Genomic DNA, 72089 nt, shown 5'->3' with positions numbered 1-72089 from the left:
GTGCAATGGGTGCATTACCGCTGTATAACAGGGGAAGAGTGTGACTAATGTTTTTACACTCTAAACCCGGTCACCTCAGATGACTCATTTCCTTCACCATTACACAACCAGGTCCTTGGACCCGACGACTCCCGCAAGTCGGCTGCCCATACCGTTCCAGATGAACCACGGCATTTAACTGCACACATCTCACAGCAAGGCTCCAAAGCATCTTCAGCACGTCCGGACACCTCTCGGGGTCCAACGGATTTTGTTCGCTGCCCAGGGTTCCAAAAATTGGCTCATCACTCCAGGTCGTTTGTTCACTAAAACTGAACAACGAAAGTCACTTCCAAGTAGCAGTAGTACGACGAACACCAGCTTGGTGTCGCTCACAGAGGAACAGTAGCGCTGTAGTGCTGCGCCTGGGTGGTGCGAGAGGATGTGGGTTCAACCCCTGCTTAGTCTATGTGGAGTTTGCATGTTCTTCCCTGTATCTGTGTGGGTTTCCCCTGGGTGCTCTGGTTTCCTCCCACACTCCAAAGACATGCTGTTCAGGTTCATCCATTGTGTGTGTGTGTTCCACTGATGTATGGATGAGTGGCCCAGTGTAAGTAGTGTATCTAGCAGTGTAAATCACCATGATGAACAAGGTGTGTGGGCTGATAACACTACATAGAGTTCATTGGAAGTCGCTTTGGAGAAAGTGTCTGCTAAATAAATAAATGTAAAAGCAGTTTGGATTGTGTCTTTAGAGAATGAGCCTCCTCAACTGTTTCACAAGGAGGATGAGTAAAAAAATGTTTTGCCATTCTTGCGCTTATCTTGCTTGCACTTCTAGGCGCCAAGACTGCAGGTGAACGGAACGCCGCCCTCCAAACAGCACTTTTTCAGTGGATGCTGTGAACCGGGACAGCATATCTTTGGACTGTAATCTATAGGAAATATTCTCAGCTTAGTTCACTGTCCTCGTTCACGCAGTTCTGCTGGACAGATGGAGTAAAGTGTGTATTTGTAGGGCAGCAGGTTGTGCAGCTTCCGTTCCATTAATTCCACGACTCGCACCTGATGCACAAGGTGAGTTGATTTACTGTACCAATAATAACTGCACTGAAATGAAGCGCTGAAGAGATGCGGTACAACCCACCCCCCACCCCCCCAACTCGCACAGAGCAACTGCAGCATCATGGCACTTCCTCTGGGAATCAAAGCAAAGGATCTGCTCACAAGACCACCCATGCGGGTCCTCTGCGGGGCTCAGTGGCATGCGCTAACCCTAACCCTAACCCTCCTTGCAGGATCATCCTTGAAGGTCAATCACAGCAACTCCCTGCAACACACCCCCTTGTCTGAGTTGACCGTGCGCTCACTTTTAGCACCAAAACACCAAAGACATGGAGTTCCGTGAAGAGCCATGAAGTTCTACCATTGTGATCTAATGTCACCATCTGCTGGCCTTCTTAGGTATGAGTAGGATGACCATCAGTCATCGGTTTCCATTCTGACCACCAGCTTGCCCAGGTCCCCTTTCCCATAATTACAGACCCAACTAATTCAGCAATATGAGAAGATTCCCAGGCGAGTAACACAGTGCAAAGAGCTGAGTAACAAGAAACCAATATCGTGTGTGTTGTTCAAGAGCAATTTAATGCAATAAAAGATTTTTATTACACTCGTATAATGTGATATTGGGAGCTGCTGGGTTCCGATGATTTACGCACAACTTTAAACGCCAATAAAGGTGGAGAAAGTATCTTAATAGACTTGCTGCTCTGTAATCTAAACCTGATGACAACTACATTGCTGAAGTTATGTGGTTAAGGAATATTATTATTATTTCAAGACATTTTAAAATTTCCCTACATGACGGACACTTAGATGTGCTACGGTACACATTAGGCACTGTTCAGATTACCGTGTTATAAATTGCAGGACTAGTTTTCTCATTGACGTGACATTCAACGTGAGTCTGAGAAGAAATGCATGTATTTCATCCTAAAATACCAACAAAAAAAAAAACCCTGAAGGTTGTTAGTTCTCATAGATTGAATTGAATGTGTGTCATACTTCAGAGAAAGGAATATGGGCCACCGCTTTATTTCCTTTAAAGAATAGTTGATACGCCAATAGTTAAAGCATCACTTCTCATGCTGCCAAGTTGAGTGATTTGGAAATGGGGTCATTGCGTTTGGAAAGGGCCTTTATCAGATTAGGACACATTGACACACTTATGTGAACAGCTTAAAAATGAAATAAACTATTTGGGTCATGGCAATAGGTATTACATAATTTATGCGAAGTGAAGGAGAATGACAGACTGCAGTTATGTGTGTGTGTGTGTGTGTGTGTGTGATGATGTCACGCTGCATGGCATGGCTAGTATGTGGGACGAGAGGCAGATGGTGAACCAGACAAATGCAGATGTCTTGAGCTCCCTGTGTCTCGACCCAGCGATGTCCAGCCAAGGACAAATGTGAGCGCATCACCACCCGAGTGCTGGGAACAACCCCACGTATCTTCTCACAGTGGGGACCACGGGGATGTGGACTTACATCTTCTTATTTAGCAGACGCTTTTCTCCAAAGCGACTTCCGATGAACTCTATGTAGTGTTATGAGCCCACACACCTTATTCACCGCGGTGACTTACACTGCTAGATACACTCCTTACACTGAGTCACTCATCCATACATCAGTGGAACACACACACTCTTTCTGTCACTCACACACTACGGGGGAACCTGAACAGCATGTCTTTGGAGTGTGGGAGGAAACCAGAGCATCCGGAAGAAGCCCGCGCAGGCATGGGGAGAACATGCAAACTCCACACACACTGAGTGGGGATCAAACCCACGTACAAACAAATTCTGTGATGTCTAAAACCAACTGGCTGAACCACTGAGGATGTGCGTGCGTCATAGTAAAGGGGGGTGAACACCTTGGCAATCAAGTATTTAGGGTTAAATAATTATAAGAAATTTACATCTCAGTCTGCAGAGGTTTGTTTTCACTTTGATATTTAAGGGACTTTTCCTGACTATCAGTGTCAAAAAAAGCCTCATTAAATCCACTCAGATTCCATGTTGTAAAACAAAACATGAGCAAGTCCAAGGGGTTTAAATACTTTTTATTTTTATTTTTATTACTTTTATTTAGTGTTCTGTATTTGGGTTTATTTATCTGGGCAAATTTTCATGTTATCCTTATTTAAACATGTGTGACTACAACAAGTTATAATTTGCTCCCTGTATTCATGGGAAATTAATCCCATTGTCTGAGCTATGAACACCACATGTCACTATGTTGTACCATGTGTCATGCAGAACAGTCTAGAAACATTAGGGCTTCAGATAAGTAATTTAAAACGGAAGAAGAATGACCTGTTAAAGAAACTCCGACGTTCTGAAGCAGAATGAGGATATTTTGCTGTTTGGAGAATAATACGCCTTGTTTTCTGTATTTTTCTCTCTAGGTTTTGGTCCAGTAAAATGATGGATTTGCCTTGAGTCAATGCCTGTACTTCGCTATCTGGACTCATCCTAAGTCCGGAGATGACTGCCCACCCTATTGATATCATGCTACCTTTAAGTCAAAGGTAAAGTAAAAGGTTCTCAAAGCCCATGGGCACATGACCCTTTGAAAATAAAAGGAAATACATGACATGGGCGTGCGACCCTAACCGGATCTTGATAATCCCTCCAAACTGATCGGGTTTCAAACGAGAAAGAGGGATAATTTACTGCAGAAGCTGTCAGAATCTCAGAAATGTGAAGGAACACCCTAGATGGAGACAATAGCTGAGCTTGAACACTTTCCGCTCTAATTGCCTCTGTGAGTGTATCTCAAAGTACACAGATCATACACATTTACCTTTACCTGTATTCATTTAGCAGATGCTTTTCTCCAAAGCGACATACATCTCATAGAAAGCACAATTTGTGCATTACCGTAGAAAGAGACAGTTGCAGATGTGATTCTTAATTATAGTTAGTGTCTTTCCACCATATAAATCAATGTTCACCGCACGAGAGAAGCTGCATAAAACTCAGGATATCGATGATACCTGATCACCTTCCTAATATTTTTTTTTGAGATACATCTGAATATTTACGTTACATTACAGGAATAGCTGTGAAAAGGTTTATCCGGACATCATCTTAAAGTTATGGTGCATGAACATTTACACCTTACATGAACTTAAGAGATGATGGGTGATGTGAGTCTGGAAGAGATGAGTTTTAAGACCCTTTTTAAATGTGGACAGGGATTCAGCAGTTCTGAGTGACAGGGGGAGGTCGTTCCACCACAGCGGAGCCCGAACCAACAACCTTCGTGCTTTACCTTTCGTACGTGGGACCACCAAGCGGGCAGATGTGGAAGAGCGTAGCAGTCTGGTTGGGGTGTAGCGGATGATCAAGACCTGTAGATAGTTGGGAGCAGTTCTATTGATGCATTTGAAGGCAATATAGCAGTTATAGGAAGCCAGTGCAAAAGGATCCCGGGATACAGGACTCAACTCCCTTTGACCGTTGATTAGAGGTGAAGCAGGACAAAAAAATTATAAATAAGCACATATTCATACAGCTGGAAGTGTAATGATTAGAGCTGCTGCCTTTGGATCCAAAGGTTGTAGGTTTGAGTCCCACCTTGAGTAAGGTATTTACCCTAAATTGCTCCAGTAAAATTACCCAGCTGTATAAATAGGTAAATAGTCGTAAGTATAATAATTGTAACAACATTATAAGTCATTTTGGAGAAAAGTGTCAGCTAAATTAATAAATGTAGATGTCATATAGATACAACAGGGCTAAAAACCTGAATGATGCAAAGATGGAAACTCTAAGACAAGTTTTTTTTTTAGCTATAAATATTATTTTCAAAAGCTTGCAGCCTTGATTAGTGTGAAGAATACGGCGTCGATTTCACGTCATCGATTGATCCGGTTCAGGTGACTATTGGCCCGGTTATCGCCCTGGTGATGAGTTTCCAGCCTGGAGAAGCTTCACGTTTAAAAGAGCGTAGCTCCGTGTTTCACACCAGTCTCTTGGGGAGAATTTGCATCTTTTATTATTTATTCATGTGGCTCTTTTCTCTCATGGTAACTTGCAGTGTTAGGTTTGTGTACCAAGCAGCTTATGATAATTTACCCTTTTTACACTGCTGGGAAGGTCAGAATAAGTTCCTTGCCCACAGGTCCTACAAGGTGGCAGCTCTGACCACGACACATATCAACTGTCGCAGTAAAGGTTACCGAGAGTCGCAAATCCACCTGAACCTATGGACTTACATCAAGGTGAGTAAAAAAAACTGTGTTCTCGTACAATCCCGATCCCTCGTTCTGCCTTTACCCTTTTAAAACGAGATGCGCTTGGGGCCGAAGCGCAAACATCCAGATCGCCAGGCCAGAACCCAGCTGAATACATTAGAACAGGCTCCTCTCTGCAGGTTCTCGGCTACCTCATGTACCGTCGAGTAGATATATGTTAGGGGGCAATCAGAGAGCCCCCCCCACAAGGCCTCTACTCCCAATGGCCACAAAGAGCACCCAGGCATCTGAAGAGGCTGGATACTGAGGCCCACGGGCACAACATGGGAACCCAGCATGGAAGCATGGCTCTATTCCCTGCTGAAATAACACATTGAAGACAACAGCCCAGGAGGCTGCATTTACTTAGCCTCAAAAGTTTTCCAGGTGCCAGTTTGGCCAAAGCTAAGAGGAGAGAAGGTGTGCCGCTGCAGGGCTGTGCGTTGGACGAGGCCCCAAGCGGCACGGCGGCTCCACAAAGGACAATCTTGGCTCCCTTCCTTCTCATCCTGCTCTCCTAGGACTTCCGGCACAACGTCAAGTCATATTTTCTGCAGAACTTCTCAGATGATGCATCAGCGGTTGGATGTGTTAGGGATGGACAGGAGGATGAGAACATCAGCCTGCTGAAGAACTTTACTGAGTGGTGCAAAAAAATACTCAGCTGTAGCTCAACACTTGAAACACTAAAGAGATGGTGGTTGACTTAGAGGCGTAGATGGAGTGGAAGTGGAGGTAGAGGGGATGTACGAGCACCTAGAGGTGCACTTGGACAGCAAGCTGGAGGGGACTAACAACATCTGGACCCTATACAAGAAGGACCACAGGTGCCTTCACCGTCTAAGGCAGCTGATGTCTTTTGGAGATCGTTGGTCACTCATGTGTAGATGTTCTACTGGTCTGCTGTAGCTGCTGCGCTCTTCTGTTCATCTGGATGCTGGGGCCAGTGGCGTATCTACAGCTGCTGGCAGCCGACTGAATAAACTACTGAGTATAGCTGTCTCGATCCTGGGATTTTGGCTGGACTCTCTGGAGGAAGGAGCACCAGAGGTGGATGGAGCAGTCAAAAACAGTACCCAAGTACTGTTACTGTGAACAAGGCTCAAGAATTTTAGTAAAGATGGAAGTAGAAAAAAAAAATTAAAAAGAGGAAAAAAAGCAACAGGAACCGACTTCAGAAGAACAGGTTGACGCTAAACGTTGACTCGTCTCACTGCTACTGGAGGATTTCAATAAAACCAGCAAAAAGAATCAGGTGACATCATGGCACAGCGAGTAAAGCTACTGTATCACAGTGCCTGGGTGGTGTGAGAGGACATGGGTTTGATCCCTGCTCAGTCTATGTGGAGTTTGCATGTTCTCTCTGTGTGGGTCTCCTCTGGGTGCTCTGGTTTCCTCCCACAGTGAAAAGACATGCTCTTCAGGTTCCCCCGTAGTGTGTGTGTGTGTTCCACTGATGTATGGATGAGTGACCCAGTGTAAGTAGTGTATCTAGCAGTGTAGGTCACCACAGTGAATTAGGTGTGTGGGCTCATAACACTACACAGAGTTCATTGGAAGTCACTTTGTAGAAAAGCGTCTGCTAAGTGAATAAATGTAAGAATCACGTCAGCAGCCATGTCTCTCAAGGTAATGTACAAATTGTATTTTCGCTGAGATGTACGTCGCTTTAGAGAAAATCATCTGCTAAATGTGACAGTGAGGAGACATTTTTCAACTGGAGCACCTGGAGAAGACAAGTGAAGAGGTGGAGAAGAACACGCAGACTCCAAACAAGCTGAGCCTAAACCCATGTCCAAATCCATAGCCCAGGAGCGGCGAGGCACCAGCACTACCCGCTGTGCCACAGCGTTGCCCAACATCAGACGCTATTCAAATATACTGAAAGGGAAAAAACAGCGAGAAATGACACACTCGGCTCAACGCAACATTTCGGTGAACACCTGCAGCGTAAGCGCCTGTTCAGCAGAACGGCACACTAGTGACAAATGTACATGTTAGCATAACAATAGGTCTAAAGCCGCGTGCAACAATGACGGGCAGGGCTTTTGGCGGCCGGAGAGGGAAGCCACCCTGTTGCCTCGCTGTGACAACAGCCGGAGGGGCCTGTGCCCACCGCCATCCCCTCCGTGAAACGCGAAGATGAAAGCTTTCCAGGGAAAGCAGATACAAACCGCTCCGCAGGGTATCGATGTCTCCATCCTGCCTAGTTATGTAAGGGGAGGCTGAGCGAACGTTTCCCTCAGATGACTTACGGAACGAAATGCGGTTCATTCCGGATTAAACGGATGTCCGTTTTCCTTCGGCGACCCCTTCTACCTGGGAAAGTGGTGCAGCAGGATACAAATATATTGCTACATCTGGGAAGTACAGCCATCCTTTGATCTATAAACTGTCTGAAATTTTGGGATAATGGCTCTTTGCCCTTCATACCCCATTTTTGATGAAATTTATCTGAGACACGGCCAAAAAAACACGAAAGAAGTGCACTAACGTACTGTAGTTGGCGCATCTGCACCCAGACCTCTGCCGGTGTGTTTGGAATGTGAGCGTTGCTATAAGGGAGTGGGACGTTATGGAAAGCGTGTGAAATTCCACAGGCATGTCTGTCGACCATACTGAGGGTGTCGTTTAATTGAATGAGTGCGAGACGAAAGAGCAATTAGCAGGAAAAGTTTAGCTCATTATTTTCCAGATAACTATATACATTCCAGCAGTAGTGCAGTTTTAGAAAGTTGTTCACAATAATCACATAGTGCTCAGTGGTTCCCTGCTTGGATTATTGCTCATCCTGTGGAGAACTGATTTTTTTTTTTTTAAATAAAAAAAAAAAAAAAGTGGGAATTACCCCCAGCGCAGTAAGTGTGTAAATTTGTTTTATATGGTGCTGAAATAATTGACAATTATATGGGTGTTTTATAGAGATCTACTGATATCTGGATTAATTTGTTTGTGGTTTTTGGATTGGCTGGGAATGCATTTTTATTTTTCCCCACATAAAATAATTAGATAAATAGGATTTTGGCATCTATAACTGTGAAATTTGCGTCGTTTTCTGGAACAGGTTAATTTCATAAACCTAGGGATGCCTGTATTTTTTTTTTTTTTATTAAATACTGCAACACACAATAGATTTTCCCACTTCTGTCACACAGGTGCCATTAAGTTTCAAAATTTATATGCACTGGGAAAACTCAACAGCACTTGCATTTGCGACACAGCTGACTCACATTCGCTGCTGGGTTATAATTCTGCACCTCCGATGTTGCCAGTGCTCACAATTCCAGCAGGTCGTCCGGTGTTTACAGCCAAAATACACATTTGTGAATTTCCACATGTAAATTATCTTAAATGTTCATTTGGGCTCAGTTTAGTTTTGGCAATACATTCGAGAGCGTTTTATTGTGTGCCTTATTGACAAAGCTTTAAAAAGGGCTGGGAGAGAGCGGCCGAGTTGAGATTTAGCGCCGGCAGTTTCATCGCCATGGTTACACGAAAGGTCTTTAGGGCTCCGACACGCTTCACTTGGCAGCGCTGTCAATCACAGCGGCCCTTTGACGGCATGGCTTTTCGAATAAGTCGCGACCAACAGACTCACCGTTGACCACGGAACTGCATTTAGAAGCAGAAGCCAGTTCAGCACACACTGGGTATCACCGACTACTTGACTACTTTCCGTAAGCTTCGCTTCTGCACCCAGACACTTGGCTTCTCGGTCAGATCTCACCTCCCACAAGCCTCCATTCTAGTCATGTAGCTACATCTTAATGTATTTCGCCTCAATTTGGCCACACAGAAGGAGGGGGATTTTCACTGATCGTTACAGCTACTATGGATGGAATGTGTGTGTTTTTTTTTTCTTTTTTTTTTGTTAAATGGTGCAGTTTCACATATTCAGAACTACCCCAACTAGGCATTAATATAACTTCATACAAATAATCTATGTCCAATGTATATCTGCAGACACACCATTTACAATGTGTGTGAGACTACAGTCTCCTTTAAGTTGCATCAGAACTGAATTAAGAAGCTATGAAAATTAGAGAATTTACAGAAACAGGCAAAGTAAAAAGCAAAACAGCAGAAAAATGGGAAATACTCTTTACATGATTAAAGGTAATTTATACAGAGTTCAAACACTTGGTGGCCTGAAAGACGCACATGGATTTGTACCTTAGCCACGCATGAATTTAAAAATTAGATATTTCAATTCACCGAAGCTCAGCTGATAAGCAGCAAGAAGTATTTTGGTAAGTTTAAAAAGTGCTCATAAATAGACACTGAACAAGAGAACTTGAGTGGACTGGAGATTGAAATTCTCTCCGCGTAATTATCACAAAAGTTTCTGGAGAGAATTAAAAACTATCCATGTATAAGAGAAGTGAAATGCAAACAGGTATAAATGCTGTTGCACTACGATTTAAGCAGTTTGTCAAAAGAGTGTTACCCAAACACTGTTCTATACCTTTATACAGTACTGTACCATGTACCATGTTTTACATGGAGACAACCAAGTCACAGCCAAGGCTGCCATCTAGTGGAAATACATTACTGCATGAGGCCAAAAGTACTCATCAATTACTGAGAATTGCTGGAAACTTTACAGAACAGTGGTCTAAAAATAGATTTCAACGAATAGACGTTGTAAGAAAATCAGATTAACAGGGCAAGTCAATGTTTTAATCGGTATTTCGTTTATTTTAATATACAAAAAGATAAACTTGAAATAATTCTTTCTAGTATTTGATTTTCTCTAACAGTCGGGGTGTAGTTTCACACTGGGTAAATACTACATTCATACTGGTTTAATCTGGCACCATCTGCAGCGCAGAAACAGCCACACCCCAACATCTAGGCAAATCTAATTCAAATCCTTGATACTCAGTTCTAAAATTACCACAGTAAAAATGAACAATAATGCACTGCAAATTAATGAACTATGTTACAATGATCGTTCACAAAAAGTCCTCATTTCATAACGGCAATACAATGGATGTTGGATTTCCAGGGCATTTCATATATACTGTATATATATATAAAACTTTTTAACATACTCTTCAGTCAAAAAGGGTTACAGCAACAAGCTCAACTCTGTATACATTTGTTTTACAGGATTTTTTTTCTTTTTTTTAGTATATTTTGTTAAAATCAGTAGTACAAGCCATGTCTGTTCTACATCTTAGCTACAATAGTGAAACATAACTTACGACATTTACATTTCACATATCCTGGTGGTAGAGAAACAGCACTTGAATATGACCTCATGACAAAGAAACAAAGGAAACCTCTTGACCCCCCCAACCCACCCCCGAGTTTTCCACCCTCCTAGCTCGGGCTTTCTAGGAGTAAACAATCACAAAAAGCATTTGAGAGTCCCTGCTTGCGATGCATTTTTTTTCTGTTGCATTTCCAAATCAAGCACCTCTTTTGCAAAAGGCAACCGTTTCGTTACGACCGATCGCGTAATCGACGGTTCCAGTCGGCACCGGTTACGAAAATAAAGAATTAAAGCAGTATTGTGCGGAGCGGTGGCAACAACTGAGCAGAGCAGCAGGTTGTGAGCGGGCTGGAGTCCAGGACTCGCTTTCCCCAAAGGCCTGAGCACCGCGGTGTTTTGTCGGCCATTGGCGTTTTCAGCACGCAGCCATCACGTAGGAAGGCCTAATACTTGTGGTCTGTTTTCTGGGAGGGGAGGGGAGCGGAGGGGAGGGGAAGGGAAGGGAAGGGAAGGGAAGGGAAGGGAAGGGAGGCTCACCCTGGCAGCTGCCCGTCAGCACCGTTTGACACTTAACCTGAACACTGATAGTCTAGAAAAAATGAGGTAAACGAATTGCATCGTACCCGGGCCCAGCAAAGTCAACCCTGTCCGGTGGTGCACAAAGTACGTGCGAGAGATGATTTCGAAACGAATCGAGAAAGAAAAATGTCCTCTACTTAAGAGCGACATCGTTGGCTTCAGGATGATGGTTAAGGCAATGACCCCGGGTTATGCGAGTAACGAAAAGACTGGTCACAACATGGGAATATTGCTTATGAGTATCGGATACATCAGTGACGTTGAAAACGGGTGGAAAATTAAAGGTCTGCTGTGAGAAACATGAAGTGGAAGGATGTGGACGGGTGGAAAAGCAGGGAGCCTCTACGTTAAAAAGAAGGCTGTAACTGAAAACATTTGTTGTGCAGTTTATCTTAAAACATCCTTCAGGTCCTTTATCGATTAGCGTTTTCTGTCCCTACGGTTCTCACAGTTTTGTGGGTTTTGGAGTGAGCAGTTTGCACACGGACACCACCGCAAGTGGACAACGCGCGGTGAAAATAAAAACAAATGATGTTCATCCAAGCCAACGGGAGCCACTTACATATTTTTTTTTTTTAAATTAAAAATTTAAAAAAAAAAAAAAGGAAGCACTTAAGTATGAACCGCACAACACCCTTTGCTTGGTTTGACTGGAGGTGCAAGGTTAGAAATAAGAGGTGGAGGTTTTCACCTTGTCACGTGTTACATCAGCGTAAAGAGGTTTTCCGTTTGTGTGTTTATAGTGTACTTCGTTTTTTGTTGTACCAAGGAGTATCAAGCGAGCAACACTGTCTTACGTGAGGTCTGAGGTAACTGGTTCCTGAAATACCTGGATCGGACACTGCATCCAGAATTACAGCTGGTTTTTTTTTTTCTTTTTTTTTTTTTTGTCTTAAACATGAGCGTTTCATCAGATACATCGACATTGACAAAGAGACCCGCAGCCGGTGTTTGAGCAAAAAGACAAAGAAATGGAAAAGAAAGGCACGGCATCCACAACAATCCTTTGTTCAGAAACCTGATCGATTTGACAGAACTGGTACATGAAGGCTGACTTCATGGCTCAAAATGCTGCCATCATGAATCACGATGTTCTCAAAGCAAACCTCAAAGACGCTACTGGACACCTACATTAAAGCTAAGAGATATTTGGAAGGACTGAAGCCATATTTGCTTCCTAAAAGCTATGCTAAAAGTTGAAGGAAAGACCTATTTAAACAATACCCATTTCTCTACATTTGAGAGATTTCATTGGGGGGGGTCTTTTTAATCAGTGCATTTCACTTAAATGGCACCGCACACAATACAAATAGTCACACTTCATTTTCCAATCGGGCTAAAAACTCAACCTCATTCACCCACATCATGCGGAAGAATTTCTCTAATAAATTATATTTAATATAATACTGATCAACAAAATTAAAATAAAAAGAAACAGAAAATGTAACTTTCTGTTGGTGTACTTTATGTCATCCTATTTCTAGAGGTTCTGCAGCTGAAGCATTAATCTGTCTCCATTACGTCCATTTTCAGCCAATATTTAGCGAAGCACTTGCCCATCAAGCACACGGTTTGCTTTAAAAAGTCACTATTAAAACTAAACGACAAAATAAGTTCGATACGTTTTACGTCCGCAGGAGGCCTTTATTGTACGGCTGTGCTTGCGGATCACCTGCCTTTCTACACCTGCGCCACTTCCTCGGCACGTTTGCCGTTAAAGCCCAGCTGCTGAATAGGGGCGTTTTCCACATCATTTCTCACAGAAGCACAGCAGAATTCATCTTTTGCCTCGCTGTAGCGGTGGAACAAGAAAAATAATTTGGTTGACTTGCAACAGATTGTCTCGGGCAAAAGGTCTCGCCCTTGAGCGGCTCTCAATTAAAGCCAGGAAATCGGAGTTTGGACTGGGAGCGAAAACTAAAACCATGACAATTCTTGACAACATTCACACTGTAAAACCCTAAAAACACTTTGGTTACTTCCTACGCTTCCACTAGAAAACACAGGACGGTGGGGCAGTTTTAACAGTCTGGCTGCTGTATGATGCTATAAAACGGTCAACCAACTCAAAAGAAAAAGTAAAATCAAATCAAGTGAGTAAAGATGCAGCCCATAGCAGGGCGATGGGGCGACCTCTTTCACCGTTTGGCACACAGCATACCTTGGTCTAGGAGGAAACAATTTGGTTCGTTGTGCTACGGCCATTTACAGTACTCCTTTATTGGGTTTAACCTGAAAGCGGACTATTGCTGCAGATATTGCTTGCTACATCATGAGCCACAGTTTCATGGAACACCTTGACCGTCAAAATGGAACAGGACACCAGCGATTTGGCTAAAATACATGTGTGGTTTTTTGTTTAAAGCTGGGATCTCAGATATGTAAATATCATCTAATAAAATGACACAGCAACACCCAACACACTTGTGTGCGACGTTCTCATATCGGCGCGAACCCTGGTTCGCGCCGTCAGCCTCGTGGTCGTGAAACAAGCAAGCTACAAGAACGTAAGTGGCTACCATATACAGCATCGCTCAGAATTTTGCCAGCTTGTTGTGGGCGGGGCTCGTATCATTTCGTCCACCAGTCCAAAACGGCGCGACTACGGCCGGGGTTTTCGCGTCAGAGGAGAGCGAGAAGACGAGTCGTGATTCATGATGGCCAACATTCGCAGCGCTCAGACACTACTCGGCCGGGGACACCAGCAATTTTACCCATACTTCCGAAAGTTCGAAGTACGCATGGGGCTGATGCCGAGACGGAGGAGAGGAAGAGCTGAGACGGCAAAACGGTGTATGGCATCACGGAAAGAACTTAAAGCTCTTGGCTTCGAGGGCCATTTCTGTGGAGAGGAGATCAGCTGCCACGAGGTCTCGTTGCCAATGTGCGAGAACATATGGAGCACTACAGGAAAGGGGGACAGCGCACCTCCTCCGAAGCTTCACACACCACGAGGTCGCCGATAACCTTGCTGGTGTGTTCTGAAAGGCTCTCCTGTGAGCTACGGCTTTTGGAAGCGGAACCCAGGAGGAAGAGTCTCCTTTTTTGAGCATCGACACACAGTTTGTCACTTTGATACCTCTGCATGCAGTAAGTTTTTTTTTTATAAACCAAATTTTAAAAAAAAAAAAAATTAAAAAAAAAATTGTTTCAACAACTGTCAGATTAAAGTACCAAAAACTCCTGTTCAGTTTGCTTTTCTTCTCATTTTCCAAGGGTCAAAAAAAAATGTGCTCTCCAGGTCAGCACTACAGCCCCTGCACTGCAGTGAAATGAGTCATTTTTAGAACCAAAGAGATAAAATCATGAAATACGGTTTTACTGTAGTTTTAGTGGCTAAAATGTCGAAAGCTACCGAAGAAAGGTCCGCTGTCCCTTTACACATCAGACATGAACAATCAAAACTGACGAAGAATCGGCCAGCACGAGAAATGAATAATGCCCAGGTACCCGATATAGGCAGTATTCTACAACTGTATACACTTATTTACAGGATTTTTTTTTTGTTTTTGTTTTTTTTTTTACAACATAAAATGGTAGCACTTCCTAAAAAATTTTGGAACTTTTTTCACCCCCAAAAATGTCTTAGTCATAAAAGTCAACTTACATTAAAATATATCTACTACAAGACAACACAACTAACAAAATATATAATAAAACTGATATACGTAGAAAAATCTGAGGTATTTCTGGTCTGAGGTGGTCTGTGGTCATGAACCATCTTTTTTTAGTGTTATATTCTTTTCCATCACATGTGTGTTTTGTCTGTTGTACACTGGAAGCCTTGTTTCTATTCAGATTCACGTCTGCATTTTAAATGCTTGTTTTTACCGAGTGGCCCATCTTACAAACAAAAGAATATATATATAAATACATATTCATCTTTGAGTTGATACAGCAGCATTTCTAACATTCACTGTTGTGGTATGGCATATTTTATGCTTTTGCGCCAGATTTAAGACAAAAAACCGATACTTCTGGATTTTTCCTCTCCTCTCCAGCCCTGCACCCCCACCCCCCATCAACACTAGATGAGTTCTGATTCCCAGTTGTATTCATGCTTTCCCTAACATAACACCAACCCCAAGGTCTACGTTAGAGGGTGTGCGTGTGTGTTTGTGCGCGTGTCGCACGCAACAGTACAAATGGACTCGAGTGAAGACGAACTCCCTGCGGTCCTTTGTAACGTTTGCGGATACACACAGGCTCTTCAGAGGCCTGAATCTGGCCTCCGTTTGGGGGAAATCACTAGATCCAGAGTTCCTCTCGCCCAGGAAGAATGCTTATTAAATTAAGGGGATTGGCGGGGGGGGGGGGCAAGGAGGGACATGAACGTTTATTGGACAGCTAATTCAGTCTACCATATAATACTTTTCCATGGGCTAAAGTCTAAATAGACCCTTGCACACTCCCTGTCTTTCTCACACACACACACACACACACACACACCAACATATATCCAAAAATATGCACACGTGCATACACACACACACACACACACACACACACACACACACTCTCACTCCTAAGGATGTATGTCATTTTATCATTAGCTTGTCTGGGTACCCAGCATCAGTCCAAGTGACTTAGAAGAGGTCCGACACCCCCGACATCCCCCAGCACGCCGCCCACAATCGCCTACCCTTCCCTCCACGGACAGTCTGGCTCTCTCCTTAAACTGATTGCCACTGACAACATCCCAGCTCAAAAGCTCCGTTCCATGAGACAGTTACCTGAGAAGAAGTTCCAAACCTAACAAAAAAAAAAAAAAAAAAAAAAAAAAAAAAAAAAAAAAAAAGCCCCAAAGTTTTTTTTGTCCAGTTGCTGCAAAGTCGATATCTCAAAAATCATCCCGCGTTTTCTTTTCCTTCACCCGTTCTCAAAATTGCTTAACGACCTTGTTGAAGATACAGCCTGCTAACATGTATTTCTTCTTTAAAAAATTTAAAAAAAAAAAAAAAAGAAAAGCAATGAGTCCCGTTCCATTTGCCTTCGCCTTGTGTTCCAGTGACACCCGTTAGTTCCGTAAAAGACACGTTGACCATTATTTTGTTAAGCCACTCGCTTTGAGCAAAAGGGGGGAAACTGAGTTATAAGAACATTTCCCACCTGGAGGAAGGTAAATTGTAACAGTCTTAAGGTTCCTCCAAGGGATTTGCAGCAGTGTTTTATTGTCCAGGATGGAGAGATGGTTTGCGGTTGGTATGGTTGCTTTCCCACAGGCAGCCCTGTCTAATTAGACAGAAACAATAAGAGGAATAATAAAAGTCAAACTAATTAAATAAAAATAGATGAGGTACCTGCACCTTTTTCAGCATTCATAAGTCGGCACCTGAATGCCCTTGAGATGCGAGTTCTGCTTGTTTTTGTATTTTTTTTCTTTCTTTCTCAATTGTGTAAAAATACAGTAGAGAAGTGTGCTGGTAATATTGATCTAACCAAACGAAATAAAAAATAAAAAATAAAAAACTTCAGGAAAAATAGCAGCTGCATTCATGTTTCATAGTTTGTTGAGATCCACTGAGTCTGGAAAGACGAGGGTTTGTCGTTTGTGTGTTTTTCTCGTGGTTGGTTTTTTCTTGCCCTCTCGCGACGATCGACTCAGATACTGGACTCTTTGGATGGCAAGTCCACATTGGTGACGGAGGTCACCATAGAGACCAAACAGTCTGAGGTAGGGCCGTTGGTCTGCCTGCTGATCTGAGCGATGCGCTCCTCCACGCAGCCGGCCGACAGGCGGGCCTCCGCGTCGTGGTCCCAGCACTCCTCGATGGTCTCACACATCTGGTCCAAGCCCTGGGGAACCCAGAGGAAACACCTGTTACACCTGCCCATCCGCAGGGGGACACCTTAGGCTACTGGCTGAACAAGGGGGAAAAAAAATGCGTTCGTATATCGAATGTGTCTCACATTGGGCAAATCCTTTACGCTTCAGGACTTGGGGACAAGGGCATAGGGTTGCCCTGCTACAAAGCGAGGTGAAGCAGCAGCAGCACAGAAAGTAAAAAGCACAGCAGGCAGACACTCACGGGGTGTTTCAACCAACAGTCCTTGAGGACCGGCCTCATCTTTTTGTGGACGACGACTTCCTGCAGGTCCTCCAGGGATGGGTGTTGTCCCACTTCCTCTTCGAATGGCAACATGTACTCGTCGACTGGACCTGAAGGATGGGACGCGCATGTTCACATCCGCCGCACACAAAGGTGACGCGCTCGTGCCGGTGTCCAGGAAACCGCCCGCAGATCTACAGACAACGTTGTTTTACGGAGAAGGCCGAGTGCTCACCGTCTGCAGCCTTGCAGCGCGATGCCAGCTCCCACAGCACCAGGCCCATGGCGTACATGTCTATCCTCAGGAAGGCATCTCTCTGGAAGTTGATGGCCCCTTCCAGGACCTCAGGGGCCATGTACCTCCTGGTGCCCACCTGGACAGAGGGCCTAGGTTGAAACCGCGCAAACGCCAAACCTTGTTCCTCACAAAAAAATAAAAATAAAAACCCCACCCAGTTGAAGGAGGGCACCTACCTGACCGTGCATGTCTCCTGGGGGTTTGCCTGGCTCAAAGCGTACGGCGAGGCCAAAGTCCCCGATGACCGCCGACAGGTCGTTCCTGAGCATCACATTCTTACTCTTGAAGTCCCTGTTACACAGTGGCGGGGGGGGAGGAGAGAAGGAGAAAGTGGTCAAGGACAAAGCCTTGTGACCTGAACGATACAACCGTAAGAGCCTCTGCTGTGGTGCGTTTGAGCAAGACATTAAACTGTGATTTTACTGCAGTAAAATTCTAATCTGTACCAACAAGTACTGTGAACTGTTTCGCAGTGTTCAGTAAGACATTGTCATTATTCTTCATAACAACATTGTTTGACCAACAGCGGAGGCCAAGAGGTGGAGAAATAGTTACAGCCTTCATCTTGCATTCAAAAGACCCAGGCTCAACTGCCTACTCCTGCAGTACTACACTTTAGCAAGGTAATAACCCTGAATACAGTAAAAAAAAAAAAAAAAAAAAAAAAAATTACCCAGCTGTATAAATGGATACATCATTGTAAAAAACATCTAAATAGAAAAACAAGAGAAGTACATTGTTCCGTACATCATCTTTCTCATTTACATTTTAGTGGCCGAAGTTTGATTTTTTGCTTCTTCTTTTTCAGCCCAGGTATAATGCAGTAGCACAGAGCGTGCGCGCGCACACACGCACACGCACACACACACACTCTCTCTCTCTCTCTCTCTCACTCATTCCCCACCAGGTGGCAGTGTGCAGCTACACTCAATGCCACAGAGAACAATGGGCTGCAACAAACAATCCTTAAGGAGAGAAGATGCTCTCCAAGGTTCAATTTGGCAGTTTAAAATGTACCACACTGCACTGTACCATGTTATACAGGCCCTTGGAGTAACATAAGCAGACAGAACCAGTGCACATATGCAGCAGATTGGAGGATTACACTTTCCAATCCCTGGTGTGACATTGCCACTAAAACCATTAGAGAAGTACCCAACTTAAAAGTCCCGAGCAAAAGCCCTGCTTCGTATTAAGTGGATGCAAGACGCGGCGTACCATGCCGGCGTTTCCTGAGCCCATGGACAGAATTGACTGCTAAACGTGAAGGGAGCAGCTACATGTTCTCAAGTTGCCTACCTGTGTGCAATGGCTGGCTTGGGCCCTTCACCCTTGCACCGCGGTACGTCCTCGTGCAGGTAGGCGAGTCCGCGGGACATGGTCACCGCGATGTGGCACAGTTCATTCCAGGTCACTGTGTTGCCCTTCAGGTAATCGGACAGGGAGCCCTGCACACAAAGAACACAAGGTGAAACATGGTAACGACGACAACGGTTTATCTCCTAAATTCTCTTCTGCAGAAAAAGGTGGGAAATATGTATAAAAGCAATGTTTTCAACATGTAGTATTGTTCTCCCCTCTAAAACAGTAAACTGCCACTCCCAGTTAGTCATTAAATGCTCATACATGTACATTACTCTCCATTTGGCTTTGCTGAGCTCTGGAGCCACACATGTAAATCGGGGTACAAGCTGGACACGTTTACATTTATTCATTTATCTGACGTTTTTCTCCAAAGCAACTTAGTTATTTACCCATTTATACAGCTGGGTAATTTTACTGGAGCAATTAAGGGTAAGTACCTTGCTCAAGGGTACTACAGCTGGAGGTGGGATTCAAACCTGCAAGCTTTGGGTCCAAAGGCAGCTGCTGTAGCCAGTATGCTACCAGCTGCCCCCAACACACACAGAACACACCCCTTCACACACTGCCAGTCTCAGAGCTGTGCTCGACACCCAGCGAACCACAGGAAAACACACAAAGAGCAGAGGGAGAGTTGGGTCGCAGCTCTAATTTCCTCCTCTCCTTTTCCCATCTTTAACTGCAGCCCAGAGCCCACAACTCAGATGCAACTGAAAATCGGTACTGCGGCACATGAAGTAAAAACACGACTAGGGTGAAGGCAGCGGGTCGACCCGTCTCGGTCTCCTGACCTTCTCGTGGAACTCCGTGATGAGCCACAGCTCCGCCTCGGTGCCGGTGCCGCGTCTCTCGGCCGCTATGAAGCGCAGCAGGCTCTCGTGTTTCATCCCCGGGGTGCGGAAGATGTCCCGCTCGTTCTGCCACGACTGCTTGTCCTGCTCGTAGACGCATGTGGCGCCGATCAGGAAAGATGCACCTCGAACCTTCAACCAAGAGTCTGTCTGTCTTCACAGCTATGGCTAACTAGGCCCACTCTGACACTGCGCGTTTAAACTAACTGCACACATATTTCATTGATATTTATAAATTACCCTATTCCTCTGCGCGCGCGTGTGTGTGTGTGTGTGTGTGTGTGTAGGACAACATGACAGTCATGAACAACAGCGCACTGGTGTTGTGTGCTGAACAGATATTCTACCAAACATATGCCATTTTTCTGCAACAAACTGAAATTCTGGAATTGTGCAAAAAGACAAACTCGAACCACAGCCAGAGACCTGCAGCGGCGAGTGCTCTGACTCTGGACTTGCGGTAATTCTCGCTTCGTGTTCTAACCGTGACCGCACGTGTCGAGAAATATCGGCTGATGTTGGTGCACCGTCAGCAGAGTTGGGATAAATTTAATTCAAATTTGTCGCACACCTTATGGCTTGACAACATGAATTTCGACTTATAGGCGGAACAAGTGAAACGGAAGCACTGACCTGAACTGGGAAAATCTTGACAGCTACATATTCGTTGAGCAGCTGCGCCTTCCACACGCAGCCAAAGCGTCCCCTGGCCTTGATCTCCAGCAGCTGCAGGGGTTTGAGGCTCACCAGTGGTGAGGGTGGAGGTGGCCCTGGATCCTGGTAAATGCGGTGAAGGGTGGCTCAGAAACATTTGGCCACACTTTGACTTGTCTTTGTGGTGTATTATTTATAAAAGCACAAATGTTAATTAATTCTGACTGTCAATCACCACACAGCAGTGCCTAAAATGCAACAGTTAAAGACAAGAAATGAAAAAAAACTTCAAGCAGACAACTGATTTTTTTTCCCCCCACTTTTACAAATGCCCTAAGTGTAACCACTGTGAGCACACAGGCTAGTGTCACATTGTGAATTTTCTAAAATAAAAAAATATGTTGATGTTTTCCTTAAAAACATCACTTCATCATTGCATGGGGAAGCAACACCAACTCAATGTAAGAAGTCTTACCTATAGGGTAGAGTTAGAGCTACATCAACTATTAAACGTATGAAAGGACTTTCTACCTGGACTGATGTCCTTGTAATATATAAAGTTCAAAATTTCACAGCATGTTAATGATAATGTGAGTGTAATGGTTACGCTATTTCGCTTCTTGTTAATAAAAAAAGGACCAACCACTTTTAAATCTTGAAGCTACCCAGGTGCCCCGACAAAGTGCCTCTAATTAAGGTGTGTAGGTGCGCAGGATAATACCTCGCGATCTGGCGGCTGGCTGACGGACCCCAAAGCGGGACACCCCCTCTCCTCCAGAGAGCCGGGAAGCCAGCTCGGCCCTGGCCGCGTGCCATGTGTTTGAGTTAAATCCTATTATACTCTCATTATACTTTTATGTTCCCATTTGAAGGGTTCAAGAGTGGAAGTCCCATGTGTCACTAAAGGTTACGCTGAAAGCCACTCTTAATGTCCCTGTGTGACATATAACGGAAGGCTCTGCTCCGCCAACGAGGGGAAATAAAGAGGAAGCCGGCGCATCAATTGCTGCCTGCAACACCATTAGAATGATCAAAGGGAATCGTGCAGAAGGAGCAGACGAAGGAAGGAGGGTGTGAGCAGGTCTGCATGTTGAAGGACGCAAACGCTAACCTCTATGATGTCCACGTGGCCATATGGGGGCTTGCGGTGGCGGTACATCCAGAAGGCCAGGAGCAGGGCCATGGAGAGCACGGTGATTGGAAGCAGTGAATAGATCAGGACGCTGAGCAGGGAGGGTGTGGGCAGCGGAGGCTTGATCTTCACTGAGGAACAAGCAAGAGGAGCACAGTGACACCGGCCGTCAAGGAGCCGTGGCCTTAGGGGCCCCCCCAAAAGACGCCGTTTGACATCGCGACCCTTGAGCGAGCGACGGGTCGAAGCACGCGACTGACTTCTGCAGGATCTCAAACACGTCCCATTAATCAATAGCGCATCACGACCGTTTCTAACATTCATGACATTCTACAATTTTGAAACACTGCCGCGTGGAATGTGACACAAAGCAGCACGGAGCAAATCGTATCCAGGACAAAAACTGGAGAACGTTTGACTCTTCGTTATTACATTACATGCTATGATTCGAGACAGTAACATAAGAAACCTCTTGGGAAAGAGGAGGAAAAAAGTGCCAGTTTACAGTCCAGCAGCAGCCAGGTGCGAGACTGAAAAAGGGTCACTAACTCCATTATATTTGTGCCACAATGGAAACCTACTTTACTTTTAATGCGAGTCTCAGATAACTGATTCCAGCACCTCCAGGCTTTTCTTCACTTTTAAGATCTCCACAGAAACTTCATACACTTTTCCGAGCTTCATTTCACCTCTACTTTTTATAACTAACCATTTTTCTCCAATCCACTGAAATTATATTAATCTTATCAAGAGATTCATCTTAGTCAAAGTTGCATAATAAGGAAAGAAATGGACTCCAGCCACGAATGAAGATGGTTGCGTCTCCGGCGCGCCGACTGTGACGCTGTGTGAGATCCAGCTCGGGCTGCAGCGCTTACAGGTTATTCTGCCGGAAGCTGCGTGGTGGCACTCACCTGGTGGCCCGCTCACATCGGGCACGTGAGTGAAGCGCTCGTTGCAGTAGTTGCCCTCGCAACAGCAGAAGAACACCTGGGGGTTCTCCTCGGTGGCCACGCACTCCTGCCTGCAGTCATGGAAAGGAAAACGGTCACAGTTGCAGAAGAAACAGGAAAGTTTTAAGAAAAGAAAAGAAAAAAAATTTAATTTAAATAATCAGTAACCGTGGGTAGCACGGCAGTAACACGGCAGTGACACAGCAGCCTGGTGCCAAACAGCTCCAGGGCTGTGGGTTCAAATCCAGCTCTGTCTGTCTGCTCTAACCGTGTTCGTGTGGGTTTCTTTCCACAGCCCAAAGACAAGCGTGAGGTGAAGAAGGCCATGTTAAACCCTGCTCGCACCCTCACTTTCTATGAAAGCCATGGCTTCAGGGTAAAGAACAGGGCTCAAAGGACCGCAATAATAACCAAGGCTCACAGGTGTGCATTTACATTTATTCATTTAACTGAAGCTTCTCTCCAAAGCGACTTGCAATACTAACATACCTACAATTATTTACCCATTTATACATCTGGTAATTCTGCTGGAGTACTTTAGGGTAAGTACCTTGCTCAAGGGTACTACAGCTGGAGATTGGATTCAAACCTGCGAACTTTGGGTCCAAAGGCAGCAGCTCTAAGCACTACGCTACCAGCTGTCCACGTGCACAGAAATGTTATGAAATTGCTACATGGAAGGAACCCCTTGCATCTCAGACCTCCAATTACATTCTAAATAAACCATCATCCAGCTAAGGATATTTCACAACCATCCTTCACTTTCCACCTGATTAACAGCTTCAATAAACTTGACTTTTAAATGGTCAACAAATAGTTGCACAGTGTTACTCTAAAATTTATGCGGAAGCCTTGTTTTACTAAATTTCACTAAATTACCCCAATACAGGGGGCGTGGTGGCGCAGTGGGTTGGACCGGGTCCTGCTCTCTGGTGGGTCTGGGGTTCGAGTCCCGCTTGGGGTGCCTTGCGGCGGACTGGCGTCCCATCCTGGGTATGTCCCCTTCCCCTCCGGCCTTACACCCCGAGTTGCCGGGTAGGCTCCGGCTCCCCGCAACCCCATATGGGACAAGCGGTTCAGACAGTGTATGTGTGTGTGTGTGTACCCCAATACACCACGATAACTGTGCGCCCTTTAAAGAACACAGCTCTATACATTGTTTCCTTCGCTTCAGTTACACAACCTGTTACATAAAACATACACTTAGGGGATGTGGAACAGTCCTGCATCTATAAAATGTGACATCTAGTCTTTGGTTAGATTCCAAATGACGGGGGAGGTGGACACAGCCATATGGATCTTGTAGTTGAGGAAGAGAAGGTGCTGCAACGCTACCTGCTGAGCGCTGCTCCATTAGCAATAAGGCTGCATGCGGTGTATGATTAAAGTGACGCCGGGGCAGCACACGAGAGGCCCTTTCGAACACACACTTCCAGTGACCTTTCATCGAGTTCGCAGGGAAAGATCCCTAGCAACGTGCCATAGAAACATCTGGTGATGACAACGGCGACGACATCTGAGACACGCACAGACACGCACGCAAGTGCGGCTCCAGGCAGCCGAGCGTATAAACAAGGCTTCCAGATAAGTCGCTTAATTGAAGGGAGAGGGGGTGTAATGGGAAGCTTTGAGGGCGGAACTGTGCGTGTGTGTGTGCGTGCGTGTGTGTGCGCGCACGCGAGGGGCTGACCTGTCGTAGCAGTTGAAGTCATCGAGCCAGCAGCCCTTCCTCACGAGCTCGATGACACCCGAGTTGTTGCGCCACGAGGCGTAGCAATGCAGCCGCTTGTCCTTCTCGCCCTCGCAGCGCTCCAGGCCGCTCTGGTTCGTCTTGTCGATCTCCCAGTCGACGTTGTAGAAGACACACTCTCTGGTCTCGGCCTCCCCATGGCTCGGTCCTGGGAAAGAGGCGACGGTCAACTCGCACATCTAGGCATGTTGAAACATCGTGTTCCCAATGACTAGCACAACCACGTATCCAACAATGCCGGCAAATGTACGAAACCAACAGTGGAAGGTTTTGCTGACAACGACGTAACAGATGATGAATCCTGTACTCTGTACCACCCGGTAAAATAAGGACCCAATAAAAGGACTTGTGCAGTTCAACAAACATTCTTGTTTTCTAATCATGTCTCACAAAGAATTAAGAACTAAAATAAATAATAACGACAATAGTTTGGAAATAGAAAAATGTCTTCAGAAACAACTGTTATTAGAATTAAAGAAAGTGCTCTGCAAGCTTAGTCTCCTTGCTTCTCTCTTACAGCGAAAGCACCAGAGACCCTTGAGCTCCATAGGCCTCGATTTCTCAAACCGGTACAAGCAGAGTAAAAATGGACCCCTGCGGACGTTCCGGCGCTCTCCGGCCGGTCTGAGAAGCCATTACTTGCGAGTGGGCCTCTCTCCGAGATGTGCCATTAACCACAATTCAAGACAGAGAGCGGCAGCGAGAACATCAGGGCACTTGCTCGATGAGAGCAAACCGAAGCCACAGAACACCTCCCGGAGAGCCGAAATTGGTCATCGAGCCACTTTTCCCCACTTCAACAAAAACAGCACTTAGAACGGATTTTAATAAATACATGAAACCGAGCTGGGATGGAAACCGCCGTCCTCTCTCTCTCTCTCTCTCTCTCTCTCTCTCTCTGACACACACACACACACACACACACACACACACACACACACACTATGAGCTCCTTTCACTAAGCAAAAGGCTGAGATTACAGCAGCTTCAGAAAAACCAAGGCAGGCAGATGCCCAGGGCTCCAAACAGCAGTCAACCTGACAATTAAAAAAAGGTCCACAGAGAGATGTTTACAATACTTTGTTTAAACGGAGCCCTTCAGATATTTACCATTCTAGATTATTCCTACGTTGAGAGGCAGAGCCTGGAAATTTACATGTGGCAAAAGTTCAAATAAAAGCGATAGCTTTCAATTACAAAGTATTCACAAGCAGTATCTTGCTGACACCAAACAGTGGAACATGCAGCTGAACAAAGCGGGAAAAAAAATAGACAATCCCTTAACCGTAATCATAATTTCCGTGTACAGCACTAGACGGCAGTAAATGACAATTGTAATTTAGAGAGTGACTAATAATGTGCCTCCAGAAAAGTTGTTGGGGAGGGGGGAAAAAAAATCCTCCGTGAAGGCTCAATGTTTACTATATAGTGGAAATTTGGCAAATGTCGACTCAGCAGATGTTCTCGCAAGCCTGTGCATTACGGTTGCTAGGCAATGTGAAACATGGGAAAATGTGGCATCAAGTCAAAGACCCTTTTTGCCAACCTCGCACAGTAAACATACAACAATAGGGACCCGACTGCAACACAACCGCAGCCCATAATGATCAGCAGACCTCCAAGGACCTCTGCACTCCGACACCCTCACGCTTCTCCACGTCGGCTGCTTGGTATAAGACTGGTACCTAGTAACTGAATTCAAGGTCTTCCACGTGGATGCATCTAGAATTAACGAGAAAATTGTTGCATTAATTCGAGAGATTAAATCTATCTGTTCAAATCCCTGTGTGTTGAGGATTAGAAGGGCTGCTCACTGGAACAGCCACGATGGCTGGCAAAAATGGATCAAAACTGTACTTTTGAAATTTTACATCTTTGGTTAAGGGATCAGAATGAGTGAAGTATTAAAAAACCTCCAAAAAAAAGCACACCTTGTACATACCGAAAGCCTATGAACTATTTTTGTAAGGCTTTTCTGTGGTGGTAGAACCCTCATAACATACCAATTGTTCTATTTCTGGTTACTTTGAGAAAAAATGTACAAACCCCAAAATGTGGTTTACACATACACAATGTGCCCTGTATTAGCGGAAGTCACTTAAAACCACTCAGTGCGATTCATCTGTCCGTAGGGCCATCAGGGCTGAGGGGGGAGTGTTAGATAAAGTAAGGCTATTCCTCAATTATTTACCGAGCCTTTTATGAATGCAAATAATACAAGTACAAAACATGGGGCAGCTGCCTTTGGACGCAAAAGCTGCAGGTTTGAATCCCACCTCCAGCAAACAGCAAGTACCCTTGTACTTACCCTGAATTGCCCCAATTAAAATTACCCAGCTGTATAATGGGTAAACAATTGTAACTTAATACTGCCAGTTGCTTTGGAGAAAAGCGTCAGATAAATTAATTAATATAAATGTACTACGTTAACACAGTACGGCCACACAGCACACAATATAATACGGTACTACCTGCAACAATGTGCTGCTCTCCTTTAAGAAAAAGAGATGCATGAAACCAGAGAAAAGGTGTCATCAGAACAAAAAAGGGTTAACCCTCACACACAAACAGATGCAACATCTCACTTTCACACTTCTGGCATCACTGATGCTTCTGCTGAATAACTGCCGATTTATTCAAAAACGCATGTTTTCGCACAACGACAGTAGAAGGAGAACGACATTTACATGTTCACGTCCTCTGGAAATCCGCACACTGTCGTCACCGGCCTGACATTTTAAACGTACACACACCTACATCTAAATACATTTCCTTCAAACGACATATGGAGATTGGGATCCACAGGTATAAAAAAAAAAAAAAAAAAATCACTTCCTTTTTTATTATTTCCCAACCAGCCCTTTTTCCTATCTTAATTAGCATAATTAGCAGTCAATTACCATCACCATTAAAACAGATGCATTTCCTGAAAAGTACATTGTTAAAGTGCGGCATGTCCTGAACGCAAGGCAAAAAGTCATTTAATGTACTTTATCACTGTTTGAAAATGTCAAGCATCAAAATAAGAGAGCCAGATAATTAATTACTTAATTAAAGAGGATGTAGAAAAGGCTTGCAAGCACATGGAGCTGGTTGGGAACAAAATTTTAATCTCTTTATATCTTAAAGTCAATGTAAGACCTCTACTTGGGAGATGTACAAGACATATCAATAAGATATTTATTGTTTCCAAAATCTAACAACTAGTCCCAAGATGGAACAAAGACTGTCTGATGTGTCAGATGAATCTTCCCCCTTCTTCTAAAGGCATGAATTCCTCAAACACGCAACAAGAAGTAAAGGGATGGAAACATTAGGCAAACTTCTGTTCGTCTGTTGATCACGCCATACGCCCAGGTTACTTCCATGTACCTGACGTGCGGCACCTTCGCTTTGGCACAAGAGACGAACACAGAACGTACAACCCGTCATCACATCAGCGCTGCAGACTTCAGCCTGGCACAGCTTCATCGAAGCACTTCAGGCAGGTTAATGTAACTCAGCAGAAGGCCTCGATATCTGCTGGTAGGGAACAGCCGCGGGGCCTCGTGTCCTTAAGCGTTGCCTTTATAGCAAAGGCCGTTACGTAGGTCATTTGGTCGGTCATCAGCCACCTAACTGATTTAAAACTGAGGGAAATTTCCAGTAACACATCGCTGATTGTTGGTTGCATGTGTCTTCATTACAATTTCATTAGGGGCAGTCATCCAAACAGCAAAAACTGATGTAACAAAGACCTGATGTGTGGCACTTAGCCTCAGCCACACACATATGTAGAGTGAAGGTTTGGGGGGCGGTGGAGTCTCATGGAAATAATGGCTTTTTTTTTTTTTTATTTTACTTTTTGAATTATTGAATTTTTCAAGTGCCCAAAGCCAAGGCAGTAAAACATAGTTTACAAAGCAACCCCCCCTCCCATTTCTGCACTTCATCTCCTTCACAGTGTGTCCAAAAACATCCACTGTGTGCGGAAGGCATCAGAAGGCACCTTACCGAGCATCACGCTTCTCATCATTTTCCTGCCGGCCTCCAGGTTCTCGTTCTGCGGACCACACCGATGTTTGGTTTTTTTTTTTTTTAAATCCTGCATGCCAGTTCACAACTCTGAGAAAGTGGGGGCCTAAAGCATGTACGGAATACCATTACTTTCTAAACATGAAAAGAAATCACAAATCCAGAAGTTTTTTTTTTTTTTTTTTTTTGCAGGTCGCTGCCTTTTAAAAAAAAGTCACTGGGCAGCATACAGCTTCTTACAAGAAGCTCACATTGAGCACTAAATGCCACCCCACCCCACCCCCTCCAGCAGGGCCAACAGCCCTCCAGGAGAACCCTAATTTGTGGGGAGTACAAAGCGACTGGGGGCACGGTGCTCAGCAACTCCCCATGCTGAGTGACGGGGCTAAGTCCTGATTATCAGCGGGCAACATCTGACGCCAGATCAGACCGGCTCAGCGGCGACCGCTCCCCCTGCCGCGTCGACAGTGGACCGCCCCACGAGAAAGGCACTCACTGGGGGGGGGTAGCTGTGGCATGTGGTCGTATCACTGTCAGCACACTGATTGTGTTAAAATCTCCAGAGCTGGACCAAAGGAAAAAAAAAAATCAGCACACGCAAAATTGCTTTGAACAAAAGCCCAATTTCCCTGTTGTTTTTGTACTAGGAACGCACACTGAAAAACACACTGCTGCTGACTTCTTTTAAAAAGTAAGAACAGGTCAGCCATAATGTCAACTTCCAGCCCCACTTTCTATAGTACCTTACGAAGTCCCTACTTTGACATTACCGATACTCTCGACCCTAGAAGTGAAATTTGCAAGGACTCGAGCACATCTACGAGCTCCGAAGGCTGGTGTTCCCAAAAGGCCACGTGCTAAAGTAACTCTTCTGAGAAACGATCGAGAGCTTGTGGCCAAGCGCCTCACCGCTTAGGACCACAACTGATCGCGGTTGTAGAAATTATTGGACCAGATACAAACTGAGGAATTGGGGAGAGTTGGTAACAGCGTACTCTAGTGATTACAGTCTCCGCTAGAAAATTCCTCACAACAATGAGAGCTGAACCTTCAGCACCTTGTTACAAAGGTATGACTAACACTTTAAAAGAACTGTAAGGTTGGTAAAGACAGGAAAACTGGGTTTTTTTTGGGTGAGCCAAACTTTTCTTTTTTTTTTTTTTTTTTTTTTAAAAACATCCCATATCGATTTTGTGAGCACGCATACCTTACCGCTAAGAAAATCGGAAAAATGCACCATTTACAAAGGATTTAGTTTGTAGAAAAAAAGATACCGAGCTAAGAAATTTCTAAAGCTTACACAACAATATAAAGCCAATTTAATATTGCAGGCAGTAATTTACCCTTGGCCCTGTTGAAATGACCTCCGGCTATCACCGTTTTGCTGTGTCATGAGGACAAAGTCATGAAAGTCGAGGTTCGTGTGCATGAGGCCGCAGACTGTACGACAGCTGAGCGTTTGGTCGGTCTGCTTTACCAGGTACACAACCACATGTTGGCACTTGGGATTCATTAAAACATAAACCCAGTTTTGAAGGGAAAGGTTTCAAAAATAATTGCGCTGCAATATCAGCATCAGTAGCCACTCATTAGTCAAATTTCACAATTAGTTAAATTCCATAATCCATCTGATACTCCAGGCCAAGTATTGACACGCTCGCTGTGGAGAACGGGCCTCCCGGGAATCGCCTTCGCAATTTACCACCAACCCCCCAAACCTTCCTTCATGACTGGACTGTATTTTTGGCCGGAGAAATTGAGGTTAGATCTCAGCAGCCACTGGTGGACCATTCACCATCACTTTAGGACATGACAGTGATGCCCTTTGGAGTGTGAGATGCCCCAGAGCATTTTCTCTGAACGCATCATGTAAAGAAAGCACTTCTCATTAGTGCTTTTCAAATCAGGATGCCTGGAATTGCAGCATTCACATGTCATGTCTAGGCTTATATCGCCTTTAATCCCGCATCTCAAATTTAATGGTATTTTATTTTTTACTGTGGTTTTGGCCCCGTTTCAAATCAAACGTTTATTTTCGTGATATTAAGTTCAGCAGAACACAAATTATGCTTAACGTCGAATAAGAAGGGAAATGAAGTTGAAAGCCAAGAGAATTTTCACTAACAAGATGCTAAGGCTCTCCATCCAGATGTCAAAAACATAAATCATCAGGCATATGTGTCCTCATGTTGAAAGTATGCCCATATTCCTAAACACTGAGATTACGAATATGGCTACAAGCGCTAAGGGTGACAGGAACAAACCAAGCAACAAGGTGGTGTAAGATGCTAATAAAGCATTCGCAGCAGTAGTCCTTTACAGGAAACTGACCAAAAATACAAATCTCAGCAATGAGACCGATTCGGAATTCAAAGCATTCCTGATCTTAGTGTTCCGTTAAAGGTCCATTCTAGCGTTTGCCCTCAGTCCTGCCAAGTGTCCGAGCTCCACCCTTCCGTGCTCCGTCAACGGAAGACGAGAGACCGTCCTCCGAGAGCACGGCGTCGAGCCGCGTTGCCACTTTGCTTCGCTGAGATCGAGCCAGCGGGCACGAGCCAACTCCTCTTCCTGCTACGATGCTCCCACGCTGCCCTGTCAAAGCGACTGTGAACTCCAGTGTTGTTCTTGGCAAATGGTATACCTGCACTGCTGCCTCTTCTCATTAACATAAAAAACACTAGAGCGCTCACTTACCCTACCTAAGCATACCAAGAAACGACCGCGCGCCAGCAGCCCTCGTCTTCAAACGGCAAAGAACACCGCTGGGTCGCAAGGCGTCGCGTGACCGCCCGAGGTCGAAAAGCACGTTCGTTCGTACGTAAGGTAGCTATTTCGGACTAGCAACGGACAAGCGCAGCAGCGCACAAGATCGTGTTGCTTCTCATCTAAATGGAGTAATGGCAAAGGAGTGCACATAAGGGTCATGAAGTTGAAAGGAGCACATTGCTGCATCCAGAGGAACACTGATAAATATTAATATTGTACTTAAGTATTTATATCAGTTCACACAGAGCTATTTGCTCTTTTTGTGCTGTCAGACTCTCTGCTGAATTCTCTTCAAACTAGCAAGCGGCCTTAAAATATCTCAAAGCTCCATCAACTGCAAGAAGGGTCACTGTGCTTCAGGACTGTTTGCTAATCAAGCAAGGCGTCAATTACGCGAAAAACGGGTCAGTTGAGCTGCTCAAAACAACGCTCATTTGGCTCGACTACAAAATTAGAATTAATATGGGTGTGACGCAAAGCTAATTGAAAATAACTACTGGTGCTGTTGCTCTTTCACCCGGCACGGTTGCCAAGCATGAAAGAGAAGGGGGATTCAAGATTAGGAGTTGTGAATATCATGCAGAAACCATATCAGAATGTAATAAAATATTTTTGGAGCACATATGAAAACCACAGCTGCTTTCCCTCGTAACAAAGACACGTAGGCAAAAACGTTCGTCCTGCAAAAAGGCAAACGGTCGCTATTCATTACGATGGCAAGACGCAGCTTAAGTTACCAAATTCCCCCGTCGAATCTTGAGGTTTGGCTGCATTGTAAATGGTTTCTGAAACAGACGACCGATGGGTCCTGCAAAATATTGTAAGGCATCTCTACAGCTGCAGAAAAACCTAGAAAGCCTGACAGCAAATAAGAACTACACGTTATCTGAACCGATCAAATAAGATATTTGCTTTCGTTTGCAATTCAATCCATCTGCTGTTTCCACTATTGAAAAGATGCTACAGTGGCTCAACTGTTACATTGGAGTAACCGAAAACACTGCATCTTTAAAGCAATGAGAGGTTTTGGAGGGAAACTTACCTTTTCAAACAAACATTCTCAAAAAACCTACTATGTATTATTTCCAAATAAGACACTGCCAGATTGTTTGTTTACATTTTTGGCTGGTGCTTTTCTCCAACACAACCTGCAGTGTTATACTACATATCATGACTTACCCTTTCATGGCAGGTGGGTCATTTTTTTACTGGAGTAATTTAGGGTGCCTTGCGCAAGGGTACTACCACAGCAAGTGGGATTTGAACCTGAGTGTATTTAGTGCAGAGCAGCAGCTCTAACATATATACACAACCTGACACTACAGACTCCTGGGCTCAACTTTACACCTTATACCTAAAGCAATTACATTTCATCATTTGGCCTTTTAAAACTATGTTCAAATATAAAACAAATGAAAACACCTAGAATGTATTCAGGTGCTGTTTAGAGGTACAACTAAAACGGATTAAACGGTTTGTTGCAGCTGTCGTTCAAGGCATCTTTAAAATAAGAAATTCATACAGGCTTCCACATTTTGAAACCAGGTCATACAAAAGGAACATTTGACCATCTGCAATCTACCGGAAAAAAAAATTTAGTGAAGGCAATGGGCTACCAAAAAAAAAATCCACAAATGTTTTTACCACCTTAGAATATGCAATGCAGTGTCAGCCAGAGATCGAACGAGTGTCTGAACTGTCTGAGGGAAACTCATTACTTGAGGGACATGCCTGCAGTGTGAACAACAATGTGGTCAACTATTCACATGTCAAGGTCTCCATCCAGCTACGAGTGTAAGAGTTTTACATCACAGCTCACAAAAACCTGATTTTCACATGCTTCTCAGTTGACCGGATCCACCAGGGTACACAAATAGACCTTTGGAACATTCTGAGAAAGCAGTGTGCCATTGTAACAGAAACAGTCTTGTTTGTTTTAGGAGATGGAGCATTGCAGTCACTGCAGACTACACTTCAGAGAAACAAGTCAGGCAATGTTCTTAACATGTGTAAGCGGTCACCATCAAGTGACGACCAAGTTCTCAAGAGAGCTTGTATGGATCCATAGATCTTATGTGCTTACTGCAGCTCCTAAAAGGACAAGGGAATGACCAAAGCGGGGCACAAAGAGCAATGGCATCTTCTTTCTATGCCAGGAAAAATTAAGAAATAAAATATTCAAATGATTCCTTTTCGTTTGAAATGCATAAATTCCTCTGTGGACTGAGATACCCAGAGCGAAGAATCCAAAAAAAAAAAAAAAAAGAATCCCTACGGCAGTTCACTCTTCACCCAACCTGAAATATTGCTCCAGCACATGACCTATGAACCTGTGCTCGCAGGCTACTGCCGACCAAATTTATGGTAAAGAGCCAAAAAGCCTGGAAACTCGCTCAGCATTCCTTGTGTTACCCTACAAAACTTGGCTCCATTCTAATGTATAAGTCCAATGTACCCCTAGGCAGTACAAGAATTTACCAAACATTACTGCTGTCTTTCAGATGGAGGTATCTGCACATAACTTATAAATACATATTATAATGCCAATTACATAACTATGATTACTGTACATAATCTATGCAGTTTTACTACAGGTGTCTTTTATAGCAATTTCTGATTCTAGGCTAAATTTGACTGCGTTTGAACAGTGACAGATCCCAGAATCGGGTGCGATTTTGACAATTACAGTTTTCACCATGTCTTACGCATTTGAATTTTAAAATAAACACAATCATTCAGGTTCATAAAGTTATGAATGAATGAATGACTGTCAAGAAATGCCCCGGTTTCCTTTCTAGGACCCTATTACGTGGCGCTGGTAACTGCACAGTTACACTTGGTTGGCACCTCTGCAATACGATGTAATTAAAGGATGTCCTTTGCCTTCTCTCTGCCTGCGGATGATCCCGGAAACGTTTCCATAACTACAGGTTAATTGCTCCATGCCCCACGTTGTGAAAAACCAAAATGTGACACCGAGAAAGAGAGAGATGCACTTTGAACAACAAGGAAAAATTAAAAACAAAAGCAACGTTTGCCGCAGTATTCAAAAACTTGACTTCCGGGTTGACAGCAGTAACGTAGCTAGAAAGCATCAAATATACAGAGCGCGGCACTGTAAGTCATCTTCCGATCTCAGTGTTGTGCTCCAGTACCACAAAAAACTAGGAGCACCAGGCTCAGCAGGAGCATTACTGCGTGCCTCTTGAAGACTACCGCTGGAATGATATTCCGAGTGTTCCCTGACAAAGCAATTAAACCATGTTCAAACTGAGTATGGTTTTTGACAAATTTAACATCACTCCGCTTAAAGGAGCTCCTCAAATCCTGGCAAGCTTGTGTTGGAAGCAGCTCTCCAGAAACAGCAACCATATGCAATTCTGGGAAAAGAATTAGCAATTAAGGGCTCGACTGAATCGATCGATTCCCTCATTTAGCTGAGGTAGTAGCACATCCACATCTGCCGCGGACCCTCGGAAAAAGGTCTGAGGAAGCCTCCTCCGACAGCTTGGAAAGCTCTCATCCAAAGGTAGGAAACAGCAGGGAAAAAGACCTGAACGATGAGCAATATGACAGGATCCCATCGCTGGATGGCGAATCGCTGACAAAACGTCCACAGAGCAAGCAGCCAGGACCTCACTCTGCGCTCTCTTTACTAGAGTAACTCCCAAACGCTCCGTTGGCTCGGCGCAGACCAGCTCTCGGCAGGACGCCAGCTGGACTCCGACAGAGGCCACGCCTACGCTCCCGCACCCCCATTCACACTCCGTCTCATCCGCCACTATTTATAGGGCCTGGCACGCAACCAACCACAACTCAACCGCATAACCATGTCATACACAAAATGTAGGGGGGGGGAAAAAAAAAAAAAACCACTATAACTACACACTTCAAATGATTCTGTTTTGGATGGGTTGTGCCAAAAAGTGAGTCAAGGAGGGAGGAATGTGAGGTCAAGCTGGGTGTGTGTGTGTGTGTGTGTAGCTGAGCAATAGACACATTGATACTCCAGCATCATAACACGGCCACTCAGCAACTCCATTTCATCTACAACACGACTCTTTCTCTTAAAGTCTCCATTTGTTTCCGACACCGCTGTCTTAATGAGAGCTGCTACAAATTTTTACCGTGCGCAAAAAAAAAAAAAAAAAAAAAAAAATCCCACTATGCTGTTCAAATCCAATGAAATAAAACCACATCTACATCTAACTTTGAGTCTCAGGCCTGTTTGGCCCAACTAGGAACAACGCACCTCATTTTGTTCCCAGAAAAATTGACACGACGGGGCTCTAGCTACCACATCCATAGAAAACTATCTTTTTTAACTGACACACTCCAGCCCTTTGTTTACTTACATTACATTTAGACACTTTTCTCCAAAGCGACTTCCAATGAACTCTATGTAGTGTTATCAGCCCACACACACTATTCACCACAGTGACTTACACTGCTACACTACTTACACTGGGACACTCATCCATACATCAGTGGAACACACACTCTCTCTGTTACTCACACATTATGGTTGAACCTGAATAGTATGTCTTTGGAGTGTGGGAGGAAACCAGAGCACCCAGAGGAAAACCAGACACGGGGAGAACATGCAAACTCCACAGAGACTGAGTGAGGATCAAACCCACATCCTCTCATACCACCCAGGCGCTGTGAGACAGCAGCGCTACTCGTTATGCCACCGTGCCGCCACTTCCTGTACAGGAGACCAGCAAGTAACTACTACTATATCCTGCCTGCTGCTCCTGAAGATAGAGGGTAAAATACAGTTATTTTGTTATACTTAAAAGCCATAAAATAGTTCTATGCAAAGCCTCCAACTAGTTAACAAGACAGTAAATTAATGTCGTTTTTAGACATTCTCGTTTCAGAAATAGGCATTTGTAACTCCTTGAAAAACTGACTCCAGAACACGGCTACAAAAAATAAAAAAATGGCCCAAACATGAAAAAGGAGACGTTCCCCTTTACCATAACACTTGGCAGGGACTAAATACCTGAAAGCAGTGACAATGTGACGGTGCGCTCTCAATGAAAAGTAATCAATCTCTGAAATGGAATCGCTCCATTGTCTGAAGGCACCAAGCAGATTCTAAACAATGACAAGAACAGCAGATGTGGGCGACTCCATCTTCCTAAAACCAGACCAAGAAAATTAGGTATGAATTTTAATTAAGTCCAGTTCTTAAATAAATTAAATTCTGTGTTTGATTCCCCATTATTTCTTGTTGTAATAAAACTGAAAAGGACCAAGCGTGAGAAAGTGTATGAAAGCCTACCGAAACACATTTAGGTTATGTGATCGGTGCAAAAAAAGAAAAAAATCATTTATATACATTATACATGCCAACTGCACCTCCCCCCCCCCCAAAAGCCTTAATGTTTTAATGTTCAACAGCAGCATCACTCAACATTTCTATTACTGAACATGCTAACAGTTTATTTAATCTTAAAATATACTTGAACATAAGACGACAGAAACATGCAAGGGAAAATTGGATTTAAAAACAGAAGTACATTTACCCAGGCCAACATTGTTCTAGTAAAGCATCCAAATACATGAATGATTCAGCCAATATGTAACATATTGCAGGGTTTACTAAGATCTTAACTAAAATGAAATGTTTAGCTTTAGAAGTCCTCTAAAAATTGGGGGCTTAAGGAAGAAAAGGACTGAAAAGTGCTACTGCCCATTGGCAAAATGACAGCCATTGCTCATTCTGCGGTTGACAGGCATAATGGGGTCTCGGCGGGTTACCATGACAAAGGAGGGTGGCTATCCCACGCCTCTGCACCATCAACTGCCCCGTCAGCTCGGGCAAAAGGTCTTATTTTCAGCTCACGGACACCATCGGCCCCTCTCTCAAAAGGCCCTGCTGAATGGGCGAGGAGCCCATTGTCCACGGGGCCGGACCTCGTCTCTCATTAGAATCACATTAATTCCAGGGCATTATTTTCCGTAAACAAAATGGTGGGAAGATTCATAAATATGTGTATGTCGTCAGCTACTCTATCTTAAAAATAAATAAAGATTTAAAAAGCAAAAAAAAAAAAAATCCTCATTCCAGCAAAGGGCAAGAAATGTGCGTGTACCCAAGCTGTGCTTTAGATGCTCCATAAATGTTGCCACTGACAGCCAAAGTTCAACTTCAAAATGACAAGTTGGGTCCCATGTGCTACCCAGAGAGTCCATAACATATACATTCATATTTACTCGTTTTGCAGATGCATAATTCTAAGTTACAGCAGCACAAAGATTTGGACGTTATTTACGTTCATTTCAGTGCGACGCAATCACTCTCCATTAAATACTGAACACGAATCGGAGGCTCAGAGTTACAAACAGGTACTTGTCTGCATCTTACACGTCACCGTATACCTATAAGGGAGCGGCACAGAAATCTAGAACAGTCATGGGAGGCGGCGGCGTATCTGGTGGCCACTGGTGACAGCTGGAGTAGAGCAGACGAGGGTCACAAGAGGAGCGCCAGGTCACACCTCCACTGACAGAGGAGAGATCGTTAACACCCCATCCCTCCATCTGGAAGTTGAATTTGAGGGGGGCGCAAAAATGGCATCTGCCGCATGGCAGCCTCAAAAAAGAGGCAACACAAGAGGAATGGGGAGGACAAGGGGCATGGGCTTGGGGGCGGGGCAATATGAACAGCAGATGGAGCGCTACAAGCTCCTCCCTACGACCCATCCACCCCCACAATCACGGGGGAACCCGTGGTAGACCTGCGGCCGTCGGCCCGGAACCGTCAAAACCTCTGCGACGGCCTACGCCATTAGGACGCCTTCTCATTAGCGGAAATCACGAATACCCCCCTTGGCCACTCGAGGAAGAAAGGATTAGTCGGCACATTCCACCGAGAGCGATTTGCAGAGCAAACTCCGGGTTAATGCCTAATTAAGAGATACTCTACATTGACAACCATATCTGAGAAGTTTTCGCGATGACAGGTGCAAAAGGAGCACCTGAATGCGACGGCAGCCGTGCAAGAAGGACATTCCCCATTATAAGAGCAGGAGAGCTACAACCTGCATGAACTCCGCTAAGTTTACACAACTGGCCAAAACGTACACGGTGAGCGCATGTGCCGTGAACGAGCCCGGACACGTTACAACCGCTGCGGTCTATGGAAACGACAAATCAAAACAGCGACGTTGTCGTCAGCCGAGAAATAAACGTGAACAAGTATTAAAGAGTGTAAATGGTGGCAAATGAGAGATGTAAGAGAGAAATGTCCAGTTCAGCCCGGTTGTCCTGACTGGCATAGTGAGTGGACGTAGTGAAGGTAACCGCATCAAGTATACGGCCCTAGGTTAGCACCCTTTTCGTTGACTCGAGTGTGAGGGAGGGGAAAATAACCACCATCCCCCACCGCGACCCAGGCCTGTGGTTCCACAAACAGAACCCTGTGACCTGACATACCTCAGCACAGACGGGTCGGCACAAAAGCTACGGTGGGGGCGGGGGGTTGCTCTTCTAGACAGGGCCCCGGCTTCTTTATTATACTTGCGGTCCCAGACGGACGTCTCACAAAGGGGGCTCCCCGCAGACGGGGGAGGGCTCTTTCAACAGGGAGTGTGAAGCCTTCAGTGGCCATCAATCCCACATTGAGAGGCGCTCACCACAGACCCACCCCCCTTCACACTTTCCCAAATAAACTCCACGGTCCACAAAGGGCGAAGTCAACGGCAGGCTTGACCAGAGTAGGGGGGTGCCTTCCCCGCTCTCTACTGTGGTAATTTAAAGTAACTTTACACGCTGGTTGTCAGCCCAGACGTGCACTCAACACCCTTTAAGTAATTTCCAACTGCTTGAGAAAACGGTGTGTGAGAAAGCATCGCTCAAACCAGTACTACGGGAAAATGTCCACACCGGCGCACGTTGGGCCTGAGGTGGTGACTATTAAAAAAAGTCTGCGACAGTCAGACTCTCAGTTTGTCCACGAAGCACACAGCAGTAGGCAGCAAACACTACCAAGTAAGGCTGCAGTTCACGCACCCTTTAGAAAATACAAATACCACGAGTGGAACCCGCGCAGTTTAAAGTAGCCTTTCAGGAGCTTCTTTGAAAAAGCAAAACCCCAAGAGTTGCCAGAAGAACGGTGAGCCGAACAACAAATCTCTGAGGACGCTTTGTGGTTGTTCAGGGTCCATCGTTGACGTCGGCTGCACTTTCTGAAGTTCATCCGTCCCCAAGGAAACAAGTTGCTCGTCTCCCTACTAGTTTAAAAAATTAAAACTGAACGATTCTCATTCCTTCAACACCAGAACGATGTCCAGCAGCAGCACAGACATTGACAGCAAGCAACAAACCAGAGAGTTCAAACACCACACTCTCCTTCCACACATGATTCTATTCACACCATCCTTCGTGGGAAATCACTCAACTTATAAACCGGCGACTACAAAGGGGCGAACCGAGGGGTCCACGGGAAGCTAATCCAAGAGAGCTCGTCTCAACCACAAACCACAGTCTCAGGCACCCTGACTGTCAAATTCCCCACTAAACAGGCTCTTCTTTGAACGCGTTCTGTGAGACGCAGCTCTCAGCTACATCACCTCGAAACTGATCTGATCCTTCTCCGGCAGGCATGTTTTTACACCGTTTGTCCAAGGTTAGAGATGATGTAATGACATGTCAAGGTCGGCGAAGCGCTCCATCCGTCTCGACGTCATGGCATTATGTGCTTCTTCACCTCTGGCTCCCACGGTGATGAGAAGAAACCGAACAGACTTTGCGGACTAAACAATGTAGCTGTCTCCAACTATGCATGCTGCCGTTATTTAAACCGAGCCGCAGTCAAGTGAACAGCAGCAGAAAAATCCAAGAGAATCAGGACAGAAGATGGATCCATTAGCTTTCAAAATCTAATCACTGTTCCAGATGTTAAAGAATACTTGAGAAATGTACGTTAACCTGCATAACAATTAAGATGGCATATGAAAAGACTGAGGAGGAGGGGGGGTAAAAAAAAATTACACGTTACTGTATTCCTAAAAGCCTGACACTTTCAGGACAAGAACAAGTACAGCATGGAAAACTTTCTGAAAGTAGGTTACATTTTCAGGTTAACCATTCTCCAAAATGCTTAAGCCATGAAGGGGGGGAGGACAGGGGTTATGAAATGATTTAGTGGCCACTGCACCTTGACGCTCTTTGTTCGCATTGGACTCCACAGCAAGAGAAAACCACCTTAGCTGTCTGCCTCAAGCGTGACATCCTGTCGTTGACTTAAACATGATATCATTGCTAAACATGCCATTAATCTACCTTTTATATATTGGATAATAATTAGAGTTTAGTCGGTTTAACTCTTCTTAATTGCGTCACTAAAAAGGACAATGGATAGAGACGCCATATACACTTCCCAGCTGTATTCCAATTACTAATCACTTGGAAAATGCCACAATTTTAAAAAAGAAATTAAAATGGAAAAAAGGTGAATACGATATCCTAGACACCTTGACAGAGAAAACTTCAGCTGTTCAAATACTCAGTTTGTATCTGGCTCATCTGTATTAACAAGGGGAAAGAAACTTATTATAACCTTTTGCCCATAATTTTACTGCGGACAGACTCTCGGATGAAGCAGGAAAGAAATACACAGCGGTCGCCTCCATGCACGTGCTTCGTCTTATTGAGCAGGTGGACAGCTGAGCATCCAAAGCTCACCTGACACCCCGATGCAATCACCCTCCTCCTGCCTCTGTGCCATAAATCAAGTCCAAAACCAAGTCACATACAGCGCTGCGCATAAACTGCACGAGGCCAAACATCCCTGTTTATAAACTGCATTCCAGGCGTGTGACATTCCAGAGATAACTGGACTGTGTCTCAAGCACAGATGAAGGAGAATGGCTGTGCATCACCTTGTGACCGCCACGAGGCCTCTGGGACGCAGTCCTGCGTTTTCCGTCTCTTTCACAAACGCAACGCTGAACACACAGGCAGCCATTGTCTACAAGTCCCAGTGTGTGACATCTCCCGAACGAAAAGGGCTCTTAGAAATATATTTATCACACCCAACCTTTTTTTCTTTATTTCACAAAAAGGATGTAGTAATATGAAAGTCCACCTTTTGCATCCATCAAATCTCTGACTTTGTGCATAGATTTATTAAGAGAAACACAAAAAAAAAGATAGGGAAGATAAATTACACAAAGCTACAACGGCAGACATACAGCAAAGTCGTGACAAAAGACACTACAGTAACAGGAATAAATACCACAGCTAGACAAGCATAAATGAGTTCACAAATAGATGGTGTGCAAATGAATAAAAAGTAGCGCCGACAGCTCCATAGCACATGGATAAGAGGCCCCCACACCCCGACTGCAGACTCATTATAACGTATAAGGGCCGTTGGCAGGAATGACCTCAGGTGATGATCCTTGGAACAGCACAACTGGACGAGTCTGTTGCTAAAAGTGCTCCTCTGTTGAGTCACGGTGGCATGACGAGGGTGAGAGTCACTGTCCATGAAGGCTAGGAGCTTGTTCAGAGCCCTTTCCTGTACTACTTTCTCCAGAGTCCACCATAACTCCTGGGACTAGACAGCCTTCCGATTTATTTGGTCTGCGCCCCTATAGTGCACGTAAAAAAGTAAAATACCCTGCAATACATGAAGCAATATAATAAACCTACCTGCAAAACCCAGGAGAAATAGTTTCAGACAGCCCTATATTCACCTGAAGCCCAGTTCGTAACATAACAGTATATGTATGTGTTTTATTTATAACACACACAAACATTAATAAGTTTTCAGCATCAGATTCTACACTCTTCTCTTGGAGAGCCTGACATTAAAAAAAAATTATATTAAATGATCCTACCCATCCGGCAGGTCTCACCAAGTGGCCTGGCACGACCTCCCATTATCCCCTCAGCTTCAACTGGTGTTCCACAGGGCTCAGTATTCAGCCCCGTACACTTCTCCATCTACCCATTCCCTCGGCCCTGTAAACGTCTCCCACAGATTCTTCTACCACTGCTACGCTGACCATAATACCCAGCTCATCCTTTGTCTTCCTCCTATAATTATACTCTTGGTCAGCTTCAGTGTCACTTTGAAATTACCCATGACACTTTTCTATAATAAAAAAATACTACTGTTTGGTTGCTCTTTAGTTAACACCTGGTGCAAAAAGAAAACCACAGCTTGCAATGATGTTGAAGATCTGATTAACAACCACAGCAGAAAGCCTTTAAACTGGTCCAAACATTTCCTTTTCCTCCTCCAACCCTTTACCATAGTTAGCAACACCAATATAGAGCACAGAAAGCAGCTTTTACTAAATTCTTGGGAATTAGGTTATAAGCGTGTTGCTTTGATGGGAAACTACACAAGAACCGATTCTAAATGAGCATCTCCTGTTAAAAACTACCAAAATACATATGCTGACAGCTAGGAACAACCATTCACATTTCTATTAGCATGGTTTAAAAATAGCGAGTTTCAAAATGGCACGATTGTCACAGCGCATCCAGCACAAGGCGTCTTTTGCCATTTTCAGTCACTTTTCTTTGAAAGCAACTTCCAAGTAGCACACACCTTTGGGAGCATCTTTCCTGCAACTACACACTGGCATTCTTTCACGGCGGCTGCATGGACTGACATCCCTAAGAAATGTCACCGTACTCAACGTATGAGAGGTGCAATCCTCACACTGAAACTGGTCAGGTGTGGAAAATAAGCTGGAAAACTGACAGTTTCAACACCACAAGGAATACAGAATTAGCTCCCCCAATGCTTTCAAGTACTTAAAGAGTATAATTATTCCTTTGCCTTTATCCACAGATATGTTATTCATGCACAAAAACACACCACTATATTTTGTTACCGAACATTCAACACTGCTAAAATCAAATGAAGCACAAATTTTTCCAACTGCCAATCATTAGCTTATCTGCTTCGAACGGGAGGAAGCCACAAGCAGTAGTCAAGTCAAACCAAACTTAAAACAAGTCCCCCCCCCCCTTTTTTTTTTTTTTTTTTAACAAAACCTTTTCGTCAAGTTCTATATGACATACACCTACTGTCCTGTTGCTTCTTTACTCTTTCCTTAGCCATAAATTAAATATGGAGTAAAGGAGAAAGTCTATGCTGCCAGAAAAGCCAAAACAGCATCCATTCATCCCTTCTTTAATCCATTCATCAGTCTTTAAAATATCATTTATCGGCTTCTGGACCATGGAGGTATGGATACAAGCTGGAATACATAAAAGAATGGGATCCCCTATAGTTTCCAGATGCTACAATGTTTCTCCTTCCATTACCTGTATGTTTTAAATATAGTGTACAAACTACTTTTGTCCTGTAGGGATTCCAAACATTGCAATGTCTGTAGCCCTTATGCGCTGGCCCCAATGGCATTGGGGGAGGGGGGGCAGAAAAGCCACTTGTAAAACCAAAATAAAGATTTTTTTTTTTTTTTTCTCCATTGAACAATCAAATGTCATCTTTGGCAAAAGGTTGTTTGAAAAACCTATTCACTGCAAACAGGGCCACACTGTACATTTCTGTTGACAAGAACAATGACTCTTGGACATCCATCTGACTGCAGGAAATAATAAAATGTGATTTTTCCAGCTGATTAGAACTCTCAAACAATGCATATAACACATCTGCACACATTTTTTAGATTTATGCACCTTAAAGAATAATCCTGACACAATGAAGAACAGTTATGAAATCTAACGTAATCACCAACCCTTAAAGCAGTGAGACACGTTACTGGTAAAGCACCAAGGGACCCCCCGAATCAACTGGTAATTTGTAAATTATGGTAGTGATGTAAGGACAGGTCTGTCAGCCTCCTCAGGTTTTCAGCAGCCCACATGGCCTCTCAGATCAAGAGTTACACACAACAAGACATCGGTACCGTAATATAAACTTCGGACTTGAGCTGCTCTTTTTCTGGCTTTGGGCACTGATGCAGGGGCCTCTGTTCAACTACAAACCACAAGATGGACCAAAACCATCTTTAAATCAACTGAAAGAAACATTTACACAAAGACCATTATTTCCTGAGCATAAAAAGCCACTGGGGTTAACTCCTTATTTATAACACGCTACAAAAAAAAATTTATTTCAGCACAGGATGGTTTTAAACGTTGGATATTGTATTGAATAGCTTTTCAAAAACTCTATTGAATGCTGTGACAGTGGTGGCAAAGAAGTCTCTTCATCACTCGAATTACACGTCACATTATAAACCATGATACATGTTTTACCAACATGTGCACCAACTTCATTTTGCAAACAATACATGCCCATAGAAAGGTTGAATTCTACGCTCTAGATACTTGAGAGAGACACTAAGCACTGTCACAGCTGACGTGGTGAGATAGTTCAGTGTGTAGAAGTATTTTATCCCTTGCCGTTTTTGCCAGACTTCCCTCCTGTCGGATCCGACTTGTCCGGTTTGACCCAGGCCAATGAAGAGTCATTTCTAAAAGGGCTCCCAGGAGCAGCTGACTGACTAAACTCACTTTGACTTCGTTGCACGTCACTTAAACCTGAACATTCATAAGCAACTGCAAAACAGCTTTAAAAAAATAAAAAAACTTTCACTGGGTTTCGCAGGATTGTCTTCAGGGGAAGAACACGGCAGATGTGAGTTTAATGTAAATTCATCGGTCAATTATTTACTTTACCACCTAAATGGGTATTTCATAATAGCTGCGTATAAAGGATGTGTAACAGATGTATAACTCTCATAATATTAAGAGCAGAGATTAAATGGCACTTAAGCTCAGAGTGTTTCTAAACACACCCCTTCCAAAAACAAGAGGAGCGATTTAGGGTTATGAAGCATTCGAAAACAAGCACCTAAATCGACAAAATCTCAATCAGGTGTCAAGGTGGATGCTGAAGAGCGGTGCCGCTACATTCCTGGATGTGTGTGCGAGAATAAACACAGAGAGCCAACCTACCCACAATCCTTAGCATGACCGCTTGTGTCAACAGCAAACATGGAACTGGAAAGCCCTTATTGCCCAGCGCGAACATTTATGGAAGGAGCTGGCAAAATCCGAACGCCGTGTCAACGGGCATGTACTGAAAAGGTAGGCGCTCAAACCGCGGTGGGGAGGAAAAACAACATCCAAACGACCACATATCTGCAACCACCAACTTGGATTCACATGCATCCCAAACACGATTGTTTTATCATTTCAGAATCACTGTTACATAAAATTTTAATCTAATTTAATCTCATTTTATAACAATTAAGTGTTTTTATTACACCACGCCACACAAAGGGAGGGAGTAATATTTGACAAATGGGAATTGGGTAAATACTGCAATGTTTTTACCCTATGATAAGCAATGTGACCAATAATGTTACACAACTAGTTAAACATTAACAAAAATATCCAGAATATGATGTAACAGAGCAAAGGGAGAGGGGGAGCCTTGTATGGCTATTTTAAAAGTCTTTCCCCCTTACTTCTGAACTTTGTACTGTGGGATGAAGGGGGGGGGAGGAAAAAACACACACACACGCCGTCTCTTTAAATCGTCGCTCTTGCCAGAAGCTACCCATCCCCCCCATCCCCCCCCCCACACATGGAGCTGCCCACCCCCACCAATCCCATTCGTCAAAGCAAAAGTGCAGTGAGGAACACACATAGCAAAATTGACTACAGCATAAAACGCATTTACTTTCCCCTGTCTGGGCCCAAGATTAGGAGACAGGTTTAATGGTAACAATTTATACCCACAGCTGCAGCGGCCCCTCCCGCCCTCCGCTGAGCCATGTGGCCAAGCATTTGAAAATCTGTCACGACTGCGCAGCGCACGCACGCACACACACACACACACAGCTACACTGTTGTTACTGATCCAACGGTCATGTGATAAGGGGACTAGTACCACACAAGCTCCCATCCCCCTTCTCCCACAGTCTCTCTCTCTCACACACACACACACACACACACACACACACACACACACACAGATGTAAGCATGCCTGCGTTGGCAGGGAGAGGCCTTCTCCACAGGGCCTGCTGAGGCACACAGAAGGAATGGCTTCCCCCCCCCAGCCCAACCCCCACCATGCAGGAGTGATTGGATACACATTCAGCGCGGGTTCGGGTGGGGTGTCACAGGCCCGGGTTCCTCACCGTGAGCAGACCTTGCCATTCGAAGAGGCACCGCTGAGCACAGAAACACAGTATCCGAGGCTGGTGTTATCGCACAAAGACAGGGGACACAAATACGCCGCTGCTCAGGTAGATGCTAAGGAAGGGTGGGTGACAAAACCAGAATTTACATAACTATAATATTCCTAATAATACCACGACACAACCACACACAGCATGCAGCTTCTGTAAATGCCGACAAATCCATGTATAAACTTTTTTTTTTTTTTTTAAAATATTGTATATGAAACAGTCTTCAAACCACTGTTCCCATGAAGCAGAGCCAAAAAAAAATCAAAATTATGTCCCTTTTGGAGTAATTCAGAAAAGCACAGGACAACACTGATACCAACAGCATGTCAGTGGACTGTTTAAAATTTGAAGTTTGACTGCAATGATGTCACTCGGAGCAGTTAGGGTAAGAAATTCGTTAAAGCCCTTTATTCGTAGGGCAGACTGCTGCCTGTGGTGAGCATCGCGGAGGTGACCAGATAACTTCCCATGAGCAAAGAGCAGCAGCGTACACACACATCGCACTTAGCAGATGCCTGGTTTTCAATGTGAGCATTAATATCAGACATCAATACACTGCAGCAAATGATGTCACAACCAAGATGAGGCTGGTCCCTACCATTAACATTTCAATTTCACTAATAAACATTACAAAAACCCAATCAAAATAAACACTGCTGCAATTGTGACACTTACACTGCCACCCCACTCAATACCTTAACCACGTCTTAATTTAAATTCAGATTTTTATACATAGCTCTATGTTTGAGACATGTTAAGAATACCTTGCCAATCAAGGGATTCCACAGTGTAATTATTTTTTCCATTTGTGTCTTTCCCAACATGGTTAAATCAGTTGTGACGTTTTCATAAAATTAAGCAACATGTACTGGAAAACCTTGTAAAAGTATCGAATGTGCAAGTCCACGGCCCCTACTTTTAATTTCATTAGATGTGGACAAAGATTTCCCTTCTGAATACATATTTTACATCAGCGAAAGCTATAGAAGCCAAGTATCCACCCGAACTCATATTTAAATATGAATGTTAACACGTCGTATTTCATAAAAACATTAAGCACAATCCAACTTGATTGTGAACTGCGAAAGTATTAAGATCGCATCGATATATATATCATGAAGTTTAACATTCGGTGCAAATAAATATTTGCAGAAAAAAAAAAAGGAATGTGCAATTTGCCATTAACATTGTGTAGTGATTAAAGTGAGCATATTATTACTATGATAAACAGACAGGTCACATTCAGTCCCCTCAGCTATGAAGACCACAAGCAAGGGGATAGAAGCGGTAACTTTCACAGAGAGAAATTAAAAGGCAGCCGTGGCGCACAGTCACTGCAGCTATGAACTGTCCTTTCAATATATGACCACTGTGATACTTTGAAAAGGGAGACAATAAAAGAAACGCAGTTATTCCGCAGCAGCGAGCGAATGGTGCACTGAAGCTGAGAGCAAAGCCTTGCATTTTTAATCGAGTGGCAGACAAAGAGAAACAAAGCACATGTTCACACCACTTCACGTGGCCCCTTTACACATCACATTTCTAGCATAACCACGGAAACCTGAGTGGGAGGCTCCCATTTACCTTTCCGACAATGACACAGGTGACAAGTGTGTCTCAACCCCCCCTTCTCAGTGTAAACACCCCCCCCCCCCCCAATACCAGCAGTGCATCCAGCATGGTTTGTGCACTTATTTATAATAATTAATACACCATCCTGTGTGCTTTCATAATTTCGGTAGGAACAAAGATCAATGCACGGGTATGGTCTCACACACACACCCACATGGGATAAAAACGCAATGATGCATTAGTGGAGCACAGATTTCATGAAGGCGACAAATGGTTTCATTTCACTTTAACAGTATGAATATAAACACAAAGAGTTTTTTTTTTTTTTTTAAAAAAAAAAAAAAAACACCCGCGCCGCTCCCTCGAGGTGGGGGATAAACGGTCCGATAGATAAAGGATGGTGGTCGGCACAGATGATCCCTGCTGCTGGTGTGGACTGTAGAGGAGGAAGAGGTGCACAAACCCCGCGCTCTGCGTGTGTGTGTGTGTGTGTGTGTGTGTGTGTCCGCGGCTTTCCAGGACTTGAAATAAGACAGAAGTTAAAAGGCAGCCCGCACACGCATGGGATCACACGTAGGGCAACAATGTGTTTACACACTGAAAGTGATACAGTGTATCTTACACCGCGGGCGACTTCCTGCTACGAGCGCGCGCGCGCGCGCACACACACACACGCGGACTAAGAACGAGCCATTCATGATGCCCCGTCGCTGTGCCAACAGGCCGAAAGGGCTCGATGCTCCAGTTTTAAACAGTAAACGTATCAGTGATCATTACGAATTCTGCCTGTTTCTGCAGTGCACGTGGCGCGCGTGCGATCGCGCGGAAAGAGCTCGCGCCCCGTCCGGAAAGCCATACTGATGCGGGTACTAGTGCTAGTGCTTTTAACTGTGTGTGTGTGTGTGTGTGTGTGTGTGAGAGAGAGAGAGGGAGCTAGAGATCGGGGGCATGGATCTGCCAGCACCAACAAGGTTGAACAACAATCCCGACTATCCTTCATATTTCCTTTCTCACACATTTTTTAAGTTATACACACAGTACTCGTGTAACCGGGGGGGGGGGGAATCACACTGAAACACCACAAAGCACTGAAACACGGATTATTGAGGAGGGGTTTACGGCTTACTACTGCCCGGGGGTTTCAATATTTCAAAGGTGGATTTATTATTATTATTATTAATAATAAGAAGAAGAATAATTCAATCCGTTTCCAAATATTTTGCATCATGCCTGAAAATATCAAGGCGCGCACACAACATCAAAGCCTGAAGGGAACTTTTAAAGTTTGTTCTATAATCTATTTAAAAAACAAACGTCCACCGACAAAACGAATCCGGCTGCTTTCAGAGTGAAGAAACTTGCGCGCGCACACACACACACACACGACAGATACACATTCAACAGCCTCGCCTGCGCGAGCGCGCCGAGATAAATCACACCTCTGGCTGAGATTTCGAGCGCTTTGCGAAATGTTGCGTCGTTCATTATTAATACAGGTCGCCGCAAAGGGAGCCGAAGTCCAAAGGCACAAAGAAAGAGGGGAACAAAACCAAACAAATAAAAACGAAGGAAGGAAGGAGGCAGGGAAGGGGGAAAAGAATCGCCTTTCTTACTTACCTGCACAAAAAGTTCCCCAAAGAAGTGCAAAAGTGAACCAGGGAGCGAACATATTCCTCGAGTGTGAGAGGCGCTCACCAGCAGATGTTGCCTCGTCGCAGCCGCTTTTCCGTCTCTAACATTTAAAAGAGAGGCGGCGATGATGAAGGCGACGCTGATGAAGGTGATGCGCTCAGCAGGACGAGCCGCGCGACCCCCGGCACGGGCCTCCGGTGTGTCCACAGCACGGGCTTTGTGTGTGTATGTGTATGTCTGTTTGTGTGTGTGTGTGTCACGCGTGTGTGCGCGCGCGCGCGCGTTCGTTCGCGTGTCTCGGTGTGTGTGTGTGTGTGTATGCAGCACCGCAAAACAAAAATGCACGGGACGGGCAGAAAACGCGAGCAAGGGAAAGAACGAAAAAAGCTACTTTAAAATATAACAGTATCCATCCGGGAGAAGATTAATTCCAGTTGAGAAAGAAAAAAAAGCAGCGACGCCGTGTTCTAGCGCAGACGATCAAATGCGGTTGTTGTTATTCTCTCGTTGTTGTTCTCGTAGTGTGTGTCCGCGGCTCTGGGACGAGCCTTTCTCCGCTTCCCCTTCCACGAGCGAACGGGGCGCCGCAACTGGCTGCGAGAAACTGAACCGAGTCCAAAATGGCTTCTGGAGAGGAGAGGAGAGAAGAGGAGGAGAGAGGAGGAGACCGACAGGACGGCGCTGGGATGAGACCCGGATGTTGGAGTACTGCGCGTGAATGCGCGACGTGATCGGATCGGGGGGCAGCGCGCGACTCCAGCACACAGTGCCGCGCGGCGCTGTAACTGGTGAAGCGGGGCGAGCGACGAGAGCACGAGGAGCTGCAATAACTACAATAATAACAGTAACAATAAGAGTAAAGATTGAAAACCTGACAGAATCTAATAGGTTCCCAACGTGAAAATGAGACAAAAGCGCCATTTTAAGGATCCCCCCCTCCCTTAGGCAACGGGAGCCCGTTGGGAAACACGGTGCGGGGCGAAGTAAAAGCAAAAATATTTAATAAATATGTGCTCTGAACGGAGGGAGGGTGAAGCACCCAGCAAATACTCCCATAAACGTATAAACATATCCCGTGATTAAGTATATGAGTTATTAACTGCGTGCGGACACACTCAACAACGTCTGCTTCCCCCCCCTCAATATTTCATGTTCCAGATGTTCTCCGGGAGAACATGGCATGGGAAACATGGCATCATCCCTCCATCACAACACTGATTGTCCCCTTTAGAGAGCTCAGTCTTCCGAGTGCTGCCCTGGAAAAGGCTCCATAACCCACATTTGCATTTCACGTGAGCAGCGCGAGCGACGGGCGCCCGATTCGCTCTCGGTGAATCTCGGCACCAAACTGTACAAATACAATAGTACAGATGCAGAAACACGGGATATTGAACCACTGGAAAACAGACGCTGAGCCTTACACTAATACACCCAAATAATATAAATACATTGATTGAACAAAGGATAAGGTTTGACTATCTATCTATCTATCTATCTATCTATCTATCTATCTATCTATCTATCTAACACTCTGATAAAGACAAATGGATATATGCTATTTATTCAGCATATGAGCAAAGCCATCCTCAAAACCAGTTGCCAGGCTGAAGTAATTCTGTTTGCCACAATTACAGTTGTTGATGATGACCATGATGCTTTATGATGCTTTTACTCAAGGAAAAGCGCGATGCAGATTAGAAAACACAAGAATGCATGTAAGGGTACAAAAGCAGGTGATCGCAATGTTTGGTGTCAGGAGAATGGTGATGGAGATGATGAATTGTCTCCTGAAGTTGCACATGCGCTAAAATCACTGTCTTTCTGGAGTGACTGCATCTCTACTTCACATCTCTACTTTCTTCTCTACGTTCCTGCTGAAAAAATGTGCTGCTCTAAGCTTGGAAAGCACCCGTAAACAGAAACATTTGAAAGGAAGGTGTCACATAAATGAAATAATGTATAGTAATAGTGAAGAACTGCAAGGTGACAATCGTCTCAGTCGGTCTAAAGTGCATTGGAGGCTTGTGGTGTGGAGAACATCTCAAAGGTTTGTTTTCCACTCTACTCTTTTTTTTTTCCTTAGAGGCAAACTACCGTACACATAATATTTCATGCGTTCATGCATATTTGATTCATTTCCATTCATTCATTTAACTGACACTTTTCTCAAAAGTGACTTCCGTTGTTAGGCTACCTACAATTATTCATCCGTCTACGGCTGGGTAAATTTCACATGAGCACTTACAGGGGTGAGTACCCTGCTCAAGGCCACTACAGCTGGAGGTGCAAAGCTAACAGCTCCATCATTGCTCTACCAGCTGCCTCCCCAGTGAGATACATGACACTGTAAATAAATTCAAAAAAAGTGAAATATGAGATTCAACTGAACCGTTTGAACTGTTGAGCGTGCATTTAATGTCTGGTATGTTACGTGCGTGTAAAATCAGCGCCGCAGACTGCAATTGAAAGTGTTTTTCTTGTTTATGGAGTTCACACTCTGAACCAGGGCCAGTGGGACCAGCTGCTCCCTATACAGAGCACGCAGAACCCTTCCCTCAAGTAATTCTACCCTTTTTTGTTTATTTAAATACCTTCATTTATTTATTTATTTGTCTGTTTGTTTGTTTTTAATTCATCTGATTTTTACTTTTTTGAGAGATGCGCTCACGCATGCTGACAGCTCAATCACAGCAATGTTGCTCTTTAACAAGTGGGCGTTGGGCGAAGACTCCTGATCGCGCCACATGAAAGCCACCTTTCTACGGCGGATTGAGAGTCATCAGCTGCCAAGAACTGCACTTATTTATTTATTTTTGAATGTATTTACCCTTGGCATCAGCATGAAAAATGACATAAGCGGAACTAACAACAGCTGTTGTAGGGAAATGAGAGAAAAGGGGGAACTCAGCATTGCGTTTGTGGCGTGCCAAGGAGGTCACGTGGAAGTACTATGGTGCAGAAAATAGACATAATAGAGGAATCATTGTGTAATTATTACTTCCCCCACAAAATAGTTTGCTCACGCTGTCAACAGTAAGTAAAACGCAAAAAATAAATGTATGCTTTATGCAGTTTTGTGGTTCTGAAGGGAGGGAGTGCTGTATGTGAAGGGAACGGTGTTATTCATTACACACATGTATTAACCATCCAGAGTTATTCCTGAAAATTAATAAAGCAAACAGTTTTTTGTATTGGTTACTTTGACAAGACCAAGGTGGTCAAGTCTACGGGAATACTAGTCACAGATTTATTGTAATATACATTACATTTATACATTTACATATTAATAACTATATTTATTATAGGGCAACTAGAGACTTAAAGGTCAGAGGTTTGAATCCCACCTTCAGCTGTGGTACCCTGGAGCAGGGTACTTACCCTATATTGCTCCAGTAAAATTACCCAACTGTAAAAATGGGTAAATAATTAAGTCGCTTTGGAGAAAAACGTCACGTAAATGAATAAATCTAAGTATTATTTCATTTGTCTGGCCACTGTTTAATAACCACTGATTTAAGCAGGGCAGCAGTGATTTAGAGACACAAACAACATATAGCACATCATCACTGGGGTCACAAAGAGTCACTTGAACAGTTCTGCACTGGAATTTTCACAAGAATGTGAAGTATCGAGAGAAACGTCTCACACAAGCATGGCAAGAAGAGGTAAACTCTGGGCAAAATTCAGCGAGTGCTTTTGAATCTGCAGCCTTGGGTCTGTGAGGAGACTGCATTGCACATTTAGTAATCATGGTGAAAATTGCTTTATTAGCTTGTTTATCCAAAGCGACACGTTTCTCTTATATATTTAAGATGAATGTGTTGATAAATGACGAGGCCGTTCAGTTTAATTCTCTTACTTATGAGCAGCAGCTCTGTGATTCAGATGTGTAACTTTTTATAATCTCTTCAACACCTGCTGTACCTTATTGGTGCTCCTTTTACTGTGTTTATCCATCGAGGGGGAAATTATCCAGAGAGATTTTAAAACAAAAGTAGCCAGTAAATTTGCCCTAACACAAACCTTGGACTTTTTTTTAACAGTTTAAATGTGTTTTATTTCATGTCAGGAGTGGCTCTTGACATTTTTCATAAATAGTTGTTTTTGTTATTATTTGTTACAATTGTTACTTTCAGTTTTTCTCTCTTTCAAACAGAAGCATTACACATTACGTGTACATTTACATTTATTCATTTAGCAGATGCTTTTCTCCAAAGCAACATAAATCTCATGGAATACACTTACATTTATTCATTTAATATATATATTTAATGACGGGGGCACGGTGGCGCGGTGGGTTGGACTGGGTCCTACTCTCCGGTGGGTCTGGGGTTCGAGTCCCTCTTGGGATGCCTTGTGGCGGCCTGGCGTCCCATCCTGGGTGTGTCCCCTCCCCCTCCGGCCTTACGCCCTGTGTTACCAGGTAGGCTCCGGTTCCCCACAACCCCGTATACGATGAGCGGTTCAGAAGGTGTGTGTGTGTATATATATATTTAATATTGAATATGTTTGGCTGTATTCAGAAGGATGTGTGGCAGAGGGGAGGAGACAGTTCAGGGCAGCACAGAAAAACGAAACAAGAAAAGCATTCTTACAGTTTTCTTTTCTATACCAATAACTGTTTTGGCAAAAATGAGATTTAACTATTTATATGGGACTTTTTTGGGCAGTACTTTAAACGCTACCCATTTTTTCATAGTAAATTAAAGAGAATGTCGGAAAACCGGGACACCGCTGGAAATGCGAATGGTCTCAGTCTTTGCACAAATTCTCTGTAAGACAAAAGTTCACTGATTTGCTTGTAAAGACCTTGAGAGCCGAGAGGCCCCATGTGTTGTTTGCCATGTACACAAGAGGACAGAGAGAAAACTTCTCTCCAAGCAGGGAATTCTAGTCATGTCAGGAATGTAAAGAGTCATTTACCAAATCCCTTTATTCCTGCCTTGTAGATACCGGGTGGGCGGTCATCATCCAGATGAGGGGTGAGGGTTGGATAGAGAATGTGCCCCTCCTGTGCTGGATGTTTTTCGCAGTGACAGACACATTTCAGGAAATTTAGCACCACCAATCCACCTGAACAGCACGTCTTTGGACTGTGTGAGGAAACCAGAGCACCAGAAGGGAGGAAGCCCTCGCAGACACGGGGAGAACATGTAATCTCAACACAGACTGATCCGGATTCGAGCCTATGCCCAAACAGCACGGGTGCTGTGAGACGGCAGCGCTACCCGCTGCACCACTGTGCTGCCCAACTTTCATTTTGATGCTCTTTTAAAATTATGTATTTTTTCGCTAGTTTCCACAACTCCTTGAACTAATACATAGATGGGCACATTGAAAGGAATATATGTTCCCAACATCAGGCACTTTTTGTTAGTACAGAAGCTCCAGGTGGATTCTTTATGGCCTATATTATACAGTATGTCTTTTGCTGTTATTAATACCCGTGAAATTCAATGGGAACTGTTTGCTGCATGAGTCTGAAGGTAAAGCATCAGACAAAGATCCTTCCGATAAAGGAAACTGTAGCTTTCTCCTGACTTAGAAAAGCTTATTAATTAAGAAACTGTCGGATTCAATGTCCCTTGAAATGTTTTATTATAGCTGGGAGGGGGGAGACACTGAAGAGATGGAGCAAATGTATTATTACATTTGAGATGCTGTGTCGTTTGTTCGGCGAAACTGCTCGGATTTATTCAACCACACAAAAACATTGCACTCGGGCAGTTCGGAAAGCAGATTGTTAAGCTTAGTAAAGCACCACCATTTATTGGGATGGAAAAGAAAGCCCTTATAATGAGCCGAGAGCCTTACACCGGTATTGTGAGTTTGCTCTGGTCGGTCTGTACGGTATGTGGCTGAATGTAAATCGCGTCTGACCCAGTTTGGATACAATCAGCTGTCGACTGCAAGAACGACAGCGGGATCTGGAGATGTACAAGACGCAAGAAGCCTCCGCAAGAGGCAAATGGACGGGGAAAAGCAAGAAGGGAAGAGCAAAGCAATGCCGAACACACACACATCGGGTGCGAGGCCAAGCAAACCGTTCTGCGGAGCCGACATTTTCATTTTTTCACCATACCTCGCTCAGCGATTCAGATAAATAAATTCAATTCAATTCAATTTATTTTTATAGAGTGCACTTCTCACGCAGTCACACAGTTCAACTACGGTTCGATACGGTGTGCCTCAGGGCTCTGTGTTGGGTCCATTACCGTTCTCGCTCTATATGTTACCATCAGGTGATATTATTCGTAAATATAACGTTTCCACCCATATGCCGATGACACACAGCTATGTGTTTCGTTTAAGCCTGATGACCCATCATACATGGTGTCTTTGCTAATTGTTTCACCAATATAAAGCTATGGATGAGTAAACATTTTTTATCTCTAAAAAATGGTGGTGATGAGAAATAAATGAAGTCCCGGACTTGATCAGTGTTTTCCAGGTGATCCATAGTGTAAAAGCAGACCTGTGTAATGTAATTCCGTACGACGCAAAGGTGTCTCACGGAAAAAGCCCTCACTGGAGGCACTAACAAAAGCGGAAAGCGAAGCCGTTTCATGACTTGAATGGATTTTGCTCCCCTGTTTAGTGTTTGGAGTCAAGCGGGGAGCTCCGAACACCAGGGAGAGGCGGCAGGCTGTTTCTGAAAAGGGATTTCGGTGCGGTCTCAGCCTTAAATACCTCGCAGATTAAAAACGGGCTCTCACACTACATTCTCCATGCTACATGTCAAGCAGGGGCTCATTTCACAGAAGCAACGTGAGCGCCGTTGCCGCCTTCGGTACCTTCCTGGTCACAAAAATCTCGAAGCTGCTTCGGTGTCACGAGCCAACAGATTCCCATGAATAATACACAAGTGTTTGGCAAGACGAGCAAATCTTTAAAAAACATCACAGATGCCCCTGGAACTCACACAACGCCATGAAGTGCAACATTAAACACCATGTGTGTTCGTAGCCTGCTTTGGATTCGCACTCAAAATCAGGTCAGCTTCATTTGAAAGCCTTCATTAAAAAAAAAAAAAAGAAAAAAAAAGAAAAATCTTTTATTCTGGTTCTAGGCAAAGAAAAATATAATACACATTCCATACATTTAAATTTTTCAATAAATATAAAATAGATAGGGCCTCATGGCAGGTTTTCTGAATAATGACTCAAATGCATTAATTCAGCACAGCCATGTTTAATTCAAATTAATTTTCAGTTTCGTCAATTACCCACACACAAAGGCACGGATGCAAGTGAAGGTGATCTAGCTAATCGGAATGTTGACACAGAGCTGAGATCCCATTCTGCTGGAATAACCATGAAAACCATAACGTGTGAGCTGATAAATGACCCTTAAATAACTTTATTTAGGTCTATATTTAGGTTTTCCTTCTTACTGAACTTATTGCAGTATATTGCATCATTAGGTTGAAAAAAATGCGTCAGACAAGAAAAAGAGGGAAAGGTTGCATAACGGCCGATAGGTTCTGCATATTTTTAAATTTTTGTTTAATTATTGTGTATCAGACCCAAAGCAACATATGTATCTTGCCGTATTTTTGAAAAATTCTCGGCTCAGAAGTGGAGACTTGAATGTGGCTACATTTTGGGCTTGAGCGCAATGCCTTAACCACTATGTCTCCTACTGGCCAGTTACCAAACACACACACACAAACACACACACACACACACACACACACACACACACACACACACTGTCTGAAACCGCTTGTCCGAAGTGGGGTCGCGGCGAGCCGGAGCCTAACCCGGCAACACAGGGCCCAAGGATGGAGGGGGAGGGAGCACACCCAGGGCGGGATGCTTGTCCACTGCAAGGCACCCCAAGCAGTGCTCGAACCCCAGACCTACCGGAGAGCAGGATCCAGCCAATCCCCCTGCGTCACCACAGCCCCCGGTTACCAAACATGTTTTACCAAAAATGTTTCAACCAAAATGATACTAGAGGAACAAGTTCAACATCCGTATTAACAATGAGATGAGCTCCGTGTCCGAGTTACACTAAACACAACAGAACGCATGGGAGGATGGGGGTCGTGTCTCTTGTGCGTCGGCCTGGAACTCACGTCCTCAAGAATAAACAAGCTTCCACCGTCCCATCGGGAACCGGAGCCGCGCAGCTCCATCAGCCTCCCACTGCGGGTCCGGCGAGGGGTCCGTCCGTGTTTGTACACACACCCCCTATGGTCTTACACACGTCTCCTTCCCGGTGTGAACATTAATTCCTGTCAATGTGAGATAATTGCTTGATATTCATTCACGTGAGAGAGCGTCAAGGGTGTGGAAACGGGGCCCTGTCGTACAAGCGTGGTGAAATCCAAGGAAAAGCCACAGTGCTTCCCAGTAACCGTTTCCGCTCAGACGACTCCGCAACTGAAAATGATTCATTCTAATTATTAGTAAGTGTTTGATGACAGCCATTGTGGATGTGCTGTGAACTTGTGCCGTTTGTCATCAGACCCATGTAGCAGAAGGGACCCAGCAGGAGTTTAATTCTAATTCTAATTCAGTACAGGAGGCCACTCATTCACACATACAGTACCTGTGCTGCCACTTCGCAGAGTAATTAATAGCACTGATGTTAGAAATAACACCATTAGTTAGGCTTAACGTGGAACCTGGCATCACGCGCCACGATCGCATGATCCGTTGTTGATGTGTATCCACAGTACAGGCAGCTCCCGGGTTACGAACGTCCGACTTACATACAACCCGTAGTTACGAACCGCCCCCAGTAAAGACTACTATATTAAATATTTGAGTTACAATGGTTCGTATTAACAAATGGGCGCTACTTTGCGACGAGCGTCAAAATATTGAGCGTCTAGAGCGGGTGGTCGGCTCCTGAGCCCGAGGTAGGACAAAGACTTGGTTCTTTTCACCTGGACCGTCACGCCCACGACCTCGCACCAAACGTCCGCACCTGCCCGAAATCAGAGCACCTGGGTATAAAGAAGTCTCACCTGCACACCTTGCTTGCAGGATCTCATGCGAGAAACCCGTCTCTCCGGCGCTGTCAAGTGAACCCACGACAACCTACCCGTCCTTCCAAGTCCCACGGCTTCTGACACTTGCATCGTCTCCTGGACTACGACATCAGATTCCTCCCAAGACCTACGTTTGTGCACTGACTAACCCACGTATGTGTCCCCGACCACGAATCTCGCCTGTTCCCTTGTGTACCGACAATAGAGATCCGGAGATTGGGTCCACACACACCTCTCAGTTTTCTGCCCACTCAGTATGACACGGACCACTCATTTTTTTGCTTTTACCTTCCTAGCCATGGCACCAAACCGTAAACGTGATGCAAGTGATGCTGATGCATCAAAGAAAAGGAAAAGGGTCACGACTGAAACTAAAGTGGAAATAATAAAGCAATCTGAAAAAGGTGGAACACCAGTGAACATTGGAAAAGCGTTGGGCTAGAGTCGGTCAAGGATCGGGACAATTTTGAAGGACGAAACAGAAATAATGGAGCATGTAAAAGGCTCTGTCCCGATGAAATCTACAATTACGTACAAATTTGACTGAAAGACAAACTTAGGAAGGGAACTCGTCCGTAATCCTGGGACTGCCTGTAATGTGAACTGTCACAAATTTCACCGTAAAACTGTCAGAGCAACAGACATCCCTGCTGAGGACTCGTACACCTCCTATGATATGATTGTTAATACATGACGGAGGGCAGTAAGTAGTTAGTGGTTACAGCTGCTGCCTTTGGACCGAAAGGTTACGGGTTTGAATCCTACCTCTCGCTGTAGTGCCCTTGAGCAAGGTACTTACCCTAAAACTGCTCTAGGAAATTACTCAGCTGTATAAAGGAATGGATAATAGTAGGCGACTTTACACTGTGGCATTTTTAGAGAAAAGCATCAGCCAAGTGAAATAAATGTCCGTCTGTCAATGTAATGCACTCATTGCATTGTTCTCTGAGATGTTTGGAGAAAAGCATCTGCTAAGTGAATGAATGTAAATGTAGGTGTAAAATGTAAATGTAAATAATTGTATTGAAAAGGGGAGCTGCAGTGCCAAGCCGGGGGTGTCGGGGACAGAATGCCTGAGCGGTGATTTGCAGTGGTTTGATGGGAGGCGCATTGTGACCCTTTCCAGTGTCGCTCTATGCCCAGGTGCTCGAGCAGTTTGGACACATTTCACTTTTTGAAAATAAAGACAGATCCAAATGACCATCAGCGTCCCCCGTTTGCTGTTTTCCTCTCTCCATCTTTCATTCTTTCTTTCTTTCTTTCTTTCTTTCTTTCTTTCTCATCTCGCTCTCTCTCGAGGGCCTCTCTGTCATACTCCGTGTCAGGGAGCAGGTCCCCACAGGGCACGAGTGCAGACAGAAATGGGATTTTTTTTTTTTCCTTTCCCTTCCCCGTGAACCACCAGAGGGTTGATGAAGGAACAAGAGCCACATATTGAAACAAAAATAGCTGCTGTTTGGAAGCGCTGTAGACAGAGAGGAGATGATTTGCCTTCTCTCTTAGTTTCATTAGATGTTCCTGCGCTGAAGAGTGAGTGAGATGCTTTCAAATGCATGTTTTGTCTCCACATTTACAAAGACACATAAACATCTGTTTGCTTGTTTGGAGCAGAGCAATAATAAATAGTTTCAACATCACTCACTACAGCTAAGTAAATATATATGTTTATTCTCTAGAAATCACATTTATTCATTTAACAGACATTTTTCTCCAAAGCAACTTCCCATGAACTCTATGTAGTGTTACCAGCCCACACACCTTATTCACCGCGGTAACTTACACTGCTAGATACACTCCTTACACTGGGCCACTCATTCATACATCAGTGGAACACACTCTCTCTCTGTCACTCACACACTATGGGGGAACCTGAATAGCATGTCTTTGGAGTGTGGGAGGAAACCAGAGCACCCAGAGGAAACCCACGCAGACACGGGGAGAACATGCAAACTCCACACAGACTGAGCGGAGATCAAACCCACATCCTCTCGCACCACCCAGGTGCTGTGAGATAGCAGCGCTACTCGCTGTGCCACCATGCCGCCCCTCCACATGCACGATTACACCTACACATGTATTTATTTGGCATGTATTTACTACTAGTATCAAATTTATGATAATGAATTATCATTACTTCAGACTGTCATAGTTCCATACAAAGACTTTACCTCCGAAACGGTTCGAAATGCTTTGTTGAAGGACTTGGAAGCTACTAGAAAATGATGCCCTAACGCAGGAAGAGAAATGAAACAATAAGAACCATAAGAAGTCTTTCACAGGTACAGATAAGATATAGATAATATAGGAGTTTCTGTGAAATCTATTCAATGCTCAGCACATTATTTTCTGTCATATCATAGACTTTACCGCGGTAATATGAACTGCCATCACATGTAAATTTCCCGTCATCAGGTCTGGAGACAAATCCCACAATGCGACATTAGTTAAAGAGCTCTAACAGAGGTGTCACATAATGAGCAGGAGGTAACATTCAAACAACAGAGATACTGGAAAACACACAGACCATCATATACAAATCTGCGCACACACACACACACACACACACACGCACACACACAAACGTACGCGGACCTGAGAAGTGCACTGGGAGAAAAAATCATTAATTTTTATCGGAAAACTGAGATCATAACTTGATTTCTGTTGGCAATTAGACACAAGTCTAATGAAGGTGTGAAAGTTTACAGATGTCAAGTCATGTTCTTCATGTCGTTTTACTATAGTTTTTCAAATTTAAACAGCAGGGCCATCAGGGTATTTACAGTGCTGCTTGAAAATATGCAAGCCCTATTGGAGTGGTCATTTTTCCTCTATAAAATATGAAAATAAACGTGTAAAATGTAGATGTTAAGTCTTGCAATAAACTTATAAAATGAATAAATGACCACAATATTGGGTTCGCATGGTAAAAATGGAGTCGACAGTGTTTTGGGAACAGGTTGCTTTGGGACGTACTGTACATATACAGCAGTTCACCAAGAGATACTGTGCAGCTTTCTTCATTATCAAAATGAGCTATTAAAACCATATTTCCGTGTATTTATTAGAATAATATTTGATTTGTATGTTGCCCATGGATGAGGAAGTCACTTGTCTTAATAGCACTAAGTTTAATAATAACAGGACATTTAAATATTTGGTTCGTTTGACTGCTGCTCGTGGAGGAAATGAGCCCCCAGGCACAGCTAAAGGGAAGTAACAAACAGCACTTTAATGAAAGCGCTGAATATAGATGAAATACAATATTCCAAAATAGATCAAACTGGTTTTAATCACATTTGCATTTCCACTGAACAAAGCTTTAAAGGTATAAATAGCGGAAGAATAGATTTCCCGTTTCGGCTCAAACTCTGACTTCTTACACAGTTTTGGATAAAAGACATTTTTAGGTGCAGTTCAGTTTTTATTCTCGCTGCACGTGCTCTTCTAAAATTCGTCTCACAACGTCTGTCTGCCTTTGCTGTCAATAAACAGTGAAAAACATTCCTTTCCTCTCACTACTCGTGTTCTTCCAATTACCGCCACCGACTTTGGGGTGTTTGACACATCTCTACAAAACTGCTCATTTTTTTCTTTATGTCACCCTGAGTGCCGCGGTGCTGTAGGTGGTGGGTTCGAATCACACGGTGGGACGTTTACATGTTCTCGGCGTGTTCACGTGGGTTCGGTGGTGGCTCTAATTTAAGGCCCTGATTATGGCCTACAAACATCAATAGAACTGATCCCAGACATCTGCAGGACTCGATCATCCGCTACACCCCAATCAGACCGCTACGCTCTTCCACATCTGCCTGCTTGGCGGTCCCACAGACGAAAGGTAAAGCATGGAGGTTCCCGGTTCTGGCTCCATTGTGGTGGAACGACCCCACCCACCCCCACTCAGAACTGCTGAATCCCTGTCCACATTTAAAAAGGGTTTGAAAACTCACCTTTTCCAGACTCACTTCTCCCATCATCTCTTAAGTTTGCATAAGGTGTAACTGTTCATGCTCTATAACTTTAAGGTGATGCCCAGATAAACCTTTACACAGCTACTCCTGCAATGTAATGTAAATGTTTATATGTATCTCCAAAAAAATATATTACTAGGAAGGTGATCAGGAATCATTGATATTTGGATAAAGTTTGATGCAGCTACTCGTGTGATGAACATTGATTTATATGGTGGAAAGAAACAAACTAACTGCTCTTAAGAATCACACGTCTGTATCTAAGTGTCTCTCCCTGCTCATGTAATGAACACATTGTATTTTCTATGAGATGTTCATCGCTTTGGAGAAAAGTGTCTGATAAATGAATACATGTTCGTGTAAATTGCCCTCATTCTGTGTGTGTGTGTGTGTGTGTGTGTGTGTGTGTGGACTGTCATCACATCCAGGGTGGACCCTGTCTCACACCCCACGTTTCTGGGATAGGCTCTGGATCATCATGAGCCTGCATCGGACAAGTGCCTACTGACAATGAATGAATGAATGAAAAGTGACTTTGTGCTCTGGAATAATTTTTGCTGTACAGAGCAGATAAAGTATTAAAAGTGGCAAGAGAAACGTTCCGTCCACTTTTACATTCTGCAGTGATCCAGCACACGGCAGAACCAGTATGTGGGGCTGGATCAGTTCTGCACGGAGAACTTTCCGGAAAGAAACAAAGACTCTTCTTATTATTTGTTATTATCCGTCTACCCACAGCTTGTCTAAGGCATTTATCCAGTGGACAGTTTATTACTTTTAAAGTGTTTTACCTCACCCCGCTGTAAGACACTGAGCTCCCGGCTGCCCGATCTTCTTAAAGTTCGCGATGAATTTACAGGAGGCCTCGCGTAGGTATGTTCAACACACTCATTTGTCTTGCAGCGTGTTTTTGTGCTGGATAAACACTCTCCAGCACTAGTGTGTGGGCGACATCACTGCAGGTAACACACTTTCCCAGACTGTTAAAATTGAAAGTGGTTTTTAAACCTATTGCTTAATGCGCTGCTCTCAGTGTTAATAAAAATAAACCCGAGACAAGTGGTGTGTTTATCTTTGCCCTCGGTGTGTCACTAATGGAAAAAAGACACACATTTACTGTATGGAGGCTTTGAAATGCACCGCCGCCGCTCACGGTGCAACGCTCTTCGTTGCCGTTAGGAATTTTCCTTACTCGATCAGATAAGTTTCAGCAAGAGGGAGCCATAAGTACAAATGTTTAATCTCTATTTTTATCTTAACATCAATGTTCGGAGCAGTTTAATAAGCTTTTCGCTTTGATAAACTCGCTCTGACATTATGCACAGAAATAGTGCTTGTTTACAGCTCCCTGAATTGTTTTTTTTCTTTTTTTTTTTTTTTTTTACAGAGACAAAGCAATAACAAATTACATTACAATTATATTTAATAAGACTTCCAAATGGCATTTGTCACAAACAATAACATTTGTCGTTCCTGCCTTCGCTTTGCATCTCTGTCTGCAGCTGATGACCCGATTTCCTTAGATCTCAGAAAAAAAAAGTAGAACGATGAGAACAATGTGACATGTATTGTCGGGTCTTTGGAAAAAAAAAAAAAAAAAAAAAAAAAGAAAGAAAGAAAAAAAACATCACGACTCGAAAGTCTGTTCCCACTCAGAGTAACCGCAATGTGGCAAATTTATGAACTTATCTATTTCACAGAGGGCCTTGGTCATGTTAAAATAAGCTTCATTCTAGGGTTCATCCGCTCTTTGGACTCTGCCCATTAAGAAGTGATTTAGCGAAATTGGAAAAAATGACTTTTTAAACTTTTTATTGCTTTTTCGCATTATAAACCGATTTCGTCCTGTGCTCCAAAATAGCCGCCACAACATAACAAAGGGGAAATTAAAGCATTTGTTTTGAGCTTTCCCATGATATTGAACACGTTGAGCCGCAGTAGCTGCATGATATAAAGGCCTTTTCTCTTATTGCTCAGGCTCAAACAGAGCCTTAGATTTTCATTTTTGATTTTAGAGTCCCTTCCCGACGAGCGCCTCGGCATTTCCGCTTCCCCCGACCGCCTGAGTCTTTCCTCCGTCTCCCGTTTCGAGCGTTAAAGAGTTTGCCGCGTTTGCCTTGTTCATTTCGTAGAGCAATGCGCCTTCACAGTGATGCTTCTCTCAGAGAAACCCTACAAATAAGATGATTAATTCAAAAACATCCATTTTCTGTATTATGGGGACATACTTATATGTCCCCTCAGTTATTTATCTTGAGAGCAGATTTAATCTTCTTAATGAGAACTGAGTTTATTAACCTCCAGAGCGCAGTAAAACAACTGAGCTGAAATATATTGAATTAATTAAATCATTTAATGAGTTCTCAGTTATACGACAGTAAAGCGTTGAATAGGAAAATTAATTTGATAACTGAAAAACATCACATTTTCCCTCACAACAATATACGGACATTTTTCCCCCCCATGTACTATTTATCACAGATGAAGAAAAGTACTGAATATTTTCATTGACTGATGCTTCGCCACTGTTCTTCATTTTGTCTACGTTTTCCATCAGGCAGAAAAATTATTTTTATTGCAATTCGTAGATCCCGGTTCTTTGTGTGCTACGAATACTTGCGTGATGAATGCCGATACATATGGTGAAGGAAGGAACCAAACTAACCGTATTTAAGAATCACACAGATGCAGCTATGTCTCTTTCTCCTAAGGTAATGCATAAATTGTATTTTCTACGAGAAATGCATCTGCTAAATGAATAAATTTAAATGTAAATGCAAGAACGCTGAAATATTGGAAGATTTAGGTAATATCACGAGCCATTCGTCTGTTATCATGTGGCGTGCGTGCCGAAGATAAACACCTAGTTACTAAGGGTACCACTAAATAAAACTCGAGGAAGTCATTTCAGGTATGTGGATCAGGTGTCGGTCTCCTATTACACATTCCAGTGGCGGGATTGTGGGAGAGTCCCGTGTGAGCGAGTCTCCGAATGACCCTCTGCCTGTCGTCTCGAACTCGACCCGGAGGCGCGGCGGAACTACGTACCGACGGATGTTCCGGCTCTGTTGCCGCGGCCATGGGAGGTGTTGTCATATCGGCGAGGGTCAGAGGTCGACCGCGTGGAATCTCAAGACAAAAACGGGACCCTCCCAACAGAGCCTCGGCACCTGAGGAGCAGAACAGGCCGCTGACGAAACCTGCAAAAATAACCAGGGCTCTGGAGTCGGTACACAAACCTTCGACTCCGACTCCTGTAACCCAATAATTGCCTCCGACTCCACGGCGCCGCCCGAAAGTTTCACATTTTGGGGGTCCACTTAACTGGCAAATATAGGCCTAAACCTGTATCACACCTCTTGTTTCTGGGGGTCGACTTACACGCCGGATCGACTTGTACGCCGTCGTATACGATACATCTAGTTGTGGTCGGTACATTTTTACCGATTCCAGTCACTCAATTATTGCTTCCGACTCCGACTCCACAGCACTGCTCAAAAATTGCACGTTATTTTGGGGGTCGACTTATCCGGCGAATATAGGCTTAAACCTACGTTACACCTATATTACACCTCTAATTTTTGGGGGTCGGCTTATACGCTGGATCGACGTGTAAGCCGGCATATACGTTAAATTTTTACCGACTCCAGCAACCCAATAACTGCTTCCAACTCTGACTTCACGACTCCACGGCACTGAAAATATCCCTGGTCAAAACTGTAATAATGATGACGATAAATACAGATGCTCCTCTACTTACGATTTTTCAAAGTTACGACGGTACAATAGCGATACGCATTCGGTAGAATCCGGACTGCAAATTTTGAATTTCGATCTGTTCCCGCACTTGCGATATGCGGTATGATACTCTCTCCCGATGCTGGGCGATGGCAACGAGTCGCACTCCACCACACTTGTAGTCTCTGTAGCGATCACGCCAACGAGTATAAACAAGCGATACTGTGTTGAAAGCGTTTTTTATTTTGTGTTTTTGCATCCCATCATGGGGCGCGGTGGCGTGGTGGGTTGGACCGGGTCCTGCTCTCCGGTGGGTCTGGGGTTCAAGTCCCGCTTGGGGTGCCTTGCGACGGACTGGTGTCCCATCCTGGGTGTGTCCCCTCCCCCTCTGGCCTTACGCCCTGTGTTGCCGGGTAGGCTCCGGTTCCCCACAACCCCGTATAGGATGAGCGGTTCAGAAAATGTGTGTGTGTGTGTGCGTGCATCCCATCATGCCTACTAAACTCCCGTGGGTGTCTCCTACTTAAATTTACCCAGCTGTAGACTATGGTAAGTGTTCTGAGCACGGTTAAGGTAGGCTAGTCTAGGTTATGATGTTCGGTAGCTATGCGCTGTATTCTTTTTCCACTCACGACGGGTTTATCGTAACGTAACCCCATCGTTCGTCGAGGAGCATCTGTCCCTACTTTACCACGGAATGATCTAGGTTGTCTTGTCACTAAATGATAAGAAATGTGGCTCGTCTGCTTAAGGCTTAAAAAATTCTCTTAAATTATTGTTTATTAAACAGAGTGCTTCTAGAGCCTATTAGCAAATGCTGCAATGCAAATTTATTTACAGATCAAACAGGAATCTGCGCCAGTTTTATCTATTTATTCCCCAGCCCAACGCTCGTGTGAGCCAGTTCCCCGTTTCTTCAGCTGCGAACACGAGCTCTCCTATACCATTCGAGGCTTGTTGATCCAAAGTGGACATAAAAGTGGATTTAGCACATGAAGGGTGGGTATTTTGTCTCGTTTATTTTGACATTTTCCGAAAGGATCAAAAGCAATCAAATTTTGAAAATTTGCTCAGCTCCATCAAAAAAGAAGACGGGGGGAGGGGGGGGACAAACTAGGGGAAGGGAGCTATCTGGAATCTGAAGACAGCCCACCCACCCAGCCATCCACGAAAAGCCCGAGACCAAGTAGAATTCAGAGAAGGAAGTCTCTTTTTTCCCGCCAACGAGCTTCAAAGTATGAATTTTCACATGCTAGTCGGGCGTGCGGCGCAGCCCCCCATCAAAGATTAAGGACGACTCCCGCCAGCAACTGAAGTCTGGATTATACGGGCCGAGGGAACGGATCAAATTAAATCATCAGAATGCGGCGCTGCAGACGGCGCTCTCGGAGCCGCTCTGAAGTTCCCTGCGACTTCGCTTCTCCTTTTTATGCCTCTGCCATTTGAAAGTCACCCTTTCCTCGCAGTCGCCGAGGCCACCCGTCAATAATTTCCGGAGTCGTTCCCAATACGTCGGTGGATTTCGAGAAGCCGTCGCCGGGCCTTTGTTCCGCGCCGCTCTCGTGCCGCCGGTGCGGCGCATTCGCTCGTCGAACCCGCGTCGTACGGAAACGCTCCGGAAACGCTCCGGAAACGCCGTCTCTGCCATATCAGTTCTTGATTTTTTTTTTAAACACGGTGGAGAGATTTGGAAAAACTAATGAAATACAGTCACGCGTTGCTTAACGACGTTTCGCTTAACGACTGACCGCAAATACGACGGCGGTCCCATTTGATTATAGCGGATTTGAAAAATTCTGATCGACTAGTGACATCATAGCGCAACGTGTTCCTCGCGTGTTCGTGGTTGTGCTGCTGGAAAGAAACCTACTGCGCTGCCAGTCGTATAGGAGTATGGCACATACAGTTATGTACGGTACATAACACTTGATAATGACAATAGACACATATGTTACTGGTTTATGTATTTACTATACTGTACTTATCGTTATTTTACAGTGTACTCTGATGTACTTAGATGCAGACGTGTGATTCTTAAGTACAGTTTGTTTCTTCCGCCGTATGAACCAACGTTCATCACACGAGTAGCCGCATAAAACTTTATCCGAATATCCACAATTCCTGATCATCTTCCCAGTGATTTTTTTTTTGAGATACACGCAAACATTTGTTACATTATACTATTCTCTTAAAGGGTTCACTTTGTTTCTGAATCCCCTTTGCATTCTGCCCATTTTCGTCAGGTTTTCTTGTTGGATCTTTATTTTATGCACTTTGATTATTTGCTCTTTCCCAAGAACATTAAACACACACTCCTGTTTGTGCACATTGCTTGTTTTTGCTGTCAATTCATAACTAATAACTTGGTACAAACTTTATGTTACACCCCATTACACAACCTTGGGGTTGTAACAGGGCAATCACACACACACACAAACACACACACACACACACACACACACACACACACAAAGAGCTATTTAATGTAACCAGTTCGCATGAAACACATCTTTGGGAGAAAAGCAGAGCGTGCGGAGTCTCCGCACACCTCGTTAGCCCGATTCGAACCCAAGCCCAAATGCAAAGCCAAGGAACTACGAGGCAGCAGCCCTGCGATCCCCGCTGCTGTTCCACCAGCTGCTACGGAACACTTTGAAAATTTGTCCTGAAACATTTTCCCCAGAAATTGATTTGCATTGAGTAATTTATCAGCTTTGATTCACGACAAATTGTTAATTCAAGAAGGATTCCGACTCGGACCCAGTTCCCCTTAAAAGAAGGCCGTGTGTTCTGGGCTTTGGAAACTTCACGCTGCAGCTGGCAGTCAGTGCCAGACGACACTGCGGAGGAAAACAGGGACCTGAGTGACGCATTAGAGGGCATAAATGATGTCCGTAATTATTGTTCCGTCCCCAGATCACTTTCCATGCATCATTACATAGTTCTGGGCTGCTGTTCGCTGCTGTGGAGATGAACTAATGAACACTGTGCTTTTACTGATGACATCAATGTTGATAAATTACCGATCGCTAGTTTTACGTGTCCGATGAGACAAGTACAGGGGAGGAGTTTGGCAAAGCGGGCTAATGAGATGTGCCCTGTTCCGATCGCACTCGCATCCGTCAACGCGTCGGCGGAACCCTCCGTGGAAGACATTGTATGTCGCCTCCTTATGGTGATCATATCATATGGTATAATATGAGATGAGATACTTCATTGTCACTGCATACAATGCAATACAACGAAATGTTGTGTGGCAGCCCTCAGAACAACAATAGCAGGAAGAAAGAGCACTTAAAATAAGTAAATAAATACATGAGTAAATAAATAAGTTAATAAATAAACAAGAATTAGATTGGGGTGGTGCAGCAGGGTTGGCTGGGTCCTGCTGTGTGGCAGGCCTGGGGTTCGAGTCCTGCTTGGGGTGCCTTGTGATGGACTGGCGTCCCGTCCTGGGTGCGTCCTCTCCCCCTCCAGCCTTGCGCCTCGTGTTGCCGGGTCAGGCTCCGGTTCGCCGCGACCCCACCTGGGACAAGTGGCTTCAGCCAGTGTGCGTGTGTGTGTGTGTGTGTGTGAATTAGATTGAAACTTTGAAGTCCTTTCGTGAAGCTGTTTTCTAATGATAACGTAGCTTCAGCTTGCGGGGGAACGTATAGCCTACTGCACCAACTGTTGTTAACAGATACACACAACCCTCCTCCTCTGCTCTTCCCGGAGTCCCTCGTCTGATCTGCTTCTGATCTCGTCCATCTTGTTGGTAATAGAGCTGGGGGTGGTGTGGAACGGACTCGGAAGTGCTGGTCTGTACGGGTTTGCCTTTAGTCGAGCACGTGGACCAGGCTCACGTCCCCACTTCTGTTTCCTCTCCCTCCGCTGACTAATATTACTATATTATTATACCCTATTAATTTGAGTGCTTTTACATAGTGGTGTCAAACAAGCGCAGTCGTTATACTGTGTTGATGAGGGTTCCCCAACAGGTGTTCCCATAGACCAAGGATAACTCCAGCCCCGCTGTCCTTGACGACACCCCCCCAGTCAGGGACTAATAACATAACGCAACATGACTACGGTTAAAGTTTGGCGGTTACAAAAATACCACTAGCTCTTCTGTAGTGTCGGTTTTAGCCACAGAATGTTGCTTTCGCTCTTTGTATGTAATATTTGAAGAATTCATGAGAATTTTTCGCTCACACATGCAAAGAACACTATACTGAGAGATTTTAAACACCATTTGTTGACAAAGAAATTGCATAGATATTCCGTATGTGTCAGAACTTTCTAGAACGTCCTAGAAAAGCACTGAAACATGGCAGCCGGTGGAAAATTCTAGAAGGCACCAGAACATTCAAGAAAGTACCAAGCATCAGATTCTAAAAGGCACTGGAACATTCAATGTTTAAAACCCGGTAGCAAAATTCCCCAAAATTAGCCAAAACTTGCTCATTTCAAGACTGTGAAATATTTTTACTAAAAAAGTGACACATATTAAGAACTAACACCAAAAGTATGATCAATCTAACAAAACTGAATGGAAATTTAAAAAAACTGACATAAGACAATTTCTGTTACATTGTGTAAGCGGTGGACTTTACTGGACACGCTTGAGAATTTTGCGAAACTTTTTCATTTTTTTTCCCTGAGGTCAACTGAGGACAGGACAATCAGAGGAGAGAGAGCGTAATGGACGCGGCCGAGTAAGATGACAGACTCGACTCCAGCCCATTTTGACGGAATGGATGCTGTGTGTGACACAGGCAATCAGGGGTCCCTTTAATTGCCGGTCCAAGTGATTTACCGTTTTTATTGGTACGGCAACGGCGTCACATGGATAAATCACGCCGGGAGGAGGGTCGGGAGGTGTCCGGCTTGGCCTGCGTGTCAGGAGTAATCCAGCCATTCATCTCACACCTTGCCAAAACAGATGCTGGAGGATCCCATGGAGCTGAGCATTAATCTTCTGTCTCCAATCAATAGAGAAATTACATGTGCGCTGATTCTCCTCGGAGATGGCGGAGAAGGGATCTTCATTACCGCGCTGAGCATCCCGCACACTTACAGGAAGGACGCAAAGACAGCGGGAGCCGGGACGTCCTTGCGCTCGAAAGTTCCCTTCCATCTTCTGAGCTGAAGACGTCGCAAGGCTCATTTCAGCCGAGATCTCCAAGTCTCTTTGACTGCGGGAGAGGACGAGATTCGCTGCTCCGCCTTGAGTTCCCTCCCCGCTCCAGCGCTGCGGAGTTATGGCCACAATGCAGCAAAGAACACAAGGCAAATCAAATATGGTGCCGCGGCCATGTGGACAATTTCTGCTGATGAAGATAAATTCAGGAGGCATTTGACATGTTCGGCATCGTTCCTTCATTCTCTGAAGTGCGAAAGAAACAGAACTGCAGAGGGTTCTTCGGTGTCCCTCGCGCAGATCGTATAAATAATGTGACTCGTTTCCATTCAACGTTTCCATCTGCGAAAAAGTGTCACGGCAGCTCTCAAAGCGGGCATCTGCAAAACACACCCCGAGCAGCAACATATCGGTCCACGCCCATAATACGCCTCGCAGATCGCAGGAACGCGTTTCTAAACCTCAGGGAGAAAGGATCGTTAGGAGTAATGTTGATTTCTGTCCATTCCAGGATGCGAGAGTTGTGGGAAACTTGGACGTTCTTCCCTTTTCTTTCGTTTTGCGCCACTTCCGAAGCAAGTGGATGCTGTGACCCGTCGGCGTTCGTCCGACTCCCCGGAGCCGAGGCTCCTTTAGCGAAGATGGATAACGAGCACAGAACACACGCTTGTTAAACGCTTCTGTACAAACCCCGGAACGATGAGCCATTAGAAGCGCGATAGAAAGTGGGAAGGTGTTCGCCAAATGTGCAGCTGCAAAGTAATTCCCTCCGCATTTCTACTGCCACGTTGTATGAGTTTCCGAGGGCTCTTCTCATTCTGGCCCTTATTTGCCCCATTATACCGTAGTACATACGCAGTGACACTGATGGGAACACAAGGCAGGGAGAGTAATTGAAAATAAACACAGTGATGTTCTGTTGCAAAGCGCTGCTACATGTTCAGC

At 44.4% G+C, this 72089-nt stretch overlaps 1 protein-coding gene across 1 annotated transcript; it reads right to left on the bottom strand.

Moving 5' to 3' along the window:
• Nucleotides 1–16505: 16505 nt before the first annotated feature.
• acvr2ba (activin A receptor type 2Ba) lies at nt 16506–49591 on the bottom strand. The gene is made up of 11 exons (XM_018741689.1): nt 49301–49591; nt 24071–24278; nt 22342–22451; nt 21407–21558; nt 20275–20418; nt 19582–19725; nt 18728–18876; nt 17605–17719; nt 17366–17504; nt 17110–17240; nt 16506–16876 (listed from the first exon to the last, which is right to left on the bottom strand). Exons 1-11 carry the CDS (start codon nt 49350–49352, stop codon nt 16682–16684), a joined length of 1539 nt encoding a protein of 512 aa, XP_018597205.1. The 5' UTR covers nt 49353–49591; the 3' UTR covers nt 16506–16681.
• Between the last annotated feature and the right edge of the window lie 22498 nt (nt 49592–72089).

This window comes from Scleropages formosus, chromosome 7 (assembly GCF_900964775.1).
Source record: "Scleropages formosus chromosome 7, fSclFor1.1, whole genome shotgun sequence".
In the NCBI taxonomy this organism is placed as follows: Eukaryota; Metazoa; Chordata; class Actinopteri; order Osteoglossiformes; family Osteoglossidae; genus Scleropages; species Scleropages formosus.
Note: the sequence above shows the minus strand (reverse complement) of the source record. Positions and strands in the feature narration are given on the sequence as shown.

What these genes read in the sequence shown, in the direction of transcription:
- acvr2ba (XM_018741689.1), bottom strand. Translation starts at nt 49,352, where the DNA reads ATGTTCGCTCCCTGGTTCACTTTTGCACTTCTTTGGGGAACTTTTTGT. An exon ending in TCACGGAGTTCCACGAGAAG is followed by an intron (nt 18,877 to 19,581) that starts GTCAGGAGACCG and finishes CTTTGTGTGCAG; the next exon opens with GGCTCCCTGTCCGATTACCT. An exon ending in AAGCCAGCCATTGCACACAG is followed by an intron (nt 17,720 to 18,727) that starts GTAGGCAACTTG and finishes ACTGTGTAACAG; the next exon opens with GGACTTCAAGAGTAAGAATG.